This window comes from Protopterus annectens, chromosome 17.part0, assembly GCF_019279795.1.
Source record: "Protopterus annectens isolate FY-2018-M chromosome 17.part0, PAN1.0, whole genome shotgun sequence".
Classification (NCBI taxonomy): domain Eukaryota; kingdom Metazoa; phylum Chordata; order Ceratodontiformes; family Protopteridae; genus Protopterus; species Protopterus annectens.
The window spans coordinates 334,167,783-334,239,871 of record NC_056751.1 but is presented as its reverse complement, the minus strand read 5'-3'; positions in this window follow the sequence as shown (position 1 = coordinate 334,239,871).

Here is a 72,089-nt window from a genome sequence, read left to right as displayed (position 1 = left end):
TTTGTTTTTTTGCTAGATTTTCCATGATTTGTCTGTGCATTTCATGAGATCCTTAGTAAATCTTGTTAGTCAATTGGCATGGTTGGTCTTAAGTCTCTTTTGTCTAAGGGGAGCAAGATTATTTAGTATGCTGAGGAAGTTTGAGTTAAAGAACTCAACTGCCTCATCAAGGTGAAGTGATTTTACTGCATCCCAGTTGATACTTAGCAACCTCTGGTTAAAACTAGATGGACAGAACAGTGATTCATCTCTGGTAACCCTGTACTGATGTTTATTATGTGTTGTGGTACATTCACATTGTATAAAGCCCGGTAAGTGGTCACTTATACTATTGGAGAGTGTACCAGTGGATGTGGTCTTATTTGGGTTGGACACTAAAATCCAGTTTAGGACTGAGCCATTAGTATTCATTTTATTAGGCCTGGTTATGGTGTTAACTAGATTGGTGAACTTATATAGATTGATATTGCAGTTTGAGTGCTGTGGGGATATGTCTAGCCAGTTGATATTTACATCTCCCAGTATGATAGTCTCATTTTTTATGTTAGTAGATGCCCAGGCAAGGATTTCCTCAAGAATTGAGCTGTTATTGCCTGGGATAATGTAAATGACTATCACACAGACGTTTTTGCAATTATTCATTTTAAGGAAAGAAACTAGAAGTTCGGCTTTGGAGAACTGTGGGATGGGTTTTGTATATGGGAGAACAGGGAAGGACATAGAGTGTATGAGAGACATGACTCCACCTTTTTTGGAGTCTGTTGGCCTTAAGACAGGCAAAATCTGGGGGAATGAATTCTGTGTCCTTAATAAAGGGTTTTAGCCATGTTTTAGTTGCAGCAATAATATTGGGTTTGTTGTGGGTTATCCATGCATGGAAGTCAGATATTTTATTTATGATGTTTGTAGGTTAATTATATATATTTATGGGAGTTGGGGGGATTGCAGATGAAAGGAGATGGGACCTGGGTTGGGATGTATGTCCCCGCATAGCAATAGGTTTTTTACAGGATATGGGAGAGTAATTCATTCTAGTTTCCATTTTACTTTGGATAATTTAGAGTGAAAATATTATTGTTGTGGTGATGGTGAGGGAGGATTTTTACTCTGGTACATAATAATATGCCTGTGTTGCAAAGGCTGGCTGAAATTTGTGAGAAGGAAGTGGTGTGTTCAGACTATATGGGGAGAGAGGATAATGGGCAGTGGGAGGAAGAGGTAGAAGTATAATGTAGACAGGTTAGATGTAGTAGAATATTGAAATAGAGTGATAAGGTAAGTAGAGCAGTGATACTAGAGATGAACATTGTAGTATGGGATGTGGGTGACTAAAGGAGTGAGAATTAGTGTGCAATAGTGAGATGTGGTGGTGGAGAAGAGGTTGTACTGATGGAGTAATGGTGAGGTGAGTTAAGATGTTGGGTATGTGTGGGTTTGGTTGGAGGTGTGGCTAATAGTGTAATGTGAGAGGGAGTGAAGAGGTGTGACTAGTGGTGTAATGAGAGAGGAATTGGAGGGGATAATTCGGTGGTGGGGTAGAGGGGCAGATTTAGAGTAAGTATAAATGTAATTGATGTGGAGGTGGGTGGGATTGGAGGTAGGGAAGGTGAGAGGAGTGAGCCCAAGTACAGCGAGGGTGAATGGAGTGAGTTGAAACCAACTGTGGAGTTGCTATCTGGAAAGAAAGCTATCAGTAAGGTAGGAAATCTGAAGAGCAAGCAGATGGTCTAAGTATTTAAAGATGGCACAGCAGCTCAGGGGAGGAATAAGTAAACTCTCAAGAGGAAGAGGAAGGGAATAGACAGGACTGACAGGGCTGGGAAGCTTACAATAACATTATATTAGAAGACCAAGAGGATGTGGGGCTATGAGCCAGGGGCTTGGAGAAAGCTGTGAGAAAACAGGTTTGACAGGACTAGGAAACTTACAACAGAAAATTATGTTAGGAGAACAAGAAAAGGGGGAGCTGTGAACCAGGACTTGGAGAAAGCTATGAGAAGAGAAAAACAATCAACCAGCTAGCCCAGGTCAGTACCTAAATGTGTCTGTTTACATAAGTATGTGAACTCAAAAGCAGATTTATAGAGCTCAGGGAAGTAGAATATAAAATAAATGCAAAGCTTTGTGAAACTGTATATATTTGTGGCAATAAACAGGAGAATAAAATATAGGAATATAAAATAAATGTGATATATAAGATAAATAAAGTATAAGAATATAAAATAAATGCAAAGCTTTGGAAAATGTATATATTTATTGCAATAAATGGGAGGTAAAAGGGGGGGTCCTGTAGTGTGCACAGCAGAAGAATCAGTAGGAGTTTATCAGAGAGAAGATTATAATAGACCTACACTGCTCACAGTCTGTTGATAAAAGTAGGACTTGCAGTAGCTTTTACTTGTTTGTATGCGGATCTGCTCTCCGTGTTCTTGTATGCAGGCAGTTGCTTCAGTTTTTTTTGTTTTGTTTTGTTGGACCTTTGAATGTGTTTAAGGGATTGTATGGAGAGAGAGAGAGAGAGAGAGATGTTAATATGAAGCCAGAAAAGGGGGTAGGTGAAGTAAAAAAGTGGGAATAAGAAACAGACGAGCAAATACCACAATTTAAGTAGTTTAACTAAGCAATACTTAATCAAATAAATTAGTTAAGGAACAAGCAGTGATAATTAACAAGAAAGTCACCCTGTTCAGTAATATGAAATTCAGTCTATTGCCACCTTAATTTCACAGAATGCAGAGTAATTCATTGCAAGTAAACGTTTCCAGCTATTTGTTGCTACTCAGTATGCCGACAGAACTGATTAACATGGTAGCAGGACAAGAAAATTACAGTAAAAATCACTTATTTTTAACACAATACAGTAACAGAATAGGCACTCAAAATAAGATAAGTAGTAAAATCTAACTAACACAGGTTGAAACAGCACAGGGGCCGAACACCCATGAGAGCACTCAATACCAATTTAAGTGCAGTCACAGGAATGTGTTCTAGTATGCTTTTTAACAAAATCAGATTAAGTCAAGCTGAAACAGTACATTTCCATACTGTAAACAGTAAAATGCAGCAAGTTTATGACTGCATAATTTTCTTATTCTGTTGTCTTTATTATACAGTCATACATCTTACCTAGCAGGTGGCCTCAATGTTTTATTGACATCTTTTTAGCTGATAAAACTTTATGCTTTCCTTCTTTCTCCTATCTGTTTTACTATATGGTTGAAAAATATTCTGCTAATTATATTCAGCCTGCCTGTTTTCATTAATTTGTTACTAGTATATGCTAGTGCCTTGCTTATACTGATGGAGAGTGAAGATGTGATAAAGGAAAAACATGCAGTGGCTGAAGAAGAAATGGAAAGTGGGGTACATCAGGAGACTATGGCCTGACCTGAATATACTGATGATGAAGAGAAGGTGTTATTACTACTCAGTAATAAGAACATTGATAAAATCTTGGAAGGCGTTTTGATTACCTTTGAGACATTTATCAGAGTTACTGTTTGGGTATGCCAAAATAGTGTAGACTTGTGAAGTTGCAGAAATTGATTTTCTTTTTGACAATTATAATGCCATGTTGCCAGTAAAGTAAAATAGATCATGTTATACATTGAGCAACTGCTATATATTAATCAGCAGTGGGTAAGTTTAAAATATACGGCATGGAGGAAGAATGTAAGGTTAAATGACTTACAAGAGGAGAATCAAAGGGCAGATTATTTAGGACTTAGTTAAATACGCAGGTTGCATTATGGACAGGGTTTTCTAAGAAGTCACTGGTAATTGAAAAAGCACATTCATTGCTCTTGGCATTGGTTGATTGAAATTATTGTGAATCCTGAAATATTATTGTATAATTTTTGACATAGTGTGAGAAGGAACAAGTTTTGTAGTAACTGCAGCAGCAAGAAAAGATGTGTTTGGTAGAATGTTACCACTACTAAAAGGTTATGTTTTCTCTGAATGCAAAAGAGTGTGCAGTTTACAGAACAACTGATGAGCATAAGATATTTTTTCAGTATTGTGGTGAGCACTATACTACTGTGCTTTGAAATTAGAGATCAGAGTATGGCAGGTAAACTCTCATTTCAAGTAGGTATCTGGTTCAGTATTCCTATTTATTATTATATTCCACCAAATCTGGAAGTTGGGGTTCACAAACTTGAGTGTAAGCCCTCAAGCATCAAACTAGCAATTATCACAATATGGTCAATTTAAAGTTTTGGCAAGTTGATGCAACCTGGACTTATCAAAGGTGGTTCACAAGGACATCAAGTAATAAATGTGAGCTGGAGTAAATGACAGAACTAGAGAATTACATCAGTAATTAGGTAGACTGGTAGAATGACTCAAGGTAGTATGGACAGCATCAGTAGACAGACAGGGAAGCAGCCAGGCCTAGCCATGACAGGATTACAGAATTAGAACATGGCCATTAAGGACACAAACACTGTGAAACTCAATAGCCTAGGTTGCTAAAGAAAGAATGACCAAATAGCAGTATAGTCAGTACTAGACAGTGGGCAAGACATGGAAAAAAGCCTTCAAAGTGATCAGCAAGGAGTGGGAAAAAAACATGTTGTCGCACATGTAAGAATTGCTTTTTGAAGAAATTGGAAGAGGCAGTAGTGAGCAAGGTCAGAATGGTAGCTAAAAGAATTCACAACAATGAAATAGCTTTGTTGGAATTGTTGTCAGTGCTCTCACCCCTCCTAACCTCCTCCCATCTAACCCCACTTCTCTCTATCTTTCTCTCCCAAAATTCTACCTAACACCAGCTATACTTTGTCCTCCTTCATTCTCTCTCCTACAGTTGCTTACTTACTAACACTTGCCATGCTTCCTTCCTTCCTCATCTCACTCTTTCTACTACTTGCTCCCTTTTTACCTTACATAATATCATAAAATTCAAAATGTTTAAATTAATCCTTAAGTTATGCAATCTTATGCTTTAACTTCTGTCAATTTTGCTTTTGTAGTATTTTATATTAACCCTGTTTTAATTTTCTGTTGTGATTATATGCATGCACATGGAGCTTTTCTCCCGGGCCTCCATTGAAAAAGGGCTCATTCTCAGCCCAATGGACTTTCCCAGTTAAACTGCAAATAAATTAATAAATATAAATGTACCAAGAATACAAGCAGTATGGAATATAACATGTAGTTGAAACACAGGACAGAGGAAAAAGTACCTAGGTCTGATAAAGTGTTGATTGAGTAAGAACTAGGTTTGAGCTCTATATTACAGAACAACTGCAACTCAAGACAGAAAGAAAAGCAGTCATGAAAGAGATAATAGAAAAATTAATCTGAGCAAGTATGCCATTAAGTGAAGGAGGAGTGCAGAGGTACATAGGTAGTCAGACACAAAAAGATGTCACATTTAGAGAGAAGCACTGAATCAAGCAAAATGACTCATGATGGATTCTCAAAAAGTTGAAGGAGTGTTTTCTGATCCTTTCACAACAAGTCATTGTCCATGTGGAAGTACTTCAGGATTAGAGAAAGCAATGGTGACTCTGCTGCTAACAAGATAGGCAGGGAGCAGTAAATAATTCAGAGAACAAACAAGAAATAAGCCTGACTTCTGTTGCCTGAACATCTGTTGGGAAAAAATTGTATGTGGAATACTGGCTGCTATTTCTGGAAGATAGTCACCTCCAGGGTGGCAGCCAAAATGTAGTCATGGTCAGAAGCAACCATCAGTCCTACATTTTCCAATTTTATGACTGATTCTGGCCATGACAGTGCTGGTGAATTTGGTCTATGTGGTCTTCAGCAAAGTAAACCTGACCAATATAGCTGCAGAAGGTGGAAGAGTGAGGTTGAAGATATGGGACTGGAATGAGGCTCAGCTGAAGAGTGGGACATGTCTAGTGGTACACCCATAAGGGGGTGTTCTGAGCCTTTTAATCTTCATTCTGTTTGTAATATATCTAAGAAGATATGTCTATCTTTAGATGAAACAAAAGTAGATGCTGCAGTGCATAATGAGGGTTGAACCCTAAGATGGACTTAGAAAGGATGGCCAAGTGGGCAAAGAGGAGGCTGTCTAGGTTCAGTGTAATTAAAATAAAATTTCTAATATTAACATGGGTGCAAAGCACTAGTTAGAAGTAGATCAGAAGGCATGAAGAGCAGGTAAAAGACCAAGGAACTATATATATATATATATATATATATATATATATATATATGTGTGTGTGTGTGTGTGTGTGTGTGTGTGTGTGTGTATGTGTGTGCGTATGTCAACAAGTCAAGAAACAACCTCAGCAAGGACAAAAATAAAAACAAAGAAATAAACAAAAAACATCATTTTTGCAGGAGGCAAGCCCCACTGCACCCTATAAACCATGCTAATCATACACACACACACACACACACACACACACACACATATGTATATACACACATATATATATATATACCAACTACGAGATCACATAAACACAGGTTAAGGGCATATTCCCCAAACCTGGGAATTGTTTGATCTGTATATATGTGTATATATGTATATACTAAATATATATATATGTACATATATATATATATATATATATATATATATATATATATATATATATATATATATATATATATATATTTATATAGATATGAATAGATATAGATATATACATATATATATATATATATATATATATATATATATATATATATATATATACACACACACACACATATATAAAACAAAGTAGTAAAACCACCACAACTATAAACATAAACAAAATACTTTAATAAAATAATATAACGTGGATACAAGACAAGCACTTTTGGGTAAAACCCTTCTTCAAGGGTTCACTCGCATATTAGCAAGTTGCTATGTTATGATTTCATGTACATCTTTTAGTCCAACCAATAATGTTTTAGGGAATTATATGATTCATTTACAAATTCCATGTGATTGGTGGAAAGATGGCTTTTAAGAAATTATGGAATGTTAAAGTTTTTAGACTTGAAGAAGGGTTTTACCTGAAAACACTCTTCTTGTATAAACGTTATATTATCTTATTAAAATATTTTGTTTATGTTTATTGCTGTGGTGGTTTGGTACTTCATTTTTGTGTTTTTTTATACAAGTTCTAGTACCTACCTTTAGTGGCTATGTCTGTATTAGATTAGCGAAAGCTTAAACAAGTGAACGCTGATTGATCAACCTTATTTTAGCGAATGTTCAAAATATCAAAGCAATAGAAACCCAAATTTTTTCCTAGGAAAAGAATTCAGTTATCCGTTTCTGTTACTTCTGTATTTTCAGTGCTGTGGTGGAAAGTTATGGGTCGGATTCAGGTAAGTGTGCGATTGTGTGGATGTGAGTGTTAGGGTGGGTTAGGTGAATTAGGGTTAGGGCTTGGGTTAGGTATGTGTGCGATTGTGTGGACATCAGGGTTAGCGCGGGTTTAGGTGAGTTAGGGCTAGGGAGCGAGTGAAGTGAGTGTGCGATAGTGACAGACCTTAGGGTTAGGGTTTGGGTTAAGGTAAGTGGATAGTTAGTGGTGTGTGCATAGTTTAGTGTAGGGTTAGGTGTCAGATTTTAGGTGTATCTGTGTGGATTTCTGTTTGTTTGGTGTGCTTGTGTTGTGTGTATGTGTTTTGGATCAGCGATTTTTTTTTCCCTAGGAAAAAAATCGCTGACCTGACAGTTCGAGATTGTAAGCTTTCGCTTACATAAGGTCGATCAATCAGTGTTCGCTTTTTTAAGCATTCACTGATCTAATATAGACCCTAGTGGCTGGGATCTTCATTTATTATTTTTTGTCTGGGGTCGAACACTGATCTAAGTGGACTTTTTTCAGACTCGCCCTCATCCCTGAAGAGTACAGATATCAGACAAAGAATATACCAGCACAAATTGTGTTAAAGCACAGTAGTTAAACAGACCACTGGATTTTACATTTATGTGATAAATTCCAAAAGTAAGGAAGTAAAGTTATAACTTTACAAGGCCTTGTTGAGACCATAACTCAACTACTGAGTGGAGTTTTGGAGGCTATATGAAAGAGATGATGGTAGGCCACTGGAGAGAGTCTCTATAAAAGCCACTTGAATTGTGAGAGTTACAAAACACAGAAGTTATAAACCCAAACTGAAATAACTAGAACTCCTTACTGTAGAAGCCAAAAGAGGTGGAAGACAGCATGATATGGGATCACAATATAGCACTGGCATGATGTAAAATCATTACCCTGAGCAGCACGGGTATAAGGAAAGGGAGAAGCCAAAGACAACTGAAGGAAATGATGAATTAATGGAATGACTATCTCACTGGGTGGTGGGCTAAACCACCAATGCATTCGAAAGTGTACAGAATGAACTAACCCCCCACCTAAACACGCTGTTCAACCTCAGCCTCTACACAGGCTATGTGCCCATAGAATGGTGCACAGCAACTGTTATTCCTCTCCACAAAGGAGGGGCCACAACTGACCCTGGTAACTATCGCTCCATAAGCCTGACTGGCCCGGCCTGCAAGGCTATGGAGTGCATCATCATGGAACTCATTAACAAAGACATTGGGAACCTCTAAACACTTGACCCGACCCAGTTTGGCTTTGTTAAGGGCAGATCATGCCTACTAAACCTGGTTGACTTCTTCAAGACAGTCACCAAGGCCATAGACAAGGGAAAGGTTGTTTACACAGCCTACCTTGACCTCGCCAAGGCTTTCGACACCATTCCCCATTCAGGTATTACAGAAAAACTCACCAGCCTGAACATAAACCCCTACATCATGAGATGGGTTGCCAACTGTCTTACAGACAGAACTTACATGGCAAGAATAGCGGGCTCCTGGACCGACTCTAAACCATTCACAAGTGGTGTCCCACAAGGCTCGGTCCTGGGACCTCTACTGTTTGGCATATACTTCTCAGAAGTACAGGCAAACACAGAGGGCTATGGCTAACCAAGTTCGCTGATGACTGAAAACTGGGAGCCATAATTGACTCTCTGGCTGACACGGACATCCTCCAAAAGGGCCTTACTGAGATGGACACCTGGTGTCATGGCCTCAAGCTAAATTCCAAAAAATGTATAGTCATCCCGTTTGGGAAAAACAAAACACCCACGAATTACCACATAATTGGCAGCCCCCTTAATGCAGAAGAGGTAATAAGAGATCTGGGGACCCAGGTAGATAGTAATCTCTCCTTTGACAATCATATTGCCAAAGTAGTTAGAAAATCCTTCTATGTGGCCCATCTAATTACTAAAGGGTTCGCATCTAGAAATAAAGAGGTTATAGTGCCCCTCTACTTGTCACTCATTAGACCCATCATAGAGTACAATGCCCCATTTGGGATGTACCTCACAAGAAACTTCCAACAGCTGGAAAGACCACAAAAATACCTCACCAAGAGGCTTACTGGCCTCAAACATATGTCCTATGCAGATCGACTGAAAAAACTCTGGCTGTACTCATTGGCATATCGCTTACTCAGAGATGATCTCTGCCTGACTTACAAAGCCATGTCCAACTCAGAATCGATGGACATGCTCCACCTAAAGAAATCCAAGTCACTGCGAGCCATGTGCTCTAGTGAGCTAAACCTCGCCACAACAATAAATAGAACATGCTGGAGGGATAGATTCCTGTCACAGAGACTCCCCATGCTTTGGAACAAAATTCCAAATTAAATCAGGCAGAGCCCCTCACTAACACTCTTCAAGAGAAACCTTGATGAGTGGATGGATAACAGAAAATACACCCCTCAGATCACTTCATTGGCTCTGCTTGACAGAGGATCAGTTAATTAATCAATGGGGCGGCAAAAGCCAACACACTCTGGATAGGCTTATAAATGCCCTCGGGCAGATAGCCTAGTACCTACCTATTCACCTATGAACCTAAGTGCATGGGAAAGATGGAAATGGGTAAAAAAAAAAGAATGATGAATGAATAAAAATGGCTGAGCTAGACTGGCAAATATATATTCTACTGACTCAAAAAACTGAAGGAAGGAGATGTGGAGTCTGGGGAAGTTCATTTTCTAAAGTGTACTGTATATATGCAGATAATGAGGAAATTGTGTTCCACTGACTGCAGACTTTTAAGTTATTGATAAAATAACTTCACATCATCATTGTTAATCATATAAATGATAGTATGTTGTACTGATTTTATTATTTATGTTGTTTGCAGAAATAAAATTGTCATAACTAATATTTTGAATTCTCAGTATTGATCAGAGTTATTCAGCAAATACAGGTCAGTGATAACTAACAGCAACATAAAAAGAACCAGTGGTACCCCACTGTCTGCTCATAATATTAAAGAGAATTTTATAGTCCCATGAATTATTAAACCTGACCTGGACTCTTTAGAGACAAATGTCTTGCCTACCAAGACAAGGCCTCAAATGCATATGGTGAAGTACTCAAACCATCTGGCCGAACTGTGGAACCAGATGCATCTGTCCTCAGACAACCCCAAACTCAAAATAGTTTCATTTCCTTAACTCTAAAGTCTGCCCTTGCTCTTCCTGTTCTGGAGTTTCTCCTATCATCAGTAACTCTGTAAGTTTGTTCTTTTCATAACTGTTGACATGAGCCCTCAGCCTCTTTTTGCCTAAAACATTGAACATTCAGATTATTAAATATGTTTTTGAAGCTTTTGTCTCCAGGCCTCTATTGAAAAGGGGTCTTGCATGACCCAGTTGGACCTTCCTGGTATAAAATATGAATGAATGTCTGAATGAATGAATGAATGAATGTGAATAAATAAATCAGTAAATAAGTTTGACACACTTTCCTCAATGTGCCCTTGCAGTACGATCATGGCAAAAACATGTCTTTGCTGAGTTGTCTCTCAGATGGTATAATTTTATACAGATTCATGAATAATTAATTTTAAAGGCTGATTTTAGTGCAGATTTGTCTCAGCTTTGGATTCTTTATCGCTGAGTGCTGAATAACACATGGCTTAAACAACTCCTCTCTTCAATGAATATGTGGCCTCGATTAGAAAGAAAGTTAACATCTCTGGTTTGGTGCTGTGGATATTATAGAAACCATTTAATTGTTCCTAATAATGGGGGATAGACAGATTCAGTCTACTTCATTGCACTGATAAACAACTGATTTCAAAAAGCTCACCTCACACAAAGAAGTCAATATACAAATAACGTAAGGGATTATTGTGGAAATAGCAACTTCATTGACACTTAGATAAGAAAAATAATGGACATATTTGATATATAAAACATGACTTTAGCAATATAGAATTGTCCTTAAATTAAATGATATTATATTTGTATTGCTCCTTTAGTTATCGTGCTTTTTGGTAGGTTTTATCAAATAGAAATTTGGCAGTTTTTGCCTTAAGTATGAGATACTAACCGATATAGTTCATTATTTCTGTTTTAAAATTGTTAACAGAACTCTATGCATTGCTAAATTTCATCTTTTCTGACCATGTACTTTCTGCTTACATATTATTCCCTGGTACACCTGCTTTGTGCTTGAAAGAATCTGTCTTTCTGCCTTTTCAATGATACTTTTTCTAGGCTTACGTTGTAGCAAATCACTGTATTTTGCTACCAATATCACTTTTGCTTAAAACCAATATGCTTTGCTAAGCACTTTGGGCCAGATTTATTAACAGATACACTAAGTGCTGCTGTCATGTTGGAGGCAGAGTGCACACAAGATAGCGTGTTATTTGGTATTCATTAAACAGCTCTACACATTGTGTAGAACCTTAAAATAAAGAGAAATGGCAGAATGTACTAATGAAAGCATAGACCCAAATTACATGCTAATGAGCCAATCCAACATGGTAGAGATATTCAGGAAGTTATAAAGCAATTGTGTGCACTCACTGCTAACTTTTGTCCTGAATTCCTAAACCCTTTGGAATTCAGGGCAAAATTCCAAAACTCTTTGGAATACAGGCACAATTATACTTAGAAAAAAAAAATTAGGGGTTGCTGCTGCTGTTATGTTGTATGTGCAACATGCTTTAAATCAAGCTGCTGCTCCTGCTGCTGCCAGACCTTGTTGCAAGAAGAAGAATGGTGTTTAGACTCCGTTTGACTTGTTATGGACTGCATGACACAGAAATTGCCGAGTGATACAGGGTGGACAGGGAAACACTAAAGGAACTATACAAGCTCTGCTGCCCCCATCTCAGGCCCTAGGGAAATCAAGGACAACCCACCCTTATGGAAACAAAGGTATGTGTTGTATTATGTATACTTGCTACTGGTATTTTTCAGAGACCCACAGGGGATATATTAGGGGTGTCACAGGCATCTGCATCTAGAATATTACATCAGTTTTTAACTGCAATGCAACAACACACAAAGGATCACATCTGTTTCCCACTCACTCCAGAGGAGAAAGCAAGAAACATGCAGGAATTTTATGCAATAGCACACTTCCCCAAAATGTTGATGGCCATATATTGCACACACATAGAAATAACGTTCCAACCAAGTAGACAGGGAGATACATCAACAGAAAAGGATACCACTCTATAAAATATTGGGTTGTCTGTAATGCCCAAAGGATAATCTACACTGTCTGTGCAGGTAGCCCAGGCAGTTTTCATGACTCACACATATTTTATTTATTTTACATTTGTTGACCGGACTAGTCTATCTGGATATATGTCCATTTTCAGTAGAGGCCCGGGGAGAAAAGCTCCAATGAGTATTACATGGTTTCAGAAGGTGTTACAAAAGAAGTAATAACAAGTATAAAACTAACAGTAAACAACTAGTAAATGAATTTTTTTTTTTAATCAGGAGATTGCATATTACAATCTGAGAACCAAAAAATACATAAACTACAACCTATGTAAGGTGCTTCACAAAGAACATTACAATACAAAAAATTAATACATACATTTTATAAGAGGAATGCTGAAGTGTAATGAGAGGTAAAGAAAAGCTGAAAGGAGTGTAGAGAGAAAAAAAAATAGGGAAGAAGGAAAGTAAAGAAAAAAGGAGAACAGAGTAAGTCTCGTTATGTTTCCAACAGAGTTTGAGAATAGGCAGTCACCTGTAGAGTTATTAGGACATAAACTTTTTAAAGAAGTACTGTGTAGATGGGTCTAAAAAGTGGGGGAGAGTTCTGGGATCAGATATCTGAGGGTTGATTATAGCATATTTTCCACCAAAGTTGGAGAACAGGCAGTGTGTGTTGAGATATAGGGTGTAGTAGGGAAAAAAAGGCAGAAGACAAGAAAAGAAATAGTATTAGTCTGGTTTACTACAGGGGCATAGCCATTTTGTATTGAGATGCAGTTTTAGATTCCTTTTGAAAAGTGGGAGAGAAGTCAGAGATGAGATATCTGAGGGTAATTTATTCCATATTTTTCCAACAGAGTTTGAGAACAGGCAGTCACCTGCAGAGTTTTTAGATATAGTGGTTTTGATTAATAGTTTGCTTGAAGAGCGTAGCTGTTTCTGATTATAGTAAGGTGTGATGTGGCAAGAGAGTATTGGAGTTTTGGAGGGTTGGTGCAGGGTTTTGTGGGCTATTATGAGTTGTTGAAGTTTGAGCTGATTAGGAAGTTCTAATCAGCTTAGTTGTTTTAGGTTCAGGCAGTGATGTGTTCTAAAAGGGGCTCCTGTAACAAATATAGCAATATTATTGTAAGATATTACTAGCTTGTTGAGGTTTTTCTTTGATAGATTGGTGTATATAGGGGAAGCATAGAGTAAAGTAGAGATAAGGTGAGTTCTGGCTAACATAGTTCTTGCAAGTGGAGTAAGAAAGGGTTTGATTCTGTAGAGGGTTCCTATTTTTTTGTTCACTGATTTTATAGTAGTGTTGATATGATTGTCAAAGTTTAGATTGTTGTCTATTGTTATTCCTAGTAATTTTGTGGTAGCATCAGGAGAAATTATAGTACTGTTATTGGATGTGATAGTGAAGTGTAAGGGGATGTGCCTTTGGGTAGGTGTGAAGAGAAGCAGTTTAGTTTTCTTGTGGTTAAGTAGTAGGCAGCGATGTGAGAACCATTGTTCTACAGTGTTAAAGGCTTTTTGGGTAAGAGACTGGAGTTCTGTTTGAGAGGTAGATGAACAGATAATGGTAGAATCATCTGCATATTGAATACAGATAGTATTTGGGATAGCTAATTGCAGGTCGTTGATAAAGATGGACAAAAGAAGTGGGCCTAAGATGGAGCCTTGTGGCACCCCAAGAGAGATGGGAAGATGATCAGATAGTGAATTTTTCCAAAGTACTGCCTGCTGTCGGTTTTCAAGGTAAGATTTAAACCAAGTTATGGCAAGAGTATCAAGTGAAAGAGAAGTCAGTATGTGCAGAAGTAGTTGGTGGTTCACCATGTCAAAGGCTTTAGATAAGTCGATGAAGAGTGCAGATGAAAGACTATTTTCGTTGGAATTAAAGTTGATGGAGTTTGTAAATGAGAGCAGTGCGGTGGTGGTACTGTGGGAAGGTCTAAAACCATGCTGACAATTGGCTAGTAGGTTGTTTTGTAGAAGGTGGTTTAGCATTTGTTTATGGATACATTTTTCCAAAATTTTAGCAATGGGGGATAATAGTGCTATAGGACGATAGTTAGAGAAGTCCCTAGAGTTTCCCCCTTTGTGTAGTGGGATGATGTGAGATATCTTCCAGATTGAAGGGATAGCATAGCCATATAGCACATGAGCTGTACAAAAGCTTTGGTAGGGGGTTGATTTTCGACAAAGGCATCTAGTGGGGGATGCAGGTTATGCACTGGATCCCTGGCTCATGACACGCATGAGGAACCACAAAACCCCATTGAACAAGGATACATCAAGGCCTATGCTCAGATTAGGAAATATCATTGAACATGAGTTTGGAGTGCTCAAATCAAAGTACCCTGTGGTATAAGCCAGACCTCTAACCAAATACTCACAATCTGTGCCATGTTACATAATATAATTTTCAGGAAATGGCTTCAGCAAGGACAGCAAAGGGTAGGACCACAGTTTCAAGAACCACAGATAGGACCAACAGCAACAGCAGTAACAGCAGCAGCAGCAAATACAGATGTGGAGTCTGAGGGAGAATCACCAGTTGCAGATGGTGCTGACAGATGGTGCATGCACAGTATGCCTTGTTTCTGGTTAAGATGCAAAGGATGGCATACACACTCACTACCAAAGTCAAAGCCTAAGATCTCATGCACATACAAATATGAAAACAGTTGCCTTTCAAACTCCAAAACCTTTACTTACCCACTTACTTATTTACTTACCATGTTCTGATTAGACAGGAACAACTCCCAAGGGCACAATTTGTATCTGGAGTAATGCCAAAGTAAGTATGGGACCTGTAAGGAAAAAAAAAAACATTTTATATAACTGACTACTCTCATGTGGAAATATGTATATGGTCCTAGGTAGAGCATTTGTCTGAGATGTACACTTATGTCAGTAATAGCTTATATGACTGATATTTGCACTATATAGCCATGTATTCTGCCCAACACTGTGCATCAAGCATTTCATTTAACCACTGTCTATAAACCATGAAATATATCAATTATAACATAATTTGCACAAGAATAGCAAGAAGCAAGACTGGAATACCTACTGCTTCAGCTGCATTACTTACAATACTTACTGAAGTGCATTTAGGTTAAACAGTTATATCAACAATTATTCATGAATAGGAACAAGAAGTTAAATCCTGTTCTTCTGCAATACATATTGATAAATGCAAGTTTGTGGATAGCAGTAGCTATCCATTGTGTGCATCAGACATATATGCAACCCTAAGTCACAAAGATGTGCAAAGAGCAGGGTACAATCATCATAATTTGCACAGGGTGGTTTTTGGGGGGAGAGCAGTAAGGAATGGCTGACACTAGAGAAGTGAGTGGGTGTGAGTAAGAAACACATGTAGTTATTAAAGTATACAGTGGTCAAGGCCAGTAGCATGAGAGGTATAACACTCAACAGTACTGCTTACATAGCCTGGTATGGGCAAGTTTCTTTTCAATATCTCTGTTTCTCTACATGAACACAATTAATCTCTGTGCTTGCACTATGTCTTTGCATATAAGACAGGTGTGAGCCATGCAAAGTGCAGTAGTCAGTTCAGTGTTGTCACCTCTGACCACAAGAACTACCTCTTCTAGGAGAAGAACTGCTATTTCCATGGCCCTGGCTAGAAGTCGTGGTGCAACCTGAACATGAGTGACGTCTGCTGGACAAGCTGTCATTGCAACTCTGGCCAGGACTATGACCTCATGGTCTACCATGTCTCTGTGTGGATACCACAATCACTGTTGGAACAGTGGAAGTAGTGCCAGTAAGGGAGCAGGATCTGGCATGAGCACATCAGCTAACACACCAGAAGATGTGACAGCTCTCTGGCCACATGGATACCCACCCTCCCTTAGCAGGCATTCCATCACAGACACTGTCCGATCCAATGTGTCATTCATCCTATCCAATGAGTCACCCACACAGTGCAGGAAGTCAAACACATCAGAATGTATGATGTTTAATACTTTCACTATCTCTTCTGAGGCCCTGGTGGAATGTATCTGTGCCACCATTACCACCCTATACATATGTCTGGTGTTACCTAATGACATACCAGCATCAAGAGGAGGGTGGACAGCAGGTATCCTCTGAACAACTCTACGAACCCTCTTGTGTAGTACCTCACCCTGAGAATGGTTATGGGGAGAATCAACCAACTTTGTCACTGGAGTACCCATACTACCCGGATCAACTGTGTCACCTACAACCTATCCTGTATCAGAGGGCACCTTAGCATGGGTATACATAGGCATACTGACTGCATCTGAAATATGGGCAGGTGATGTGGGAGCCACAACTTCAGTGTCAGACTGACCTGTACCTTATACTGTGCCTTTTCATGTCCATCATCATCATCATCATCATCATCATCATCATCATCATCAGAGTCTACCAATACTCTCACATCAGGTAGTAGGAGTTCAACATTGCCACTTTCAGGATCACCTATGATAACAAGGAATAAACACAACAAAGGGAGAAATAGGGAATGAACATAATCAAAACTTTGCTATAGGAAAAGTATCTTCAACTATAATAGTTGCAAAGCCATCCAAATATTAGTCTCATTTAGGACTAAATCTACCATATTCATACTAATAATAAAAAGGTGTACTTTCCATGTGCAGGTGGTCTTGCAGACCGCAATCCAGATGTACGTATACATAAGGAAGAGAGAGGAAAGAAAGCTAATAAATACCACAGTGAAAATTAAACAAGAAACAGAGAGCAATCTCTTTCACATGTAAAAGTTAACCTTTATAATGCAGACAAATAACTGATATGCATGAGCTATGCAAACAGTAAATTATAAAAAATATGCAGACAGATAAACCAATGGCTGTACCTGGCATTGCAATCCATTCTTAATGCTAACCTAAAATATTCTGTAAAAAACTAGGAACATACCTTGCCAGCAAAGCAGTTTAGAACAGTGGACAAATCTTCCTGAAGTATTCAGCAGTATCAAACTCTCTAGATCCCTGCAGTCTCCTCATTATGACACAATTTATTTAGATATACAATTACCCTTTTATAGTACAAATTCAGTTAATTTCTCCAAGTCTTTTGGATTTCTAATTCCATGACAGGAATGGACCCCATTCCTAAGTCAAAGTACGATTAAAGTTCATGAAATTAGTATTGTTTCACTCTTTGATGTTAGCCAAAAGTGCTCTTCGCAGCACCCACAATGTGCTGAGTAATGACTCCTTCTCCCATTCGTATGATGTTGCATGAATTGGTAACATATCTAAATACGACTGTAAATTCTTTTTTATAAGACCAGTTACTCCTACTACTATTGGAACTGTCTGGGTATCTTTCTTCCACATGGCTCTCATTTCTGCCTGCAGATCGAGGTATTTTATGACTTTTCTGTACGCAAGACACTGTAATCACTAGGTGTGGTGATTTCAATGATCAATGCTACTTTTCTAGCATCTATCTTTTGGACTGTTGGTATTGGGTGATCCCATGTGATGTAAACTTGATCATTTCCGATGATTCTCTGTGGCTCATGTTTCAAGTGCTTTTCAGCCATTTCGATACCATAATGTTTGCACAATCTCCAGTGTAACAATCTCGCCACATTATTATGCCTTTCATAATACACTCCCTCTGCCATAAGAGAGTCGCAACCAGCAATAAGGTGTGTGACTGTTTCCAATTTGGTTCCGCAAAACCTACATATATCTGTTTCTCCCACATGTTCAATAGACTTAGTAAACCAATGTGTATGTAACCCACTGTCTTTGGCTGCCAATATTAACCTTTCATTTCTTGATGTAAATTCACCTCTCCTTAACCATTTCTGCATTCATTTTTGATCAACATGAGGCTCTTCCAGAAGTTTTCTATTCTTGCAACTATATTTATGTTTTTTTCCACATTTCTTACCTTCTCATCTGATCCTTCACCTTATATTCTTTCTTTTTTAGCACATTCAGTTGCTGCCTGATTTTTATCCACTTCTGGTTTGATTTCCATTGCTGCTTGACGTCAATATGCTTCTGCTAAATTAAGCAGAGATGTCTTAGATTTATTCTCCTCATGTTTCAAAACCTTCACTACATTTGGATCTTGTGTGGTCAATAGATATGTGTGGAGTCCCACGATTGCAGATCTATACATGTAATCAATTTCAAGGAGGCCCAACCCTCCTTCAGAATGAGGAATATATAATCTTGGTATACCTCTGAGTTATGTGAGTATGCAAATATGGTGTTAAATCATTAGCATTCCTAAATGCCACAATCTGCACTAAGTGCAGAGGAGGTAAACATAGTGTAAGGAGCTATATGATTGCATGCACATGCCCTAGCACTGCAAGGACAAGGCATACACTGCAAACAACTGAAAAATAAGTATGTGTAAAGCCTGGATTGTACTTTGTTAACTGTATTTACTTGAATTGCTGCTTCATTTTTGCTGATTGTGTCTCAATTTTTTATTAACTTTGAAATTCTCTACTAATGTCTTACATAGCATAGGCTAGATTCAAACTTGCTGAATCTAGACTGCTTGGTATCACTATGCTCTAAACCAGCCATCTGAGATTAAGAGGGCCTTACTGCACCCTTGTGGCAGAAGTGTATAGCTCAGGATCCATCTGAGTTGGAGATAGCTGGAGAAAGCTCAAAATGGGTCTTTCCCATTGGTGGTTTGTTTTAAAACTGTTGAATATCACTTGTATTAAATCCTCACATTTGCACATAGCTGTACATCACATAACAGTGGTTAGCTCTGTTATGTATTGATGCAAACTCGTGGAAACTTAAATTTTCCTTAGATGTCTCTCAGTAGAACCCTCTGCAGCAAGCACGGATCCTGGTTCCACAACAAAATCGGCCAATAGTACAAGTAGAAGTGCGTAAAATTGTTTAATTTAAGTGTACAATAAATAAAATCTACTTTTCGTCAAGAATAATCTCCCAACTTTCTCAGAAAAACATGGGCATTATTACATCGCGTATCTTATATAGTTAATTAACCAAGAACATGATGCATAGCTTAATTAGTCCGTAGGCTTTAAAGTAATAAAGACATAAACCCTGGACAATAAACATAAAAAATAAAAATTGGAAATAAAAAATAAAAAATAAAAATAAACAAATAAATCCTAGCTTCATAGTTAAACTATGATTAAGATATTTTGATACTTTAAAAGATTTTTAAAAAACTGTTCTTAACACATTTCTAAATACTAATGAACCATAAACTGACAGTGTATATAGTCTTTCTAGCAACTTACCGACGATTGTTTCGTATATACTATAAGAATTTATATGAAATATGTAAAACACATATATAAAAAATAAATATAAATATATAATTATATGTATCCACACATGTATCCAAGAGTACACTTTACAATAATAAAAATAATAATAATAATAATAAAAATACAAATGAATATGGTAACTTAAACAAGTATCACACTAATAAACTATTTTAGCAATCATTAAAAATATAACTATATAAATATATTTAATTATTTCATTATATATTGGACCCATATCAAGTCGCTGTTCAAATAATAAATATTACAAAGGATAAACACTACAAAGGAAAAATTGTGTAGCAAGCAATTGTTAAATGAAAATATAAATATAAACTCCACTTAATAATGTCACAACTAATGTTAACATACTCTAGTACACTTTGAAGTAGTGCCAATAGGTTGTTCACTAATATACAAACGCTTATTGACACTCCTTTTCTTATCTATTTAAATTTTTCAATCTAAGAATACACATAATCGAACACATCTCTTCATCCTAAACCGCCAACAGAATAAGCCCATCTGTTATTCTTACATCATAAACTGATCTAACTTACCCACTCTCCAACAGTACTATGATATAAACCTGCCATTATGGATGGGCACTTTCCACCCATTTCTTCAGCCACCCTGATTGACTTGGGCATCCTGAGATAATGTAGTAATTATCTCATGTATATTGGCAACCACTTAGTCCTTAAACAAACACATACTGTGCATTTGAGATGTAATTACATTATCAATATAAAAACAATCCTCTCACATAAGAAGAAAATAAGACATCAGACAGGTTGTCAGCTCACTCACTTCACTTCTCACACAGGTTCAGGACACAACACATAAACCCACATACACAGAGGAACTAACTAGATGCCTACAAAAAGGTCAGAGAACTCCAAAGTACAAATTATCTGCATACACCTAAACATGTATAGAAACCACTGCACATAACACACATGTCAGTGTCTCACCAAATAAGCCCCTAAGGCAAAACACATTAAAACTTAATGTCTTGGTCATAGGAGACTCCATAGTGAGACACATAGATGTCTGCCTCACCAAGCTAGACAAATAGAAAGTCACGGTCAGCTGCCTATCAGGTACCAGGATCTGTCAGATCACTCATGCACTCAGGTCACTCAACAAGTACCGTATGACTCTGTCATAGTTCATGTTGTGGTGAATGACTTGAGACATACCTCCCTGGACTATATGAAGAGAGACATGACTGAACTCTCAGATTACATGTCCCAGGCTGTATGACCCTAGCCCTAAGCAACATTCTTCCTTCACCCAGGATGATGCCACAGTATAAACAAAAAAAGATTGACATAGCTTCATTCAAGGGGGGTCTATTATTTGTCAGCCTGGGAAGACTTGGTTGACAGCCATGCTGCTGTACCAGAGATGATCTGCACCTGTCTCCCCTAGGCTTTTAGATACTGGTTTGTCACCCCCTATAGTGCCTTTTTTAGGCAATATCAAAATGACAACATTTCTGACATAGCAAAATCCACTCAAGACAAATTCAAGGTTCTGCTGCTTAATACTAGGAGTCTAAACTTAAATTGCACTTGCAGAAGCACTCCTCACCTTGGAAGATGCTGATGTCTGTGCACTCATTGAAACATGGTTCAAGGCTGCAGAGAGCATCCCAGCTATGCAACGTTACAGTGCCTTCCATATGTTCAGACCACAAAATGAGCATGAAAGAACCAAAGGTGGAGGTGTAGCCATCTTTATTAAAGCCAAGTACACCTCCAGATTTATCAACCAGTATGACTGTCTTAAACTACTCCATTCCCAATTAACTATAAGTAAAACACCCTACCACATCATTGCTAGCCATAAGTCCCCCTCCATGAACCATGGCTTCATTAAGGGTAGATCATGCTTAGTGAACCTGGCAGATTTCTTCAAGAAAGTCACCAAAGCCTTGGATGAAGGTAAGACAGTGCATACTGCCTATCTGGACCTAGCCAAAGCCTTTGACAAAATCCCCCACTCAGGTATCATTGAAAAACTCCTCCAGCTAGGTGTTATCCCTTACATCACTAGACGGGTAACCGATTGGCTCACCAACAGTTAGCGCATACTGTCAAAGCTGGTGACTCCACCTCTACCAGTAGACCTGTCACTAGTGGTGTACTGCAAGGATCTGTAATGGGCACTTTACTATTTGGAATCTATTTCTTGGCAGTCCAGGCTAAAGTAGATGTCCTTTGCCTTACTAACTCTGCTGATGATTGTAAACTTGGTGCAATGACTGAGTCCTACAATGATGTTAAGATACTACAGGCGGAGCTAACATAAACAAATGACTGGTGCCAAAGTCATGGTTTAAAACTAAAAGCAAAAAAGTGCAGTATTATCCCATTTGGCAAAGCGGAATTCCCCACTAATTACAATATTGATATCACACCACTAAGTTCAAACTGAGTAGTGTGAGATCTCAGAACACAGGTTGACAGCAGACTGAACTTTGGACACTAAATTTCCATGGTGGTAAGGAAAGCTTTCTACATTGTGAATCTCATAAGTAAAGGCAAACACATACTGTGCGATCATCCAGGTCTAAGGATGTTATAACTCCACTTTACTCAGCCCTAATCAGATAATTAATAGAGTACAATGCTCCCTTCTGCATGTATTAATCCGGACACCTGCAGCAACTGGAGAGATGATAGAGGTTTCTTACTAAGAAGATACTGGCCTCCAAACTATGATATATGTGCTTAGACTGAAAGCCCTGTCATTGCACTCTGTATCATACAGACTAATGAGAGGCCACTTGTGCATGGCCTGCAGGGCAGTTTCTGACCCCGACCTGATGGAAATGCAGCACATCTGCAAATCAAATGGTACTATAGTCACTCGCTCTTGGGATCTCAACCTTGCAATTGACATTAACAGAACATGCTAGACAGACATGTATGTCTCCCATATGTCTCCCAGAGATTGCCACTCCTCTGGAGTAAACTTCCAATTCATGTGAAGCAGAGCTCCTCCATGGCCCTATTCAAGTGCAACCTGGACAAATGGTCGGTGACCGCAGATTCACCCTGGGGTGTGGCACCCCTGTCCCTCATGGACAGGGGTAGTTGGTTCTGATCTGTAAAGCACATCCATCTAACCAAGGACAATTGGGGCAACCCAAGATTAACATGGTTAGGCTTATAAAGGCTCTAGGGCCTCTAGCATAGTAACCTCCTATGTATGTATGCACCTATGAACCTACTGAGAAGTGTTATCTGTCTGCTAATGGCTTGTAGGTATCAATGCTTAGTCTGACTGCAGGAACAATCAGTGTTTCACAGTGTCCCCTCTTTGATATACACTTACTGAGGGTGTGTCATTGAGAAGAGACTTGGCATAAAGTCTAAAAGTACACTGAATGAGTCAGGAGAGTAAGATTCCTAACATTCAAATGCAGGTTTTTATGGCAACAGTTATTGCCTCTTAGTAAGAAATGCTGTGTAAATTCAAGACAGTACATTACTCATTGACAAAGATACCATATGCAACAACAATGAGATAGCATTGCTCGTAAGAAAGCATATATAAGGGAATAAGGCACCCTAAATAAAGAAAGGAATACAACTGCAACATTTGCACTCTTTGTTTAATATTGTGTGAGTATATGAGTATACTGTTTCCATATCCCACTCATCCAGACACATACTGGCAAATGAAAAAGGACAATTTTCAGAACTTATTTCTGTTGCACTTTCAATGTGACTTGATACAAACTGACATTTTCAGTACATCTAAACAGTCATTCTTCTTTCTAATATATATCTGTGTGTGTGGCAAATATAAGAAATAATGTGATTTGATTGTTCTTAATGCCATGGTTTGATTCAAAATCAGACAGGTTACTGTTGCAAGGTAATATTGAGAAAGCATCAACAATCTACATTAAAGTGCTTGTTTCAAAATTTGTCATTTTTTCCCTTTATCCTTTGCATGCCATTTGGCATTGTGCTCCATCGACTGGCAGTTACAATGAATGGCAGTTTACTTTGTAAGGTAAAAACTGATAAATTTTATTTGTGATGCTATCAGTAGCATCATTAAGATTGACAGTGGTTTGTTTTCCTCAGCATTTTGGACAGCACTGAGTGAAAAAAAATTCAAGCTGTAACATACCTATTTCTGTGGCTTAAGATGTAAATGAAGTGAGATTAAAGAAACAGTACAAATGATGCAGGGTTCAAGACCTGTTTACAGATCTTTTTTTTTTCTGAGGGAGGTCATAATAAGCATTGACAATCATTTTGGTGTATGAATGTGCTGAGGTGGAAACTTCAGTAATGTCAGTACTGAGTAAAAATCACAGAGAGATACATCATTGGAAATGATGTCATTATAAATTGCATGTGCTGTATGAACAATGATAGTATTTCTGCTGTTCCCTGTCCCCTTTGCCATTACCATGGCATTACTTTAAAGCCCCGATATTGTTAGACATAAATGATAGTAGTGATGTGGCAAAAAGATATGAGAAGCTTGATGGTGTCAGTGTAATGTAATTGTAGCTCTGTCTCATTGCTAGATAAACATTTTGATTCATTTCATGTTCCTTTAAATTGTTATCCAAGACAATTTTTGAAATTTTTTTTTATTATCATTTTCCTTTGTGTTTGTGTGTCACTTAGCAGCATGTAATCAAGTTTCATGGCTTAAGGAAAAATTTTGAAAACATTTAATTTGGCTTGCCATCAGTAGCACAAATAAGCTTGACATCTGTGAGTGACCATAAGTACCCTGGATAGTAATGACTGTGGAGAAAGCACCTGACAGATGTCCAATTGTTTGGCTTAAGATGGAAACATGAGAAATAAGACAGATGATGCAGGGTTTGAATATTGTTTACTGATCATAGTTCAATAGGTGCATAGGTAAGTACTAGGCTAGTTGCCCTTGGGACCATTTAGGTCTATTCATTTTCCCTTTTTGTGCTCAAAATAACCCATATTTGGTATAGACTGACCTTACCCATCACACAGTCAATAATTATGCATTACTTCTAATGCAAATAACTGGGATCATACCATAGATAATTGGAGATGACCCATACATTGGATAATACATTTAGGAGCTGTCTTTCTCCACTAGTAGTACAAGGAGCAGTCATGGGGCAAATCTGTTCCACATCCATAGATTTGAGTTGCACTTGAAGATGCACAGGGATAAACTTTGCTTTATATTGATGGGGAGTTTGTTCCACAGCAATGGCATTCTCTGCAAGCTAATTGTCCCTGTAAACCATTTTGTTGATGCTGCAGAAGAGATTTAGACCCCTAGACCAAGTATTTCTGATGCCATTTGACTTGCTGATGTGCAGTAAATCTATCAGTAAAGAGTCAGAGGATTCCTTATATGCCAGACATAGGTGACTTCTTAGTAGTCTGTAGGATACCTAGTATAGACATAGTTTATTCCATGTAGGACATATTGCTTAGGCCTTGTGCCCTTGAATTCCTTTTTTTATTTTTAATTTGCTATCTGCATTTGTGAGCTGCTCGACAAGGCACAAGCAGAGTTCACTACCAAAGGAAAAAGTGAAAAATTTAATTTAGATTGCATCAGTGTTGCAAATGAGCCTGGTGTCATTGTGCAGCTGTCAACACACCAAATAGTAACGACTGCATAAAATACTACTGTTATCTACCTGTGCCTGTGGCACATGCTGTGCATACACTGATTTTGGAGAAACACAAATTTGTTGTGGATTTCAAATCATTAGTAAGGGTAGTTTTGGTAATGGTGTCAGCTGTAAGGATAGACACACACTTTAGAAGTTGACTTACACACTCTATGTGTGTGTGCACATATGTGATAAATGCTGAAAATGGCACTTATAGCTCTTGTGACTTGCTGTTACCAGTGTATTGTATTAGTAAAACCACCTATACTTCTTGTTAATGACAACATTTGTGATGCATGATGTCAAAAATGTGTTTTAAAGTCTGAAAACATTTATTTTAGAAAAGGATGAATATTGCTATTAGGTGAACAAGTTAGGAGGTGTAACACATTCAGTGAAGTTGCAAGACAGTGATGAAAGTAGCATTCATATTTATTGTTTACTTTTATTACAATTTCATATCATTTGGTACTTTGTTGACTTTTGCATGCTACTGAGCAGCACACAAGTAAATTTCACCGCCTAATGAAAAATGTAAAAAAATGTAACTTGGCCTGCCTTCTGTAGTAGTGCAAACACATTTGGCAGCAATGTGCAGACATCAGCAGTCTGGATAGTACTTAGTGGATACATTTCACAACTTAGATACCTGTCTTTGTTATGTAAGGTATAAGTGAAGTGACTTCAAAGAAATAAGGCAGATGCTGCAGGGTTCAAATATATTTTATCATTAATTTTACATAAGGGGCTATGAATGCATATTTATTCACATTATTATTACTGTGCTGTATAAAACTAAACTATTCTCAGTATTGATAACAACATGTAAGCTGTCTCTCCACTTTCACATTATTTGTAATTAAGTACAAGTCTGATAATATGTTCTACAAAGTACATTTCTGATGTTGCAAGGAGATGTCAGAAGGATGAATGTGTCACTTTCATAGCTTCATACGTGTGTCCTAGGCTAATGGCCCTGGAGCCTTTACAAGCCTAGCTCATAGGATTACCATCATGCCACCTGACCTTAGTTCCTAGTGCCTCTGCTAAGTAGAGCCACTGGAGTGATCCCCTGGGTGAAATTTCTATTTCCCATCCACTCATCAAGATTGGGCAAATATACTTAAGAGGGAAGAACTTTTGACCTATAAACAATGGGAGTATCAAAGTTTGACACCCATTAGACTAGTGACAACATGTGAGGAATTCTGGTTTATTAATTAACAGTGTACAGAGACACTGGAATATTCTACAGTGCGATCACAACCTAACATTCTACCAGACAGATGCCAGTTTTCATTTCATAAAGGGAGAAATCTTGCTTCCCATTTGAATCATTACAAACATTCACATTTCAGGACACCATCACATGAGGTTCAAACTACATTATCGGGCGAGGTGCTTACAGGATGCTTCCCATGTGAACACTGCACTGACTGCAATAAGGTTTTTAAATCCAAACAATTCACAAGTAAGAACTGTGGTATAGTTTATGACATTATTTTTTTTGCCAATTACAGTAGTGAATAGCGGATATGTCTAGCAACATGCAGCTGTGGCTCTTTTTATATAGGGCAAACCTTACAACCACTAAGACTGAGAATTTCTGAGCATACCAGTGATATGAAGAACAAGAAACTAAGTAGTGCTTTATATAAACATTGTCTAAAACATTCACCTGCCAAGTTTAGTTTCATGGTAATAAATATCATGAAAGGGAATAAATCCAACAAAACGGGTTGGCATTCTATTCTTGACACCAAAGAGAAAAAATGGATTTGTTAAACTGGGTGGTTTATTTCCACCTGGATTAAATGAACAATTTTAGGTCAACCAATTATAAGCTGATTCTAATTAAGTGCATGTATAAAGGACAATTTAAAATTAATTTTACTTTACACTGAGGAAGGCTGTTGTGTGTACCAGCCGAAACCAGTCTGTTTGTTTTGTTTATGCACTGCATTAACTAAATACATTTGTTTTTTTCAGCCTTACAGTTTGCTGGCTTTCATTTTTTGTTTTTGGATTCTATATTTTTCAAGCTGTGCAATTATCTTTCGTGCAGGGGGAACTTTTTTGATGCTTCACGTATTTTTCATTCCCTGCTGGAGGTCTGTGAGACTGGTGTAAGCTGCATGTCTCTATTTGCAGCTCACACAAAAGGATTATGCTTTGGTTGATTTGGGTTTTGGATTTTATTTCCTGAAACTTGGGATTTATATATGTTCTTCCACTGGTTTCCAGCAGTTAAGGTCGTTCATTTGGTCCAGCAGTATCGTTTTCATATACCAAATTTGTTTGCAAGGTAACAGAGAAACATAAGCAACGCGTTTACGGGGTTTCATGTTCGCCATCCTTTACTCAAGCCTCAACTTTAATGGACTTTCCTGGAAATGGGTAACTAAACCTTAATAGCCTCTTGTAGCCATTTGGCTAGATTTGTTTCTTCAAACTGTGTATATTGCTTTAAGGGGCACCATTTTCAGCTTAGTAGGCATCTCTACATCTGGCTTTTCTGTTTTCTGATGCCGTTTTTGTGTCGTTTTACTGGAAGTTTTGGTTTGGGGACAGAACTAATGAGTATGGTCCATGCTAGTTCAGTTTATGGATTATTTTTTCACCTTGATCATATTTACAGCATAAACTAAAGTTTGACTAACTCTTGACTTTATGGGTGCCATTTTTTCATTGCGACCATCGGTTTTTGATAAACAGAGCTAGTTCAAGGCAACAAGGTCTTCTTTTTGCATTTAACAGGTCAAATTAACAAGAGTTTATTTATAATTTTCCATTTTGAACATTAGGAGAATTTGAACTTTGTACTTTCAACAGAATTCCTATTTTAATTTGTCAGGGACATTTGTGTTTAGAGACAGTTTGGGACTTGTATTTCGAGCAAAAGTTTGTTTCACCTTTTGGACATTACAACATTCAAACATAGTTGTTCAGATCTTATATTGCATTTTTCGAGGGGTCTCAATACTGTCTCTGTTCAGAATATTTATGTTGTTATTAAGGGATTGTGTAATGATATACATTTTTCATAAAGTTGACTGTATTTCTTATGTGCAGCTATAGTTTCATGACAAATTGGTCAAGTATTATGTGTTTGATTTGTGTCAGCTGTAACAATAATCTGCCTACAGTTTTTGAGTACATAATTAGTTTATTTAACTATTACTTAAACAAAAACATACTGCATTCAATTGTATAATTTCAACAACAAATAGTATTATTCAGGGTGAGATATATATCTGAAAACCACACGAACGATAAATCCAATGAATTAACAAATCTGCTGGTGAGGATAGGAAAACGGACAACCCAATCTGTACTTTAAACATTTTCGTTCAATGTAATATCACTGAACTTCATCAGAAACACACCCAAATCACTTCACACAGTTTAAATACTTTTACAAAATGAATCACATGTACTAGTTAACCAGTAAGACAATATATCCAAATTCATCTCATGAATAATTTAAAAAAATCATATGTTTGTGTACTATATACAAATATGTCTCTCTATTTCTCTCCATATATAAATTTTAACTAAAATGAATTTGGTAAAAGTAAATACAAAAACAAATACAAGCACATATATATGTATGGGTATTAAATATACAATATATAAATAGAACTAATGAAAATAATAATAAATAAATATTGTATAATACAAATTAAAACCTTTGTAATTGTAAAAAACATTTAATGTTGATCATGTCGTTCAAACCTGGAAGCTGGTCAGCATTTAACGTGATCTGCCAAATTGCTTCTCTACACTCCAAAAAGGTTTTAAAATCACCACTAAATAAAGAGTTGTTAACTTTTTCCAGTACAGAAAAAGTGAACTTTTTAAATAGAGAACAATGCAAAGAATGCTTGTCTAAAGCATTTGAAATATCTTTTTTCTTTATAGGCAAATTGTGTTCATAAATACGTTTATTGAAAGCATGTATAGTCTTGCCAATGTAAAAATGTTCACATGAAACGCACTGTGCTAAATGCACTATATTAGTGGTTTTGCAAGTGTAGTGTCCCTTCACTGTGATAATCCTATTGTCATGCTTCAAATTAATGCTAGAAGTTCCACTAATAAATCTACACTGTTTGCAAGATGAACAAGGAAAGGTTCCAAAAACTAAGTCACAAGTGGGCTTTGAATCTCTTATACCCCTCTCTAGAATCATCTTGATATTACTTACTTTTTTGTAACTAAAAGTAGGACGGTTCCCTATAATCTTAGCTAACTCAGAATTACCCAACACAACTTTCCAATTGTTGAGAATGATGTCTTTAATAACTGTCATCTCATTAGTGATGGGTAACGCAAAAGACAGATTGTATTTGTCAACAGTATTGGTACTGCATTCTATAGTGTTTGCGTTAGTGACATCTAAAATTGTCAAAATTGGACTGGCTAAATTCTGTCTCAAATTGAAAACTTCACCTATGATTTTGTTCAACCAGCTCGCCGTGTATCCCCTATCAAGGAAAAATGTTTTAACTTAGTGCTCTCCTCAAAAAAGGTGTCATCTCCACTAGTTAAATGGCTTAGCCGTATGAACTGACCTTTTACTACACCACGTTTCATGTGTAAAGGGTGTAGACTGTCAAAATGTAAATATTGGTTTACAAAAGTAGATTTCCTGTAAATACTACTTTGAAAATTAGAGTCACTGTAGTTGATGGTTAAATGCAAATCCAAAAAATCTATGCTGCTACCAAAATTACCTAATGTGAATTTTAGAAAAGTGGTAGTGCAATTTAAGTCTTGAAAGAAGGTTGAAAAAGAACTGATGTCAACTCTCCACAAAAAAATCAATGTACCGTCTGTAAAAGATAATGTTGTTAGCCATTGGATGTGTAATCAAAAACCTGTTCTCCCAAGTTGTCATAACAAGATTAGCAAACTAGGTGCTACACGTGCACCCATGGCCACCCCTGATGTTTGTTGAAACAATTCTCTTTCATATTTAAAAAAATTGTTATCTAACACCAACTCCATCAAAGTGCAACATGTGTAGACCAAAGTGTTGTTAAAATTGGCTTGCTTGCTCAGATGTTCTCTCATGTACTCAATACCCAACTTCTGGTCTATGCTGATGTACAGAGACTACATCCAATGAAGCAAAATGAACATTGTTGTCATTTACATGTACGTCTTTAAGAAGCTCTAAAAGGTGCCAAGAGTCATGGAGATAAAATCTAGATTTTTGCACAACTGGATTTAATAGATCATCTAACCAGACAGAAATTGTTTCTGTTTTCGAAAAACCAGCTGAAACAATCGGTCTAAAAGGAAGATGATCACCCAGTTTATGCACTTTGGGAATTCCAAACAAAGTGGCAATCTTGGGGTATTCAGTGTGCAAAAAAGTATAAACTGAATAATAAAAACAACCTTCACTGAATAAGTCAAAAAGACAAGCATCTAATCTGGAAAAACTCTTAAGGACAAAATCAGTGTTAACTCTTTTGTAACAAGACTCATCAGCTAATAGTGTCTGAATAGCTGTAATGTAATCAACAGAATTCATAACAACAATGGTTCCACCTTTATCCGCCTTCATAATGCGCCAATTTTTATTGTTGGCCATGGATTGGAGAGCATTAGCTTCTCCCATAGTAAGGTTGGACCATTAATGTGATTCACTGTTGATCTTCCTAAAGTCCTGTTCACACAGCTTACCAAAAACAGACAAAGTGGGATTCAATAAAGGGTTATATGTACTTTTCTTTCTAATATTTTGTTGTAATGTATCAGAAACCTTGACACCATCAAAAATGTATTTCAAATTTAACTTCCTACAATACAACTTAAAATCTACTATTAATTTTGATAGATGTACTGTATTATAAGGAATAAATGAAAACCCTTTCTTAAGAAACAAAATCATATCTTGAGATAAAGCAGTATCAGTTAAGTTCAAAATGTTAATAGAAAATTCTACTATTTCTTCCTTCCTTTGTTCTTGCCCTTGTTTGAACTTTGTTGGACCACTTGAGAGTCTTTTTGTTCACAGAGCTGTCCATCAAAAAAGGGCCCATTGTGTTGGAATCCACTGTTGCCAAAACTGGGGAAACTGTGTTGGACAAAACCTGTATTGTTGATGTTATTAAAATTTTGTCTGGTTTGTCCTTGGCTGATACCATTGTTGTTAGTCACACCACAGTTACCACCTGTGCTGTTGGCATCATTTGTCTGTTGAGTTTGATTTGGAATATTCATGTCCTGTCGATAATTCTGATGGACAGATTTTTACCAAATATGCTTTTTGCGTAGCGTAAGCTGCAATGTCTCTTCGAAGTTTACCCTGTTTCCTAGTTACAACCAACGCCCTGTGTCTGTTGACCTTAGCTTCAATGCCTAAATATAAGGAAGTGAAGGCACTGAAAGCATCAGAAGACCTAATATTAGTGTCTAAAGTTTCCACTTGTTTTCTAAGGGTAACCATTTCAGTTGTATAATGGTCTACTAGCATCTGCATGAAACGTAGACCCGTATTGTTGAATAAATCACCTAGTTTAACATATAAATCGTCACCTTGTGAAACACAATTGGGAAACGTGGACAACCTTAAACCAAGTGGAAGATGTTTCAACCTAATGTTCTCTTGTAAATAGAAAACTTCCAACTAAAGCGACACCACATTTAAACTCATTTTTTCAAGTATAAAAATGTCTTGCTCACACTTCTCGTGAATATCAGTGCTGAAAGAATCAGCTGAATTATTCACTTGTCCATGCTGAATTTGGTTATCGCCAGTGTAAAAAGGATTGTTATTGTCTTCAGATAAAAATGTGTTTAGAGTACCACAAGTGCAAGGTGAAGAATTATCATCCTTTGAAGTGCCTTGACTGCTGACCAAATTAACATGAGATGCCATCTCTTCTTGTCGAACGGCAATCTGACTCATTGCTTTGTTACCGTTCCCTGAAACGTCATCACATGTGCTTCCTGTTTGGGCAATTAAAGTGCTCTTGTTCCCAAATTGAGTGGCGAAGGCTTCACGAATAGCCCCAACAATCACTCCGGACATCTGTTCACTAAAGTTGATGCCCAATTTGGGAACCGAATGGGTGCTGAGATTGAGCAAGGTGTCCTGTGTATCTTCCCCCAACATCACCAAACAGGAACACAGCAAAATAGTTGAAAACCACATGAACGATAAATCCAACAAAGTAACAAATCTGCTGGTGAGGAAAGGAAAACGGACAACCCAATCTATACTTTAAACATTTTCAATCAATTTAATATCACTGAACTTCATCAGAAACACACCCAAATCACTTCACACAGTTTAAATACTTTTACAAAATGAATCACATGTACTAATTAACCAATAAGACAATATATCCACATTCATCTCATGAATAATGTAAAAAAAATCATATGTCTGTGTACTATATACAAATATATCTCTCTATTTCTCTCCATATATAAATTTTAACTAAAATGAATTTGGTAAAAGTAAATACAAAAACAAATACAAGCACATATAACATGGTGTAGTAAAAGGTCAGTTCATATGGCTAAGCCGTTTAACTAGTGGAGATGACACCTTTTTTGAGGAGAGCACTAAGTTAAAACATTTTTCCTTGATAGGGGATACACGGCGAGCTGGTTGAACAAAATCATAGGTGAAGTTTTCAACTTGAGACAGAATTTAGCCAGTCCAATTTTGACAATTTTAGATGTCACTAACGCAAACACTATAGAATGCAGTACCAATACTGTTGACAAATGCAATCTGTCTTTGTGTTATCCATCACTAATGAGATGACAGTTATTAAAGACATCATTCTCAACAATTGGAAAGTTGTGTAGGGTAATTCTGAGTTAGCTAAGATTATAGGGAACCGTCCTACTTTTAGTTACAAAAAAGTAAGTAATATCAAGATGATTCTAGAGAGGGGTATAAGAGATTCAGAGCCCACTTGTGACTTAGTTTTTGGAACCTTTCCTTGTTCATCTTGCAAACAGTGTAGATTTATTAGTGGAACTTCTAGCATTAATTTGAAGCATGACAATAGGATTATCACAGTGAAGGGACACTACACTTGCAAAACCACTAATATAGTGTATTTAGCACAGTGCGTTTCATGTGAACATTTTTACATTGGCAAGACTATACGTGCTTTCAATAAACGTATTTATGAACACAATTTGGCTATAAAGAAAAAAGATATTTCAAATGCTTTAGCCAAGCATTCTTTGCATTGTCCTCTGTTTAAAAAGTTCACTTTTTCTGTACTGGAAAAAGTTAACAACTCTTTATTTAGTGGTGATTTTAAAACCTTTTTGGAGTGTAGACAAGCAATTTGGCAGATCACGTTAAATGCTGACCAGCTTCCGGGTTTGAACGACATGATCAACATTAAATGTTTTTTACAATTACAAAGGTTTGAATTTGTAATATATAATATTTATTTATTATTTTTTTCATTATTTCTATTTATATATTGTATATTTAATACACATACATATATATGTGCTTGCATTTGTTTTTGTATTTACTTTTACCAAATTCATTTTAGTTAAAATTTATATATGGAGAGAAATAGAGAGACATATTTGTATATAGTACACACACATATGATTTTTTTACATTATTCATGAGATGAATTTGGATATATTGTCTTATTGGTTAATTAGTACATGTGATTCATTCTGTAAAAGTATTTAAACTGTGTGATGTGATTTGGGTGTGTTTCTGATGAAGTTCAATGATATTAAATTGAACGAAAACGTTTAAAGTACAGATTGGGTGGTCCGTTTTCCTTTCCTCACTTGCCTTGGCAGTTTGTACTTGTGTTTCTTATATATATATATATATATATATATATATATATATATATATATATATATATATATATATATATATATATCTACCTGACGATTTTGTCTTTACAAACATATGTTTGGGCAATTAGGTGAGCATAAGGAAAATTGCATTTGCATTACAAGTTGCAGTCAAGATAGGATTAAACAGTATATGATATTGTTGCAGATTTTAGTAGATAATTGTAACTATATTTCTACCTAGTCCCTTGCTAGATCAACTGATATATCTAGTATTTGGGGGAAGGCATTTACCCAATGTGGTGCAGCTAGTCATATGAATATATGAACAAATGTTAACAGACCAATAGGCTAAACCAGCTACTGTTACCTACCATTGTTGATAATAGACATTACTTAACATACCCCAAAGATACAGTTTTTTGTTGGGTGACTCCCATATTTTTCATGCTTATCCTTTAATCTACAATTTACAATGGATCCCAGGTATCTTAGACCAAGTGAATTTTGAACCGGTTGGGGGGTGCCTTGTTCCACACTTCCATCCGGGGCTCTCAACTGACAAATTATTTACCTTATGTCATTTATGATTGGAGTATGGACCTGATGGTGATATGTTGCTCTTGAAATATAGGGTTGATAAGTATTGAAACCAACAACCTATTATTTTACTGACTAGGACTTGGTTATGTGAATGTGAGTCTGCTCACAAATGGACATAGCACTGTCCTGAAGAAAGTTAGTAATATAACCAAGATTGAACGGTTCTATCACAGCAGTGACAGGTGCTATTATTGCTCATTCTATGTGTTATGTAAAAAATGTTAAACACAAATTGGACTAACATATGTGGCTTAGCATTGCTATTATATCTAGCAAGGGCTAATATTGCCATCAAATCATTTCTTGACAATTTATCAAGTGGATTAATAATAAGCTTCCAAGGAACAAGTAACTAGTATTTATAGGTTTGCTGGTCTATCTATATTAATACCTTGTGATCATAAATATATACACATTTTTTTTTTACAAGTACAATATAGCACCATTATGGAATTAACAAAATTGATATCTGATTTGTCAGCTGATGGGGAGGATGATTTTGGATAAGTTGTAAGTGCATTGGATTTAGATTAGGAGCACGTGATTAAGGGCTCGGATTCAGCTAAAAGATGCATTTACAAAGGATGTCAGAATCTCATTTCTCACAGCATTTTAATTGGGAATGTAAAACAAAATACAAATGAGAATAATAAACATGTTTATTGCAAACAATTTATCAGTAATGTTTGCATAACTAAATTTTTCTGCTTAGCATTCATCATTAATGCTTCATTCATATATAACCTCAAGATAAAGGGGTGGATTCACGAAGGCTTACACGGAGTTTAAGAGTAGTGTAAGCCTCCGTGTAAGCCTCCCGATCCAGGAACAGCCCAAACCTCCGTGTAAGAGACAGCTAAAACGTCTCTTACACGGACTGGGCGTGGAAATGCTCAATACCTCATTTGCAGCTCAAATATATGCAAATGAGGTATTTGAGCGATCCAGGAAGCCCAAACCAGTCCGTGTAACGGACGTTTTAGCTGCAGAAATGTACTCAGCTGACAACTGAGTACATTTCTGCAAAATTGACAACGGAGCTATGTCAGCTCCAAATAAAGGGTGCATATGTGTCATCTAGCATGCCAATGGCCAAATATGTGGCCATTGGCATTAAAAAAGTGATGCAAAATGATTTAAAAAAACTTTTTTTTTTTCGGGGGATTTTGATGTTTAACTGCAGCACACACCCGCGCAAACGGGGTGCACTGCTCAAAAGTAAAAACCAAAGCTTATAAGCTCACAATTGTGGGTTTTATGTATTACATGGAATGACAATGCAGGGACTAGCAGACCAAAAACAATATGGCCACCGTGTAGTGGTTGCCAAGGGGGGGAAGCTCAGTGTAAGAGATGTAACTAAACATTACTAGGCAATCCTATGTAAATGAGGGTTACAATACTGAATCACACTGCCACATAGGTAATGAGCACTTTCCGAGTAGTGTAAGAGTTACAGAAGGGGGAGGAATAGAGTAAGAGGTAGGTGACATCACAGGGGAATGATAGAAATAAATGTATCACATTGGAGGGCAGTGTAACGTGACAGATGACAGACAGACATCAGGGAGAGAGGTGTGTCCCAACAGAACACTAGGAAAGTCAAGAAATAGAGGGTGCACACTATCCCTACAGTCAAACTTTCTTAATATACGTGCATGCGCGCGCGTGTAAGGCAGGTTCAACATGTGGGAGCGTGTTGCAAACCGTTTACAACGGTTTGCGCAGGCGTGCACGTGTGTAAGGCAATGTGTGCATGTTTTACCATGAATCAGCCAAGTTCAAACCATGTAAGGATGTGTGCGAGCGTTTAAGTCACTGTGAGCGTGCTTATGCTGGTGTGCACATTGCTCCCCCTGAGGAAACAGAGAGGAAAAAGGAAAGAACCAGATTACAAGGAAGCTGCCAGAGGATACTGCTGGAGTTAATTGGTGATAACAGTTAGAAGCATGTAATTACACAGGCAGACTAGAAGCCCAACCCAGCACTTAAAACACTGCAAACAGCAGTGCAGGGTGTTTCTCTCAAGAGATACTGCATGAAAGGAGTAAGCTATCAGAATTGAAAACTGAAAAAGCTGAACTCAGAGCAGAAATGCTAGGGGCTGCCATAGCTGTTATAATCAGGCATAGGCGAATTGCTGAGGGTGGCGACAATGCAGATGCTGACAGACAACCCAGAGTGAGGAGAAGGAGAAGAGTATACAGGCCCAGGGTCACCTACCATGGGTTACATGAGCTGGAGATAGTAGAGCGCTACAGAGTGGACAGAGACCTTCTGCAGCAAATTGTTGAGCTGTGCAGGCCACGTCTCACACACAGAACCAACAGAGGGGAACCCATCCCAGTGGAAACCAAGGTATGTGTTGGCCTAAGAATACTAGCAACAGTTACCTTCCAGAGACCAACTGGTGATATGATGGGGATATCACAGGCATCAGCCTCCAGGGTACTGCACCAGTTCCTGGATGCCATGTCAGCACATGTCGGTGATCATGTATATTTCCCCAATGCCCGTGAGGTATTGGCCAGCAATATGCGTCTCTTCCAGCAAATAGCGGGATACTCTAAGGTACTGGGTGCAATAGACTGCACGCACATACGCATCAAAGCACCAGCCGGTAAGTGGGGTAGAGCCTATATTAACCGCAAGGGATTCCCCTCCATCAACTGCCAGGTCATGTGTGATGCCCAGGGCATAATAATGAATGTGTGTGCTGGCTGCCCTGGGACCTACCACGATTCCCACATCTGGCATCTGACGCAGCTGTACCAATCATTTGCCAGTGGGGACTTCCCACACGGACACCTAGTGGGGGATGCAGGTTATGCACTTGAGCCGTGGCTGATGACACCCATCAGAAATGCACACACACCTGAACAGGAACACCATAATGAGGCACGCGCACAAACACTTAATGTCATAGAGCTTGTGTTTGGGCTGCTCAAGTCACGGTTCCGGTGTCTGGACACATCTGGTGGAGCCTTGCAGTACACACCAACTACATGTACCCAAATGATCATGATATGTGCTATGCTACATAATATGATCCTGCGGAAACAGCTGCAGCAGGACCAGCATAGGGCTGGGCCAAACATACCCCCACCATTGCCAAGGCCACCACAGGCAGAGGGTGACTCGGAGGAGGAACAACCTGACCTTGCCCCAGTAGGCAGAAGGAGGCGTGCCCAGTATGCCCTGGCCTTGGCAAAGAGGCAACGCATAGCACATACACTGGCTCAGTAGGAACACTGGGACTGATACCCCCTCCGACTCACTCATATAGTAACAGGAACGCCTAACATGACACAACCTGCTTCCAAACATGTACAGGGAGTGTAGTATGTGCATCCGACAGAGGCAGCCCTGCAGCACCACCTGAGGCATGAATGCCATGTGTTAAGTAAGGTAACACCATGTACAATATGCACACCTGAAGACCCTGACTAACATCCACCCTCACCAATCATGAACCACAAAAACACAAACCCACCTTCATAGGTACCACAAGGGATAGGAACCTAGATGTAATGCTACCCAATGCCAGAAGTATAAACAGCAAGATGCGTGCAGTGTAAATGCACACAGTATAGAGAATGTAGATATCAGTGCTGTAATAGAAAACTAGGTCAAAGTCCACATCAGCACCCTAACACTACCAGGTCACACCTCATACAGTGATGTACAGCTGCAAAACATGGAACAAGCTACAAAACGAGGGTGACTAGCAATAAATGTCATGGATAACCACACCCCCATGTTGGTACCACAACAAGAAGCAGCATGGATTAGCCATGGTCAAATACCAATGGCTAAAACTGCCTACTACTATATAGCTTGCTGCAGACCACTGTCCTAATAGCAGGAAATGCACCACGCCTATGTTGGAATACATGAAGATATCAAGCCCCCCAAACCATATTATATTGCTTGACTGAAAATACCTACACAGACACCATAGTTTCATAGTTTCATAGTTTACTACTAGGCTATCTGCCCTAGTGCATTTATAAGCCTAGCCATAGTGATGTGGCTATTGCCACCCCTTATAGTGGTAATAAGTGTACAGAATAGATTCCGAATATTGTGCCTCTGACTTAGTAGTGACACATTATGACCCCCTTACTTAATCAAATAACTTGACTGTGCCTCTGTCTAGTAGTGACACAGGGAGGACCCCTGGGGTAAACCTACGATCTCACATCCACTTGTCCAGATTTCTCTTGAAGAGAGTCAGTGAGGGACTCTGTCTAACATGAACTGGGATTCTGTGCTAGAGTGTGAGAAGCCTCTGAGTTATTACTCTGTCCCTCCAGCATGTCCTATACATGTATGTGCTGAGGTTCAAATCTTTAGCTCTCATGGTTCTGGTGGATTTGGATTGCTTGCAGTGGAGCATGTCCACCAAATCCTGATTGGACATGGTCTTGTATGTCAGGCATAGGTCACCTGTAAGTAGGCGGTATGCTACTGAATAAAGCTGGATTTTCTTTAGTCTGGAAGCATATGACATGTGTTGTAGACCCTTGATCCTCTTGGTAAGGTACTTTTGGGGTCTCTCCAGCTGTTGCAAGTGCTGGGTGAGGTACATACCAAATGGGGCTTTGTATTCAATCATGGGCCTGATAAGGGAGAAGTATAGGGGTACAATGACCTCCTTTGATCTGGATGGAAAACCCTTCATGATAAGGTGGGCAAGATAGAAAGTCTTTCTAACCACTTTGGAAACATGGGTGTCAAACGAGAGGTCACTATCTACATGGGTCCCCAGGTGTCTGATTTGTTTTCTGTGCTCAGTGGGTTGCTGTCTATGTGTTAATTTGTGGGTACTTTGTTCCTCCCAAAGGGGATGGCTACACATCAGTTGCATTCAGTTTCAGGCCATGATTCCGGCACCAGCTATCTGTTTTTGTGAGGGCATTCTGTAGGATGTGTGTGCCGGCTGATGTATTCACTATGGTGCCTAGGTTGCAGTCATCTGCAAACTTTGTCAGCCACAACCCTCCTATGTTTGCTTTCACATTTGAAAAGTAAATGCCAAATAAGAGGGGTCCCAGGACAGATCCTTTTGGGACACCACTTGTGACTGGCTTTGAATCTGACAAGGCACCTGCAATGTCGACTTTATGGGTTCTGTTTCTTAGCCATTTTGCAACCTATCCTGTGACATACGGTTTTATATTTCAGCTGTTGAGCTTGTCTATGATGCCTGAGTGGGGTATTGTGTCAAAGGCCTTAGCCAAGTGCAGGTAGGCTGTGTGGACCGCTTAGCCCTCATCAATGTCCCTACTGACAGTTTCAAAATAGTCAACTAGGTGCAAAAGGCAGGATCTGCCCTGTACAAAGATGAAGTGGGTGGGATCAAGGGTCTGTAGGTCACCAATGTCTCTGTTTAAGAGCTCCATAATGACTCTTTCCATAATGACTCTTTCCATAGCTTTGCAGACAAGGCTGGTTAAGCTTGTGTGGTGGTAGTTCCCAGGGTCTGTGGAGGCATCTCCTTTGTGGAGTGGGACCACTGTTGCTGTACGCCAGTGTTCAGGTACATATCCTGTAGCAAGGCTAAGGTTAAATAGCATTTGTATATACGGGTTTAGCTCCTTCTGGAGTTCACGTAGCACGCAACTGGGGATACCATCAGGTCCCATTGATGCTGTGTTTTTGTCTTTGCTGAGTGCGGCTCTCACATGGACATCTGAGATGACAGTGAGGTTACATTCAGCTGTGATAACTATCTTCTTTTGGGGTGAGGGAGGGGAAAATTGCACTGAACCTGTCTGCCAGAATGTTGCCAATATCTGTCAGGTCACTGAAATTTATGTTGTTGTGTACCAACTCTGAGCATATCTGAGGGTTCCCACCCAGGTTTCTGACATAACTGAAGAAGGCATTGTGGTTATTTTTATTGTCTTTGGTGATTTTTGTCTCAAAGTTGACCTTGGATGTCTTTATGAGAGAATGTAGCTTTTTACTAGTGCTGCTCACAGCTGCCTTCCCTTTAGGAGATTTAGCTCTGTCTTGCATTAGTATCCTTCATTTGTAATACAGTTTGTTTATGGCTGGGGTCCACCAGACAGGCCACTTTCCCTTGGTTGAGAGGGTCTTGGTTTTATTTGTGATTGCATGGTCCATGCTTTCTTGGAGATGTCCGTAGAAAGCGTCTGTGAAGGAGTCACCATTGTGTGTTGTGGTTTCCACTGGCCCAGTGGGCTTAAAGGATACCATCTCAGTCTGAAAAAGTGTGAAGTCAGCTTTTGAGACGTTTGTCACTATACTCTTTGTATGATACTAGCACCGACACATTTGTAGACAATTTCCCAGAATCCATCAAACAAAATGGACATGAAAAATGTAACACTTCCACAAGAGGGGTAAGCATACTGGATGTGATAATCAGAAATATGTGTACTGGATGTCAAGATGAGAAATGTATCCCTCACTGGTAAGACCAGATCATAGAGTAATCACACTGTAGTTACACATCCCGACCCCAGTCCCTGGCCAGAATACCACAGTGAAACACATGTATAAAGCATAGCTTGCACCCCTACAAACCAATGTGGAATCCATGAAAGGCCCTGTGCAAGTCCAGAATATGGGACACACTGCAGAACATGTTATACAGGCATACCATGAACACAGCCAAGAGTGCTTGGAGTCTGCAATCACAAATAACAACAAGACACAATGCCATACACCCAGGCATCTGGCATGCTGGACTCCAGCAATTACTAAACCATTGAAGAGAATGAGGAAGCTACCACATGATAGATCAAACATAAAAAGTGAAGTAATCAGTGATCACTAGTATGGCAATAAAATGTGTCCACACATACAATCCACTAAGGCCAGGCAAAACAAGTAGAATCTGTGAATCCAGAGGCAATGTGACACCTGTCCCAAGTACACACACAACAACAACTCACCCCAATAAATACAAATATATGTGATAGACGCAACCAGGTAGCCAAACCGAAGCCTGAGCACCCCAAATCAGTACTGTCAAAACTAGTCAGGAGGACAAGGTAACCACATACACCACAAACCCAGTCCCACATAGACCTACAACGACTGTAAACCAAACACATAAACACAAAAACATTCCCAGAGGCCCTAATTACAAACACACAACACCAACACAAGCCTCCAAAGCAGACACCCAATAAAACAACCTCCAGACATAGCACATGTAACACATAGTACACAAAGCTGGTGTGCCAAACAGTCACAGGACAGAAGGAGAAACAACATGCCTGATACAGTTGTAATAGGTGACTCCATAGTGAGACATGCTGCTGTTCCAGGGATGGCTTGCACCTGTTACCCATGGGCATCTGGATATTGCCTAAGGCTTTTGCAACCTACAGAGATCCTTTTGTAGGCAAGGCCGTAAAGACTAACCCACCACCATAGAAAACAAAACTGGAAAGAAATAGAAGGGTAATGCTGATCAATGCCAGACGTGTAAACCTCAATATGCATACTCCTGAGGCCCTCCCCAGTATGGAGAACATCGATGTCTGTCCAGTGATAGAAACCTGCCTCAAGCCTCGTGACAGCACACCAGCACTACCAGGTAATACCACATATCATGTGTTATGGCCACAAAACCTGGAACAAAACATAAAAGGAGGGTGAGTATCCATATTCAGCACAGACACCTATATGTCCAGTTAACTGACAATGCTTACGTCATTGCAGTCCACCCATGTGCAACTAACCATAGGCAAGACTGCTGTACAGTCTGTAGCATGCTACAGACCACACTCTCACACACAGGAACCCCACCCCGCTGACCTGAAGACAGTGGACAGTATGAATGTACCACCAAATACAAAACAAGGTACACACAAATTACCACATAGGTGGTAAACCATTATGTATGGAAGGAGTAATCAGGGACCTAGTGACACAAGTGGACAGTAACCTGTTATGTGACAGTCACATTGCCAATTTGGCTAGGAAGACTGTCTATATTGGACACTGTATCATGAAAGGATTCACATCTACGTCAACAAAGGTCATTGTGCCCCTATACTGTTCCCTTATCAGACCCATAATGTAGTACAATGCCTCATTTGGGATGTGCATTACCCGGCACCTGCAACAGTTAGAAAGACCTCAAAGGTACCTCACCAAGAGTTAGAAAGGGTCTCAAATATATGTCATATGCTGCCTGGCTGTAGACACCACAGCTGAATGCAGTCACATACTGCCTACACAGAGGCATTGTATGTCTGTTGTACAAGTCCATGTCCAACACAGAAGTAATGGACATGCTCCACCCCAGAAAACTCAAAGCTATCAGAGCTGTGTGAGTCAGAGATGTCAACCTCAACACATAATCAAATAGGATGTGCTGGAGGGACAGATACCTAACCCTGAGGCTCTCCACACCCTGGAACAGAATACCACTACATGTTAGGCAGAGCCCCTCACTGACACTCTTCAACAGGACATTGGCAAAATGGATGGATGATTGTAGATGTACACTGGGGGTCTTTACTGTGTCATGTCCAGACAGAGGCACAGCTAAGTAAATCATAAATGGCCATAATATTCACATAGCAAGGGGTGGCAAAAGCCACACACACTGTGGCTAGGCTTACAAATGCCCTAGGGTGGATAGCCTAGTATGAACCTATGAACCTATTATGATGCAAATTGTACAGGACACTAAGGATAACCCCAAGGCTGCTGCAACTGATGGTAGGAAGCGTGTTGTGAATTCCCAGATATGCTCTGGATCATACAAATATTACAAACAACATACCAAACACACACACACGTATTGGCAACATACATCCTGACAGGTGCAGTGCAACCCCCCCCCCCCCATAATGCAAAATATCTTTCCCAGCAGACTGCTGCCTCCCTGACATTATGTCAGCCTTACCACAGGATATGTACCCAAAGAGCAGTGTACAACAACAGTGGTCGTTCTCAAGAAAGGTGTCGTCTGAATGGATACTAAAAACAACCACCACAGAATCCTGAGAAGCTTGGTCTGCACAGCTATGGAAAGGATCAGCATGTACCGCAGACATAAAGATATTGGGGATCTATTGACACCTGACCCTACCCAGTGTGGGTTTATTAAGTGCAGACCCTGCCCCTAAACATGTGTGACTCAGTTGAAACAGTAATTGAGGTCACTGATGAGGGCAATGTGGTCCACATAGCGCAGCTGGACCTTGCAAAGCCTTCCATACAATACCCTATGTGTTCAATATAGATATGCTCACCAGCTTATATATATACCCCTATGTCACTAGAGGGGTTGCAAACCAGACCAACGACAGAACTGACATGGTCAGACATGCTGCAGCCATGTCAGACTACAAACCACATATAACAGGTATCCCACAAAGCTTGGTCCTGGGACCTTCCCCGTCTGGTATATATGCCCCATAGGTACAGGCCAACATGTAAGAACTGTGCCTGAACATGTTTGCAGAGGACTACAAACTGCCCAACATATCTGACACTCCAGCTGACACAAGCATCCCACAAAAGGGCCACATAGAAACAGACAACTGGTGCCATAGCCATGTCAGCAAGTTAAATGGAGAAAACTGTATAGTCAACCTCTGTGGATATACAGTAAATGACCACCAATTACCACATAGGTGTTAACCCATTACATACTTAACATGTAATGACAGACCTGGGTACACAAGGTGATAGATATCCTGCATTGGACAAACATGTGGCTGTAGTGTTAACAGAAACAATCCATATACCAACCTAATCATGAAGGTTATGACATCTAGATAAAGGGAGGTCATTGTGGTTCTGCAGTTATCCTTCATCAGCGTTACAATTGACTACAACAGCCCCTGTGGGGTGTACCTCAGCAGACACCTCCATCAACTGTAAAGTCCACAACAGTACCTCACCAGGAGTATCACAGAGCTTGAACAGATGTAATGTGTTGCCTGATTAAACAAGAGTGCAACTCCACACACTGCCATGCTGGCCACCCAGACGCAAGCTGTGCCTGATGTAGAAAGCCATGTCCAAGCTGGAATCAAGGAACATGCTGCACCTTGTACAATCTGAATGGCAGTGAGCTATGCACATGAGGGACCTGAACTCCAGCACTGACATACATAGGACAAGCTGTACTGCATTATCCATAACACAGAAGCCACCCCCACGCATGAGTAAACTACCAGTACAGGTTATCCATAGAGTCACTCGTTGATTCTCCTCAACAGGAATCTTAATGAGTTGATGGGAGATGGTAGGTCTACCCTGGGTATCACTGTTATGTCACGGGTAGACAGAGGCACAGTATACTAAACATGACATATGTCATGGCAAACTACACTTACAATGTGTTGAAGGACAAACACACTCTCTGACTAGCATTAGAAATGGCCTAGGGCACATTGGTAGTGTTTGCCAATGTACACCTATGTTGTGGAATACACTACTGATGTTGGACGAGGCTGTTGTAAGTAGTTAATATCTGAACATAATGCAACATGGTCAGATGTGCACAACTGGACCCTAACCAGGCTGTTGTGCTCACTATGGAAATGTAAAGCAGTGATAGGACTAAAGCCCAGGATACTGTCCACCACAGTGAAAGTACTGAACCACTACACTATACAGTACTACCGTGTTAGGTCAGTATGAACGGATGTTGACAATTGTATGCAAAGTATCCCATGCAAACCCTGCAGGCACAGTATAATCCCTGTTGTGTTCACACAAAAGCATTTGTACAGTAACTACACAACATGACACAGAACACACAACCATAAACAGGAGATATTTGTTGAAGTTCACACTCATCCACAAATGTGATGGGCTGCAGAGTTCAACATATGGAAAGCTCACACTGGGCATGCTCACACACTTTGATAAATGAGACATCTTTTACACAACATGCCATGGGAAGGCTGAACTGGGCATGCTGACACACTTAGTCCAAATATCAGTTTAGCATTTTGCCACATATATCTGGTATATGTACGTGTTATTCCAGTAACCAACAACATTATAGCAATCTGAACAGTGCTCACACTTAAATGACTACAGAGACATACATGATATAGTGGATTTCCCCCATATGCAAACATCTTCCACAGATACACAAGTTGTTCATACAAACAGGAAATGTTATGGCAATAAAGACCTGCAAACACTGCTATCAGCACCAAATAATGTGCATCTGACAGTTAAACATATGGGTGTAGAGGCCAACACTAGGCTGTTTGCCCTAGGGAATGACAGCTTATCCAGAGTGTGTGTGTGTGGGTGATTGTGGTTGGTCTGTGTGCAAGTCTGTGTGAGGGAAATGTTCCTTTTAGCAACTGGGAAAACACACCACAGGATGCTCATTCCCCTTTCTAAACACTGATGATGTGAGCACCCTATAAGTATATCAGGAGAAAGGAAATCTTCCAGTCATCCGAATAGTGCGCTCTGCTAATGCATCCGTCTCTAGTGTCATAACATAATTAGGTAGGGGTTTGAAACCAGCAAGTGTGTGTGAAGGGGGGTTAGTGTGTGTGTGTGTATGAAAGGAACATCCCTTTTGGCAACTGTGAAAACACACCACAGGATGCCCATTCCCCTTTCTAAACACTGATGATGTCAGCACCCTATAAGTATATCAGGAGAAAGAAAATTTTCCAGTAATCTGAATAGCGTGCTCCACTAATGCGTCCATCTCTAGTGTCTTAACATAATTAGGTAGGAGTTTGAATCTAGCAAGTGTGTGTGAAGGGTGGTTAGTGTGTATGAAAGGAACATCCCTTTTGGCAACTGTGAAAACACACCACAGGATGCCCATTCCCCTTTCTAAACACTGATGATGTCAGCACCCTATAAGTATATCAGGAGAAAATAAATCTCCCAATAATGCGAATAGCGTGCTCTGCTAATGCGTTCGTCTCTAGTGTCATAACATAGTTAGGTAGCAGTTTGAATCCAGCAAGTGTGTATGAAAGGAACATCCCTTTTGGCAACTGTGAAAACACACCACAGGATACCCATTCCCCTTTCTAAACACTGATGATGTCAGCACCCTATAAGTATATCAGGAGAAAAGAAATCTCCCAGTAATGCAAATAGCGTGCTCTGCTAATGTATCCGTCTCTAGTGTCATAACATAGTTAGGTAGGGGTTTGAATCCAGCAAGTGTGTGTGAAGGGGGGGTTAATGTGTTTGTATGAAAGGAGCATCCCTTTTGGCAACTGGGAAAACACACTACAGGATGCACATACCCCTTTCTAAACAATAGCACAATTATATATGGCTTTTGATTCCAGACATGTCACGTGTGTTTTGCTCACACAGAATGCCCATGTGTGCGGTTTGTTTCTCACAATAATGCATGACATCGATTAAACCAGTTATGGCAATGCACACATGATGTATGTGTGTGCCAAATACACAGATGTACCTGTGACCTTCAATAGTTACCATGTGTGATGCCTGCCACATGTGAATACATGGTATTTGCACTGGGTAACATTATGACTGTGGTCTTCTGTGCAGGTGCTGCATGTGGGATGTGTATATACAGTGTGAGATGTAGATGCTATCAACCTAGTAGTGAGGGATACACACCTGGTCTGGGGCATATAGTCTACATGTTGTTGATGAACAGGTGCTGCATGTTTTCACCTGTTGTGGGAGTGGTAAGAAGTTGTTCCATAGCAATGCAGTGACTGCATGCTAAGAACCTTTCAGCTAGGGTGTTGTAGCTACAGTAATTCATTAGCATTCAGTAATATGTCAGCATTCCTGGTGAGGTTATGATGCCAACCAAGGTCAGGGTTCTACCAGCCTGTGCCACTTGCTCAATGAGCCCTTCCATGTTCCCTATCATGTATTCCAGTGAGGGACATCACACGTCAGCTGTAGTGGCATGGACAATGACTGAGTCATATGTGTCCATGCATCTGACTGACCTGTATGCTTGTGTTATGTGGTGGACCATAGTGCCCCATGAGCATATCACTGTGACCTTCACCTTGTCCAGCCTGGTGAGCATGACCTCACTGTACCGGACAATAAAAGTACCTAAGACAACTGCAGCAGGACTGTTGTATAGCTGTACAGATTGTGCTTGTTTGGCACACAGGATTTGTGTGCTATGTGTTATGCGTGCTGTGTTCAGGCCTAACGTATGCCTGTGTGCCAGCTGCAGAGATGTCTGCCACTCAGGCAGGATGCCATTCTTAGGCTCCACGAATGGCCCGGTGTGTTCCCGTGCTTGTATTGCTGTCAGTGTAGGTCTACATCAGACTGGTATTGCAGTCACTGTAGTATTTCATGCCACCTGACAGGTTATGCCAGTACTGGGTTCAGAGTGCTTAGTCCACAGTTTGGCTATGTGTTTCCATCTCATACATGTGTTGTACATCCATGGGTAGGGGATAGGGTTGACTGTGTACATGTGGCAGCTGTGACATTACTACATGACTCACATATTCCACAACTATACCATAGAGGTGACTGACAACTGACCTTTGCACATGCTACCATAGTATTGAGATTGCATTGGTGATTAACAGCACATAGGGCCAATGGTGAACAAGATACATAGGTTCATAGGTTCATACTAGGCTATCTGCCCTAGGGCATTTATAAACCTAGACAGAATGTGTGTGGCTTTCACCATGCATTGTAAATCTATCTTGCTATGCCCTTTTCCAAGGTTAGTATACTGTGCCTCTGTCTAACAGTGACACATAAGTGATACCCAGGGTAAACCTACAATGTCCCATCCAGTCATTAATATTCCTCTTGAAGACAGTCACTGAGTGACTCTGCCTAACCTGTATTGGGATACTATTCCAGAGTGAAGGGAGCCTCTGAGTTATGAATGTGTCCCTCCAGCATGTCCTATGTATATCACTCCTGAGGTTCAAGTCTTTCCAGCGTGTAGCTTGATGGGATTTGGATATTCTGAGGTGCAGCATGACCATTAAGTCAGGGTTTGACATGGCTTTATATGTCAGGCACAGATTGCCTATGAAGAGGCAGTATGCCACTGAGTAGAGCTGCTGTTTCTTTAACCAGTCAGTATGTGGCATATGTTTGAGCCCTTTGATCCTCTTGTTGAGGTACTTTTGTGGTCTTTCCAGTTACTGCAGGTGTCTGGTAAGGTGCATGCCGACAGGGGCATTGTAGTCAATCATGGGCATGATGAGGGATGAGTAAAGAGGCACAATGTTCCCCCCTGATCTACATGTTAATCCCTCCATGATGAGGTGGCCTATATAAAATGTTTTTCTAAACACTTTGGCCATGTGGTTGTCAAATGAGAGAATGGTATCAACTTGTGTGCCCCAAGGTCCATAATTCCTTCTTCTGTACTTAATGGATTAACACATATGTGGTACTTTGTGGTCACTTTGTTTTTGCTAAAGGGGATGACTATACACTTTTTGGCATTCAGCTTGAGGCCATGGCTGTGGCACAAGTCGTCTGTTTCTTAGAGGCCCTTTTGGAGGATGCATGTGTTGGCTGGAGAGTTGATTATGGCATCCAGTTTGCAGTCATCTGCGACTTGCTCAGCCACAGTCCTTCCATGTTGGCCTGTACCTCTGATAAATATATACTGAACAAGACAGATCCCAGGGCTGAGCCTTGTGGGACACCACTTGTAACTGCTTTTGAGGCTGACATGGCTCCAGCAATTCTAACCATCTGTGTTCTGCCCTTGAGCCACTGTGCAATATATGTAGTGACATAGGGGTTAATATGTACACTGGTGAGCTTCCCTAGAATGCACAAGTGGGGTATTGTATGAAAGGCTTATGCTAGGTCCAGGTAGGCTGTGTAGACCACCTTCCCCTTGACAGTGGCCTTGGTGACTGTTTCAAAGAAATCAAACAGGTTTGAGAGGCAGGATCTGCCATTAACAAAGCCAAACTGTGTATGATGCAGTGTCTGTAGGTCCCCAATATCTATATTTATGAGGTTCATGATGATCCTTGCCATAGCTTTGCAGACCAAGCTATTCAGACTTATGGGGCGATAGTGTCCTGGATCCATTAAGGCACCACCTAAATGTAGAGGGACCACTGTTGCTGTACGCCACTCTTTGGCCACATATCGTGTAAGGCTGGGATTGAACAGTAGTGTTATGTCTGGGTGTAGCTCTTCTTGAGTTCATGTAGGACACAGCCTGGGACACTGTCTGGTCCCATTGATGCAGTGTTTATTGCTTTGGAGAGGGCAGCTCTTACCTGAGCATCTGAGATGTCAGGGGGGACAGCACTCTGCTGGGAGAAATATTTTCCCTTTGGTGTGGAGGGGAGAAGTTAGCAGTGAACCTGTCCACTAGGATGTTGGCAATGTCTGTGTGTTTGGTGTTTCTTTTGACATCTTGGACTACCTCTGAGCATATCTGGGAATTACCACCCAGGTTCCTAACATAACTAAAGAAAGCCTTGTGATTATCCTCAGTGTCTTGTGGGATCTTCTCTCAAAGATGGCCTTAGACAATCTTATGAGTGCCTGTAGTTTTCTTCTAATACTCATCACTGATGCCTTCACATTTTGGGAGTTTGTTGTATCATTTAGTAGCTTCATCCTTCTATTGTATAGTTTGTTTATGGCTGGTGTCCACCACACAGGACATCTGCCTTTGGAGGATTGGGTCTTGCTTTTATTTGGGATTGCATGATCCATGCATTCCTGAAGGTGTCCATAGAATGCCTTTATACAGGTATCTGCAGTCTGGTCCATATTTTCAACAGGCCTGGGGGCTTTGAAGGTTTCCACATCATTTATGAGGAGTGTGAAGATGCTTTACATGAGTTATTAACTGTATTCTTCTGTGCAGGGGGGTGGCCTTGGGATGTGAATATCCAGTGAGATTAGTTTATGGTCTGATCTTACCAGTGAGGGATACACTTCTGGTCTGGAGCATAGAGTCCCCATGTTGGTGATGATCAGGTTCAGTATGTTTTCCCCTCTTGTGTGAGTGGTAACAAGTTGTTCCATAGCATTTTGGTATATAAATTCCAGTAATCTTTGGGCTAGGGTGTTGGAGCTACAGTCATGCTCCCAGTCTATGTTTGGGTAGTTTAACTCACCCAATATAATGGTGTATGGACAGACCTACATATTTCCAACTGTTTTCAGGAATGCCAAGTGTGGTTCTTGTGTTTGTGAGGGTGGTCTGTAGCAGGCTATAACCTGGAAGGCAGTTTTACCCTTTGTTACTTGCATATGGATAGTCTCTGATGTTTGGTGCTTTGCCACCAACCTGGAGGTGTGGTTATCTTGGATGAATATCAATACACCCCCTCCTTTTGTGGTTTTCTGCAAGTTTTGGGCCTGAAAAGCATGGTATGAGGTATAACTTGGTAGTGCTGGGGTGCTGTTGGTAGCCCTGAATCCGGTATCTGTTACTGCACAGATAGCGATGTTCTCCATGCTGAGGAATGTTTCGAGTGTGTGCATCATCAGGTTTAGAGTCCTGCAGTGGCATATATGACTGCTCACGTGGACAGATGCCAGGTAAGTCATATGCAAAGTGTCACAGGCAACGTACATGTGCACAGGAGAAACAGTGACATTCTGTCAAGTGAGACATGAACATACATATAGTAAGCTATGCAGATGTCACTAGGAGTCCACAGAAGCTGTGTAACTCTGCATGGCAGGTCAGATCAGTATTCCAGGGTAACTGCAAGGAAATATGCATGCAAACATAGCTACTGTAAGCTGGGCTGCATGTAGTCCATTGTACAACAAACAAGCTGTACCACTTTCAGTAGGTAACACTGCAAATGCTCACCAGCTGACATATGAATACCTATGTCAACAAAGGTGATACTTACCAGACCACGGACAGAAATGACATGGCCAGACACGCTGCATCCCACATGAACACATATCTCAAGCAACACAGACCTCACAAAGTCAGTGTTCTTAACAGGCACAGCCCATAAGGCCAAACACAATGTGTGACACACCTATAATAGGTGATGCCATAGTCAGACACACTAACATCCCGCTCTCCAGACTGAGCAAGGTGAGGGTCACATTTAGCTACCTGTCGGGTGATAGAATGTGCCACATAACACAAGCACTCAGGTCACTCCACAGCAAGTACAAGTATGAGGCAGTCATTGTCCATGCTGGTGTGAACAACCTGAGACGTACCTCCCTGGACCACATGGAAAGAGACACAGAGGAGCTCTTACATCACCTTCTCAAACTCAGGAATCCCACACAGCCTGCATGACGACACAGGAGAGTATAGATTTCTCTGCAAACACCATCATACTGGGTGACTTCAACTACCCAAACACAGACTGTGAACATTACTCAAGCCACAATACCCAAGCTCTAGGGTTCCCATAGTTCAGAAACTCTTTAGCTATGGAACAAGTAGTCAACATTCCCACAAGAGTGGAAAATATACTAGACCTGATCATCACAAACATGAGTACAAAATGCTCACCACTTGAAGTATATCCCTCATTGTTGCAATCGAACCATATACTAATCACACTGGAGTACTGGATCCCCCACATATGCAAACCTCAAACACATCTATGTGTGTGTGGGAAATGCCCCTATTAGCAACTGTGACAGTACACCACAGGATGCAGATTCCCCTTTTGAAACACTGATGATGTCAGCACTCTATAACTATATTACCTGAATTAAAGCTCCCCAGTAATTTGTATAGTGTGCTCTGCTAATGCGTCTGTCTCTAGTGTTATAACATAGTTAGGTAGGGGTTTGAATCCTGCAAAGGGAATGTATGTCAGTTAGTGTGAGTGGGATTTGCATGTGTGCATAATGCTGTGAGGGAAAAGTGCCTTTTGCCAACTGGGAGAACACACTACAGGGTGCACATCCTTCTTCCTAAACACAGATGATGTCAGCACCCTCTAAGTACAGCATTAGAAAGGGTTTCGCCCACTAGTGCAAATAGCACACTCTGCTAATGTGTCTGTCTCTAGTGTCATAACACAGTTCGGTAGGGGTTTGAATCTTGCAAATGGAAAGTGTGGGGTTAGTGTGTGTGTATGCACAATGCTGGGGGTGGGATGGGGCTACGCATTGCAGGGTGCACATTTCCCTTAACAAACAGTGATGTTGACAGCACCCTATACAAACAACATGACAACTGCCAGTACTCAGTATAGTGCTACATGCTACTATAACACGCACGTGTACCAAAACATAACTAGATAGTGTTTTGAAACCTGAATGTGGCAAGTGTGCGGATGTGGGATGTTTCTGTGTGTGCATTTCCATATGGAAAACATGTTGGATGTGGCAATCAGGGAACCACAGTACCTGATGCACATTACACTTTAAACTAATGAGGTTGCCTGCACCCTGTGAGTACAGGTAGAGAGGAGGAAATTGGTAGTAATCCAAATAGTGCACTTTTCAAATGTGTACCTGTCATGTGTCGACAGCTACTCATGTAGGGTAATAAATAATGGAAATGGCAGGTGAGCGTGTGCATGTGTGGGGGTAGCAGGGTGTGGGTAAATGCATGTGTGACAGAACAGATGCATATAGCTGAATCCACAATACAGCACATGATGCACATTCCCATAGTCAATGGTAGCATGTGATGGTGTGCAGCTGGTACACTTTGGTAAGTAGTATGGGTGCAGATAACAATTCAGGACATTCATACAGTTACTGCAGCAAGAATGCTGGGATATACACACAATCATAGTGGAACAGTGAACAGTTACCAACATGTTACTACTTATACACATCTATGTAGTCACCCTGTGCATCAGCAACGTGTTTACCTTTTCCTGCACTGATGTTGTAGTATGCAGGAGGTGGCACAGTGTCATCATATGCACAGGGTGTGGGTTAGGCATACCCAAGCCAGCCACTGGTACCACCAATTGACATGTGTGTGTATGTGTGTTTGTGAGGGCAGCAGTAAGGGTGGACCAGTGTTGGTGCAGTGTGTGTGTGTATGTGTTTGCCCTAGGTGTTAAATTTCTGCATGTGTGTAAGCACGCACACAGTCCCACATAATGGCTGCCATGTACAGGGTTTTGTGGACAGCCACAGACTGCACCTGTCAGGTCATCCAGATCAGTGTCTGTGGGCACGGACACGGTACCTGTGCCTGGCAGGGGTGCTATGGACCGTATCCGGTACTAACCCAGACTGGGTACTGTCATCGGAAGTGGGTGTGTGTTGACTGGACACAGTTCCCTGTTGGGACAGTCCAGAGCCACGTGCACGTGGTCTCCTGGGGCATCCTGATGACAGCACTAACCCAGCATTGCTGGGGCTGCTGCTGGCACTTGAGGTGCGTGAGTGGGCCTGTTGTCGTCGTCGGCGACTGCCAGCTGGTGCTGTTGCCGGCATACGGCCACGTCGACGCTGCAAACGCACACCATCGCCCTGGCCCATGAACATCTGGTTGTGGAGCAGCTGTTGTATGTCCCCACAACGTCTGTCAATGACATCTGTGAAATTATGAATAGCATTCGCAATGTCACGCATGCCATCTGTCATGGCTGTGCAACATGCTGTCAGCTCCCTAAGACCCTGTCTGGTGTACCTTTCCATATGCACCTGTGCCTGCATAACAGTCCGAAACATAGTGGAGGTTGACATACCTCCTTGGGCACGTCGGCCAGAGGCAGTACGGCCACGGATGCCCCCACGAGAACCTATGGGCGACTGTCTGCATAACCAGACACCTACAGCAACTGGAAAAGCCCCAACAGTACCTCATCAAGAGGATCAAAGGGCTCAAACAGATGTCATATGCTGCCCGGTTAAAGAAAATCCAGCTGGACTCAGTGGCATACTGCCTGTTCAGAGGCAATCTGTGTCTGACGTATACAGCCGTGTCCAACCCAGAAGTAATGGACATGCTGCACCTCAGGAAATCAAAATCCCATACGGCCACACGCTCAAGAGACCTGACCCTTAGCACTGAAATAAATAGGACATGCTGGAGGGACAGATTCATAACCCAGAGGCTCCCTTCACTCTGTAATGAACTCACAGTACAGGTTAGGCAGAGTCCCTCATTGACTCTCTTCCATTGGAATCTGGATGAGTGGATGGGAGATCATAGTTGTACCCCGGGTATCACTTCTATGTCACTGTTAGACAGAGGCACAGTATACTAACCTCGGAAAAGGGCATAGCAAAATAAATTTTAATTGGGTGGCAAAAGACAAACACATTCTGGCTAGGCTTATCAATGCCCTAGGGCAAATAGCCTAGTATGAACCTATGAACCTATGTGTACTGCTATACTACTTCTGGCATATGTTGCATGTGTGTGTGTTGTGGGGAATGCGCAGGTAATGGCCAGATATTTCTGCATAGGCAACACTTCTGAAACACTCTGGGTGTTCATCCCAACATACTGTATGTGTGTTGCCATCCAACACTGTGATGTGGACACACATTACTCAGCCTGGATATACATATCCCAACATCACCACAAGCACAGTACACTACCTTGCTATGTATGTATGTAATTACACAGTTATTCACTAGTTAGGACTGTGATGCTATTCATGCAGCCCACTGGGCCAGTGGAAGCCACAACACACACTGCTGGCCCCTTTGCAAAAGCTTACCACAGACATCCCACATAGTGCATGTAATGTGCACACACATATCTAACCCAGACCGTATGCACACCACTTATTTATCCTGTCCAGTGGACTACAGATACAGGCACATTGTATAACAATAGCAGGAGGCTACTGCAGCACAGAGCAGATTCACATGAAGGCAAGGCATCTGTGGTCAGCAGTGGTAAGATGCTTCACATTCACCAGATGCACAGATATTGGCAACATTGTTGCAGACAGTTTAGGCGCAGGTATCCCCCCCCATTCTCCTACACAAGTGGAATTAGTTATCACAGATGAATGTAACCTCCCTATCATCTCACATGTCCAGGTGAGGGCCACCCTCAACATTGCAGAACACACAGCATCACTGTTACAAAATGGTATCCCTGGATGTGTGATACGTTCACCCCTAGAGGACATAGAACCACATTACAGACTGATATTAAACCCTGGCCATACTACAGGATATGTACCTGATCAGTGCCATACATACACAGTGGTCCCACACCAATGAGGAGGAACCTCTACTGACCCTGGGAACTACTGCATCATATGCATAACTGGCCTTGTGTTCTAAGCTATGGAAGTTTTAAGTATGGAAGACATGTACAGCAATATTACATATGTATATATATCTGGACTATGTACACACAACCTATCTCATGGACATAGCTATAGATAGCGAACTATGATACATTTGGAGGTTTCACAGTAAACACAGTATTAACCTGCTACTTTGCATTACCTGTGTTTGTGTCAGCTGTTGCTGTGTCACTGGTGCTAATTGCTGTTTGCTGCTGCTGCTGGTTTTGTTGCTGTGATGATGCAGTTTTTTTTCTTTATCACTGCCTTTATTGCTTTATTTCTTTCTTTTTCTCTCTCTCTCTCTCTCTTTCTCTGTCAGTTTGGTGCAATGAATGTATTGCATGTGTGGAGTGTTAGTACTGGATGCTTTTGTAGGTATCTGCATAGGTCCATGTGATGGCCTCTGCACCAATTGTAAGGCAGCATTTGCTAATTGCATGCAACCAGTTGTGTACTGATTGCATGTCTCACTGTGATTTCAGGACAGTGCTATAAAAGGGTATGTGAGATAGGCGTTGCCCTTTCAGATTGTAAGGGCGTGGACCATGCTGGTATGCTGTCGACAGTGTTCTGTGAGTGTGAAGGTTAGTAAGTCTCTCATGATTCATGCTGTGTTGTAAATTCAGGTTGCTGCATTTCTCTCACCTGTTTCCTGTAGTAAGTGTGTATGCATACTGACACCTACAACTATATTTCCATATGTATTAATATATATATATATATATATATATATATATATATATATATATATATAGATGTGTGTACATATACATACTTTCATATATGTACATTAGCTTACATTATTAAGTACAAGATAACAATTAGCAGGGCTGTTTCTGTTAACACTAAACTAGTATGGGAATCCAGTAATTAGGACAGTAAAAGTCTACCTGACATGCTTTGGGTAGTACACATAGGTTCATAGGTTCATAGGTTCATAGGTTTATACTAGGCTATCTGCCCTAAGGCATTTATAAGCCTAGCCCAAATTATTGTGGCTTACGCCAACCTTATATGAAAAAAATACTGTGCCCATTAGTTTGTTGTGCCTCTGTCCAGCAGTGACCCAGAGATGATTCCCGGGGTAAACCTACGATCTCCCATCCACAGGTCTAGATTTCTCTTGAACAGAGTCAGCGAGGTGCTCTGCCTCACATGGACCGGGATTTTATTCCACAGCATAGGGAGTCTCTGAGTGATAAATCTATCCCTCCAGCACGTCCTATTTATATCCGTGCTAAGGTTTAAGTCGCTTGCTCTAGTGGTTTTGGTGGATTTGGATTTTTGAGGTGGAGCATGTCCATTAATTCGGGTTGGACATGGCCTTGTATGTCAGGCACATGTCACCTCTGAGCAGACGGTATGCGACTGAATAGAGCTGGAGTTTCTTCAATCTGGCAGCATATGACAGATTTTGGAGTCCTTTATCCTTTTGGTGAGGAACTTTGGGGTCTCCAATTGCTGCAGATGTCGGGTGAGATACATCCCGAATGGGGCATTGTACTCGATCATTGGTCTGATAAGTGAAGAGTACAGGGGAACAATGACCTCACTAGATCTGGATGTGAATCCTTCATGATCAGGTGGGCAATGTAGAAGGTCTTTCTAACCACTTTAGCAATGTGAGTGTCAAAAGAAAGGCCACTGTCAACCTGGGTCCCCAGGTCCCTGATAACCTCTTCTGTGCTTAGTGGATTGCCACCTATATGGTAGCTTGGGGTTACCTTGTTTTTCCAAGGGTATGACTATACATTTTTGGCGTTTAACTTCAGGCCATGGCTCTGGCACCAGCTATCTGTTTCCGTGAGTCCCTTCTGAAGGATATCAGTGTCCGATGCACTTTCCACTATGGCCCAGTTTGCAGTCATCTGCAAACTTTGTCAGCAAAGTCCTCCCATGTTGGCCTGTACTTCTGAGAAGTAGATGCCAAACAATAGGGGCCAAGGACCGAGCCCTGTGGGACACCACTTGTGACCGGCTTGGAGTCTGACACAGCGCCAGCAACTCTAACCCTGTGGGTTCTGTCCTTAAGCCAGTTTGCAACCCATCTTGTGACATATGGGTTTACATTTAAGCTGGTAGTTTTTCTACAATACCCGAGTGGGGTATTGTGTGAAAGCCTTTGCAAGGTCAAGGTAGGCTGTATGGACTGCCTTTCCTCATCAATGGCCTTGGTGACTATTTCAAGAAGTCGACCAAGTTCAAAAGGCATGATCTTCCCTTGACAAAGCCAAACTGGGTCGGGTCCTATGTCTGCAAGTCCCCTATATCTTTGTTTATGAGCTCCATTATGATCCTCTCCATAGCTTTGCAGACTAGACTTGTTAAGCTTATGGGGTGGTAATTACCAGGGTCCGTAGAGGCGCCACCTTTGTGGAGTGGGACCACAGTTGCCGTACGCCACTCCTTGGGCACGTATCCTGTGGTAAGGCTGAGATTAAACAGCTGCCTTATGTGCGGGTTTAATTCCTCATTTAGCTCGTGTAGCACACAGCCGGGACACCATCCGGTCCCATTGATGCTGTGTTTTTAGCTTTAGAGAGCAGCTTTCACCTGCGCATTTGAGATGTCCGGGAGGCTACACTCGGCTGGGATAGTTATCTCTCCTTTAGGGGAGAGGGGTGAAGTTTGCACTGAACCTGTCTGCCAGTATGTTGGCAATGTCTGTGGGTTCAGTGATTTTTGTATCATTTTGGACTAATTCTGAGCATATCTGTGAGTTTCCACCCAGGTTCCTAACATAGCTGAAAAAGGCCTTATGATTGTCCTTTGAATCCATGGCAATTTTTCTCTCAAAATTGGCCTTAGTTGATTTTATGAGTGCTCGTAATTTTTTACTAATAATGATCAGGGGTGACTTCCCTTTTATGGATTTTGTTCTATCATGTAATAGCTTTCTCCTCTTATTGTAAAGTTTGTTAATGGCTGGGGCCTTTATCTTCATTCCTACTATTACATGTTCTACTTATTTTAGCACTATATTCCTGTATGAGAGTCATGGCTTAGTGGTAGGTCATACAGACTAGTGTTACAATGGTCTTGTGGTAGGGCCTAATAGTATGCTTTTATTTTGCTTTCAAATTGAGTACAGGGCCTGTCAATCAAAGTGCTGAAGGCACCTTTAAGCAGTTAAAAGGGTTAGTAAGTCTCACAGGAGTCAGGCTGTGTTGCAGATTCTCGTTGCTGCATTTATCTTCACTGTTTCCTGTAGTGAGTGTGTATGAATACTGACACCTACCACTATCTTTCATATGTATTAATATATATATATATATATATATATATATATATATATATATATATATATATATATGTATGTGTACATATACATACTTTCATATATGTACATTACCTTACATTATTATGTACAAGCTAACAATTAGCAGGGCTGTTTCTGTTAACACTAAACTAGTATGGGAATCCAGTAGTTCGGGCATTAAAAATCTACCTGACATGCTTTGGGTAGTACACATCCTATATTGCCTTTATATTGATTCCTACTATTACATGTTATATTTATTTTAGTACTATGTTCTTGTATGAGAGTCATGGCTTAGTGGTAGGTCATGCAGACTAGTGTTACCAAGGTCCTGGATTTGAGACTGACAGTGGGAATTTATTTTTCTTTCGAAATGAGTACAGGACCTGTCAATCAAAAGTGCCAAAGGCACTTTTAAGCACTTAAAACCAGGTCTGTGCTCGTTTGCACGGAGCTCACGCATGCGCACTGGCGTTTAGCTCCGCTCACACAAGCGCACACCCGCGCTATTTTCTTTGAAAGAAAAGAAAAAGGGGTGACAGGAAAGTGGTGAAAAAGGGGTCACAAAGAGGGTAAGACAGTAGGGAAACAAGCTTGGGATTTGCAGGAAGGATGTAGGTGAGGCCCATAGCTGCCCATGTCTTTCTCAGCAACAGCTTTGCATTTGTATGTAATTTGGTGTGACATTTGAAACCTTCCACCCCTGAGAGAGGTGTCAGGACAACATTAATACCTGTTGTACAGCCAATTGTAATTAACAGTTTCAATGTCCAGCGGACATGTGTGCAACATGGACAGCTATGTATGGGGCGTAATTTTTTTGTGGGTACAGAGTGCCTTTTTTTTTTTTTAATCATGTGAGAGTGGTATGTCAGGTGAAGGTAGTCAGTATAGCTGGGGAGGTAGGTTGGGTAGGTTAACAGACAAGACAGACAAGATGCATACAGGGGCGGTGTATGACACATGTGGGGGGGTTACACAATTGACGGGGACAGAGGTTGGGATATCCAGGGCACATGAGCCCACAGATGGCAACAGTGGAACTGATATCCCCACCCATAGGCAGTTGCCACTGTTCCTTCACAGCCCAGGACGGGGCTGTGCTGGGGGCTGTGCAGGCGGGACAACGGGCATGCCCGTAAGCTGTGCCACCCGGGCCTCAAGCTGGCGTAGGGGCCCAAGAACAGAGTCTTGAATCTCCCTTCGCACCACAGACCGGACACCTTGGAGGGTGAGTGGACGGTCTCCTCTGGCCACGCTTGCAGAGGGGGGACAGGCCCCATCCCCTGCAGTGCTTCCACCCGAAGGTGGCACAGGGCCACCGGAGGAGGGTCCAGCCTGGGCAGTAGTGCCAGGTGCAATCGCCAGATGAGGTGGGAGAGGTGGGTCCGCTGGGACCCGCCTTCCCAAGCATTCTAGGTTTGTGAGTATGTTATGTTAGTTTGGGTTAGTAGCATATTATTCCATTCAAATTAGTTGTAACAGCATGCATTGGTATTCCCATTAAACAAACACCCAGATATTAACACCATTGAACAACAGGCATATCAATATCACATGCATTATTTGAACAGAAATACACAATCAAACAACATGCAGGGTTGATTAATGGCAACAGGCCATCAGGTTTGCAGGTATGAGCAGGGCACATGCAACAACGGACATGCATATATTTTTGAAACGACAGGACAAATGTCCATGGTTAATGAAATGTTCACATACCAATATTTAGTGAGTTTTTTAATTTGCAATTATAGGGTGGGGTGGAGAAAGAAAATGATGACACATTCATAAATTATACATTAATATATATTTGTAATAGAAACACAATTAACTTGTGGGTGATAGTTTCCAAATGATTTTTAAATGACTGTCATGCTAGACCTGTTACAGATACATCACTATCCTAGTTATTTTGAATTTGATCAGATACATCATCCTGCTACACTTTGATGACAGGGCAGGGGACAACTATGGATGTTTAGTATGTCAGACAATCATTCATTCTATCTGAAAATTGTTGACTGTCATCACCATATACAGATTTTGGCTTAAACATTCAAGATTCAGACACACTGAAATCAGTTTGGGATGTTAATTTTTAATTCCCACATGCATTTAGTTCTGTAGAACCACACTGAGGCTTATATATTCAGGAGTTATTACTACTTTATTTATTGATACATGACCCTTTCTGTCACTCTCACACATCCTGCTATTTCACAGTTCAGGTTGGTACTTCTGGGCTTTGTTCACATATTAGACCTGTGGTGATTCAAACACTTTCCAGCAGCCTCACTTCTGTCATAATTCAGCATTTCAACAGGGGATATATCTCACATGTGATTAACTCAGCTTCTGAAGCTGTACTCTTGAGACTACTGCAGGTTATACTACATTTAATTAATGGTGGGACATCTGTATTACAGAACTATTTATTTCTATCAATTATATTTCCAGTTTCACTTGCATACTGATGAACTTGTTGCAGCCATACCTGCAGACTTTCACTTGTTGCTTGCACATTCTATTACTTTTAATCAATACACTGCAGTGTTCTGCTACGTGCTACACTATAATATTTATTTACAAGTACTAGGTGGGGTTACTAACCTGCATGGTGGTGCAGCCGCACCAGCCTGCGGTCATGTGCCCTGCAATTCGCAGAGCGGACACCTGCAGCTGTAATACAAAATAAGTAATATTGGAATACACATCTCCATGGTATCAGCTAGTTGAATTCCTTACATACATAAGTAAAATGTAACTTACTCAGTAGTGTTTTGTTGGGCATATCCCGGGCCTCCTGGATTCATTGGGTCAACTGGTCTTCTTTATGTCGCGTCAGGTCCGCATGGTGGTGACGGACCTGTTCAACAGTACGTGGAATCCCAGTAGCACTAGTGAGATCATGAGCCAACTGGTCCCATGCCTCCGCCCTGTATGCTCCCCATGAGACCTGGCCCTGCATGAGTTGGGCCTCATGATGGTGAACTAGGAGCCAGACCATGTATCTGGACTCCTCAACGCCCCACCGCTGTGCTCAAAAGCAACGTCCCTCCCCTACTCCACTCATTCTGCCTGCATTTCTATTCTACAATCGTTTATGTTGTGTATTCCCGCCTATGGGGCTTATATATGCCGATTTTCCCACACATTTCTATGATTGGCCATTTTGGAATTGTATCTACTTCACAGACACTGCTTTATCATGCTCCATTTTGGATTACATCCTATATATATGCTATTTCTGCATTTCTAAGTACTACTGTCATGGCTTAGTGGTTTAGTACCTTGATTCTAGTGCATAGTATCCTGCGTTCGAATCTGACCACTGATTTTTAATTTTTATGACTGTCTAGAAATGAGTACAGGACCTGTCAATCAAACATGCCAAAGGCACTTTTAAGCACTTAAAACCAGGTCTGCGCTCGTTTGTGCGGAGCTAACGCATGCGCACCGGCGGTTAGCTTGTGGGCGTGGCGCGCACCTCCGCGCAAACGGTGTGCACTGGGTTAAACCTTAATTGGCTAGTAACACACATGTTAAGCTAAGCACAGCTAGTTGCACACAGTTTGAGCCTGTTAAACCAGTGCTTAGCTACGGGCAAGCAATTTGCAGCCTTTGAAACACTACTCAGCTATGGGCACTCTGTCTCACAGCAGCTTAGCTATCAGTACATTTCTAAATATTTTTATTATTGTATTACTTGAAAATATATGCTCCTTTACAAAAGGAAATACTTTTACATTTGTACAATACTGTCAGGGGCCTTTTTAGTGCTTATTTACAAAAAAAAAAAAAAAGGTTGTTGTGTGGGCTCGAACCTTGCCTGCCTGCTCTTAAGCCGACAACTCTACTGCTATGCTATTACTTCTTGGCTTACTTTGCATATTTAGTTCTTATATCCTTTTCCCCACTGATTGCTAACTGTAGTTGCGCTAGTAGCACACCCGCGCACACGAGCGCACGCAGTAGCAAACATTTACGGGGTTTTAAAAAAAATAAAACAGTTTTCATTTTCATTTTATAACATCTGTTCACTTTTTACATTGCTGGTCTGTGGGGACATGTATTGTGTAGTGTGTTTATTCACATTTCCATGGCCTCTCGCGTGGCTGTTTACTTTCTGCCATTCTAGACTTCCGGGGGCGTGTCTGCTTGCAGGGCTTAGCCTGCGGACATGCCCCCTACTGTCTTACACGGACCGTGTAAGAGTTACAGTGTGATTCAGCATGCCTCATGCACCTCATGCATATGCATGACATGCTGACATCACACCGTTTAACTGCAGCCTCCGTGTAAGAGTTATAACTCTTACACGGAGGCTTCCTGAATTTGGCCCAAAGTGTATACAATTTTTAAACATGACAATAAGGATATTTAATTTAAAATGCATTTGAATATGTATGATGGACACAATAGTTTTGTTACAGTCATCATGACTTTTTACTTATCCTAAGTATGCGTTTAGGATAGTATGTCTTATGAAGTATGTATATAATATACTCCCAACTTGTACTACTCAGGGCATGGAACTCCATCCATCTGAAATATATTTACAAACAGAAATACTGTCTTTTAAATAGGAATGCATTCCCACTACTACTTAAAATATCACAAATGCAGGCCTCTCTGAAATATATCTCCATTTATTTTAAAATTACTATAACTCTAATTACTGTACTTAAAAGGGAGTTCTCCTGTAGCAATAAGAATTAATAAGCTAAGTTTCAGTTTTTGCAGTCTTTATCCTATGGGTTCAATTTCCAGGTTGCAAAACATAATTTTAACAGTGTGCAACTTTCAAAATCCTATGGTACTTTTCCGTTAACGGGGCAGCGGTCATTGCCAAACATAAATGTTGCCATGAAATGTACACACAGAAGGAACGTAAATGTTGTCCTGATGACATGTTCACATTTTTGACACAGGTTCCTATCTTTTCAAAAAGGAGTGTGTCCCCATTTTCACTGCACTTTCTCACCACGTGTCCCTAATTTTCAAAGGCCTTGGCCCCCATTTGCATTAACAGCAAAGTACCAAAGGTTTTCAGCCCAAAATCAAGTGAAGCATAAATGTTTATCTGTGTGAGATTTTTCAGTGGTGTTCCTATACATAAAACACCTATATGACTAACTTAATTAAGTAAACCTGAAAATTGTTTTCAGGGGATAGTGCAGTAGCATGAGGGCGGATCCTTTACATCTGATTTTAATTTTATATGAATGAAATATATAAACAGCCATATACATAATTGAGTGTGTAAAGATAAAAATTAAACCATTACAAATTGTACAGCAACATGTTTGAAAAGGAATTGAGATCCCTAAAACACCTCCAGTTAGTTGACTGTAGTAAGTGTCTGTTAAGGTGGGACTTTTTTTTTTCCCAGCATTTGTAATGCTAACAAAGTGCTCCCTGGCAAACAGTTGAGCTTGCATTCATTCCACTAACAGAGAAGAACTGAAGGCTTCATGTTCAGTTTTCTAAGGAACTCTGCAAAAAGACAGAGAAATAAACAAAAACAGTAAGACATGCAGAAAGAAGTTTTGCATTTCTTTTAATGTTCAGCCATTTCTCGGCAAGTGTTGCATCCATTTATGAGTTTCATTGGTTCTTTCTGTTAGCAGAACATGGTTAGAGAAGAAAGGCAAAAGAAAAACCCCACAGCAGGACTGTGAAATAAGGATTACTGACATGGCAGATAATGAATAGCTGTCCGACAAGGAAGACAACATTAAGACCAGCCCCCAAAAAGCTGTTTCCCCATTAACAGAAAAGTACCAATCCTATTTATCCATCCAAACACCAAGGATTACAAGCCAAGCCATTAAGCATTTCATTGTCAAACACTGCAACATGTGTCAACAGGTCCAAGATCACACATGGCAAATCTCACTGCCATGTTTCACACCATTACTGCTATTTAATGTAAGTACTGCCAATGTGTCTGCCAATAAGTCTATATACTTGCAATTGCGCAAATGCAGTTGGCAAGGCTACGTGTCCTTGTACACAACCTGTTACACACAGGATCTGAATTAGGTGCTAATTCACTCATAGGCAGTTAGCTTGACTTCTGCAGATATGGTTGGCAACAGAGATAATGGTGCTAACTTTACAGCTAAAAAGCAGGCTGTTCAGGAGTCCATGATATTTGTGGTACTCTTCATGAAGTGCTACAGCAATAGACTGCTGGAGGGGGATTATAGCAGTTCTCAGAATGAGGCTGAGACTCAGAATAGCTTGGTCAAGGCTGTGTCCAGTGAAACTGGCATTCCATGTGCTGAGGAACAATGTCGTCACCACTATAGTGACTGGAAAAAGTGCAAGCAGGACCTCCTAAGTTGATAGAAGGATGAATTTAAGACTGCATTCACCCCCTCATTTGTGTAAGTATACTGACCCATCAACAGTCAATAAAATAGCATGCATTAGACAGCCAAGAGAATTATTCATTATGCTTTAATGTGTTCTTTGACTTTTCACTACTGTATGCCTGCAGAAGAAAATAGCAGCAAACCATGAGATGCACTAGTAGAGACTAACTCACTTCAGAGTGGCACATTGTAGGTATGCTTCAGGTCCAAATGCAAGCCAGATAATAATTTTCAGTCCCTCACCCCTAACACCTTGAGCAGAAATATCTCAACCTTGATATCAAGCATACATGCCTTATTCAATAGCTCTTCCTGTTTGCTTTAGTCAATGAGAAAGCCAGCTAAAATGCATGTGGGGTTCAGTACCTAGAAGCAGCAATTAGGTTTTATTAGAAAATACTGTTTATAAAATATTAACAGACTGTCAGAAACAATTCAGTTATGCTGAGTGCAATTATTACATCTACTTCTTCTTGTTTCGGCTGCTCCCAATAGGGGTCACCATAGCGGAACATTGGTCTGTAGAAAGAGTGGCAGTAGAGTTTTACTATGTTGAGCTGCCAGCCCAGTGCCCAACCTTCCTGAGAAGGCACGCACATGCACACACTCACACATAGGGCCAATTTGGAGTGCCCATTCCACTTGCACCATGTCTTTGAATATCCTATACAACATAGGGAATTAAGGCTTCTATTTTTATATATTAGCAGTGAGATTTATTTATTTTTTTATACATTAATACTTCCCCATCATATCTGGATGTGGCAAAGGTGTACAATAGTTAAATATCATATATATTTATGTACTGAAAAAAATACTTAAAAAATAAAATAATGTGACATACCATGGATCTAATACTCTCTATTTTTTGTCTCCCCTACACTATCTATCTCCTTTTAAAAATCGTTTCTTAAAATTCTGCTGTGTGCCTACCTTGCTGCTGAAAAGAAAATGACCAACAGCACAGAGATGTAGAGTGACCACTGTAACTTGGCCAGCCTTACCTCCATAGGTGGCAGCACAAACACCCAGCACTTCAGATGCACAGCTTCTCATCATTGCCTCCCTAACTCTGCCATACCTGCTTCTCCTGCATCAGATAGCTCTTCCCCACCTGTGGGTGTAGTGGTACCCTCCGGGAGCAGTACAAATAGAGGTGGCAATTTTGTCATCTGGCAGGAGCTGACAGAGCTGCTGGATGATGTAATGGAGAGGGGCCTCAGATCATGAATTGGTAGGGCTGAACAGGTCCTGTGTCAAATTGCTATACTGATTTCACATCCTATTGTGACTCAGGCAACTGACACATGAGACAATGATGACAGTTCTGAATGTGAGAACTAGATTCTCATTGTTATCAAGATGTATGTGAGTGCACCTCTGATGTCACCTTCCTATTCCCAGTCGTGGTGTCCCCAACCTTTTGTCTGCATCACCATCCCTGTCTGTCTTGTATGTCTACACCTGCTATTAAACCTACCCTACCAATCTGACCCAAACATTCCTAAGCCCCTTCCACAACATTCCTCTCTCGTTAGAAAAATTCAGAAAATGGGTACCTGTCACACAAAAAAAGTATGCTCCATACATAGCTCTCCACCTCACCTATATGTCTTCTTGAAACATTTCATTTGATCCAATTGGCTATACAACATTATTCTGTTGTTTTTAGTCATCCCTGGTGTGCTGACTGTCCAAAGTCATGAAATTCATTGTGTAGTTCTATGTTGATGTTCTGAAGAAGTGGAACGCTATGATGCAACCACCCTCCTGTAGATTCCTGTATTCTTTCTCCATGTCCTACCCTCTGATTGCCCTATTTGCACCATTGTTCTATTAACCCCCTTTTCACATGTTTAATCTGGTCAAAAAATAGAATCACATATAACACACATGGGCAAAAAAATGGCCCAAGGAAAAGCCTTCACTTTTTGTCCTCAGCATTTGCCACTAAGTAGTGGTGAATGCTATTGAACTTCCTATGGAAAAAGCTAAAAATTTAAACTTTCTGCATCAATAGTTTGGTTACTTTCATGCAACATGCTTAAATCTGATGGACTACAGGAATACAGAGTAAAGGCAGTATGTCAAATCTATAGACAGATTTTTGTCTGATTTCAGTGGTTCTCATCTAGGCATTATTTGTTACTGACTGGTTTCAGTACATTATTTTATGTGAAGCTGATGTCTACATATTGTTATGAGCCATTTTCCTACTATTGTCATAAGCTATTTTGTCTCTGACTGCCTCTCACCCATCTATGCATATTCTCCCTTCTGTGTCATTAGTCCTCCCCCTCTGCATTTGCTCAATGTCTGGCACCAAGAACCAACTGCAACTCAGGCTAAATGGAAGTGCACAGCTTATTGCAAACTCTTGTGAGTTTTTCTTTTTTTTTGCCTCCAGCCACATTACTCTGGTGCCCTTCATGCTTCTGTGAATAGCTATGTATAGTCAGGTTAATCTACTAGTCAACAAACTGAGGAGTTGAATGTACAGTTTGCAGTTGTCAAGGGGTTAATGAAGAGTAACACATATATTCTGATATTCTACAATCTGCTGTCACATGGACAATCTGTGAAGCATGACGTCCTACATGATGTGTTTAGATAATACTCAGGTCTGCATGTTTTTCATGAAATGCTCTCATGGTTCAAATTCTGAAGTATGTAAAACAGGTTTTGAATGGTTAGTATGAGTCCTGTGGGAATAAGTGCTGGCCGCACCCTTCCTGAACAAATCATTATCCTACTGTTATATTAATGTGCTGCTCCCTATTGTGAAGCCTGTTTGCACTGATCTTGTCTGAATAATTTTGGTGATAACGTAAAGAGTAACAAATCACAAATATGTGCAGAAATGAAACATGGAGTAATGTGTTATTATGTCTGTATTGTGTATACCTGCCACTAACTGTCCACTTCTTCCTACCACTTTTGTGTCATTCAGCAAATCTGTTTGATTCCAAAATGTTTCTATAAGTCATGTTTCCAAAGGCAATAAAATGTATTGCCCCTCATGTGTTTCATAACACATCTGTAGCATTCATGTAAGGATTGGCTAAATACAACTGTTACGACAAATGAGTAAATCATGACACATAAAACATGACCATAACACATATCTGTTTTGTATTCCAGCAGATTCACATATGGTGTATGTGTATACTCATTACTGGCCTGAAGGTCAACAGAGCTCCATAAATAACTGCTAATTCCCATTCATAGATCAATAGTTCAGGATGTCATTATACGTGCAATAATACTTTGCCATCAGCAGTACAAGGGAGGTTACCAGCAATGCTGATTGCAGATAGTGCAAAAAAATTTTACAAGAAATAATTCTTTGTTCATGTTGCACAAAGTTTGTATGCTTGTATTGAATTTTGGCAACATGTTAAGAGAGACTGGATAAGCAATTCACAAAGAAACAATGGGAGGATGTATGTATGTTTCCCAAATATGCAATAAAATCTAGATGATATAGGATTTCTGTTTGGAAATATTTTATATAGATACTTTTATACACCAAGTACATTCCAAAGAATTTTTTTCCTCAGGTAGACAGCTAATGTTGGAGGTGTGATGGGGAAGAAAGAGGTACTTGGGACCATATTTTCTAGGAGTGCGATGGGTTGGTGGACTTTAAGGGTTTCTTGCATGGTGCACTGTCAGAGATGCTAGGTGGCTGGATTGCTATGATAAGGGAGATGATTTTTCTGAGCTATGATACAGAATCGGAATTTCTTGAACATAGTAAGGCCTTGCTGAGTATAATGATTGTGACTGCCAAAAAAACAATTACTAGAAAATGGAAATCAAAATCTAAACCAACTATACTAGAAGTAGTGAATATTGTAACAGAGATAAAACAACTGGAAATGGGATCTTTAGAAAGGGTAGGACAAATTACATAGAAAAAATGGGAATTGTTTAAACAATACATACAGGGGAGGAATGAAGTTTAAAAGAAGGCAGGACTTAAACGAGGTATGTAATGTCTGACTGAAAATGATTGGGTAGATTATAAGTAAATTATCATGTTTGCAACTGGGAGTGTGTCAGTATGGTTTGTGATGTAAAATGTTTGCAACTAGGATTGTGTTAGTGTGGTTCATTTTCATTTATATGAATGTATAATTTCTTATGTTATAAGTGATGGCTTAATAAAGATGTTTCTTGTATAAAAAAATGGACAGGAATTGAATAATTTATGTAATGTTGCTTAGGTTATATGATATATAGCAATATATGTGAAGTATAATGTTTGTTAATGTTAATTTAATACAATTTGATTACTTTTGTATAAATGTAAATTTGCCTGTCACAAGTGATGTCAATAAAGGTGTTAAAAAACAAGTTATCTTCATTTGAGAGTGATGAATAAACTGAACAAGCAAACCAACGAAAAACTGCTGAAAACAAAAAAAAACTCAAAGTGGAAAAATAGATATATACAGAGACCTGAAGAAGTTTGGCAATGTTTTAACAAAAGCGCTTATAATAACATTTTGATTTGAGAGTGATGTTGACTTGGTTAATTCAGTCTGTTAATGTTTGTCTGCATTCCAGTGGTTACACTTGCAACTGTGTTAACCTATTCAAACATAATCCATCCCTGTAAATCTGCAGAGCACTGCCTCATTTAGGAAGTCTCTGTTTGTCTTGTCAATGTACATTCTGCAAGTGTGAGACAATACAAGTGTGCAGCCATCCCAGAATGAAGTGGCAGGAATGCTTGATTCATAATCCATGGGTTTACAATTGTGAATGTCATGGGCATACCATACTGTGAAATAAATACATGTCCTTTCATAGTAATGCAATGTAAATGAAGGACAGTATATAACTCTAAGTAGAGAAGTATGTCATTATATGGAACAATCATAGGGCTGTTGTGCTGCCCTGTGCACACATATGCATTTGTCTCAAAACCTGTGATGCTCAGTATCATCTTTTCCAAACACTGAATTTTTGCTAATTACAGCTGTGATTTTTCAAATCATTAAATTCTGTTTTTTCCTGTAGCACTTGTGAATAATACTGTGCTTCCCAGATTGTCAAGCTAGATGGATAGGATGTTCAATTCTCAATGTGGAAAACTAGTCTGTGTGTGTGTGTGTGTGTGTGTGTGTGTGTGTGTGTGTGTGTGTGTGTGTGTGTGTGTGTGTGTGTGTGTGTGTGTGTGTCTGGGGGAGTATGATGCCAGGTAAGTAATGCTTTAATGTTAAAGGTGCTGTGTCCACTCCCCCTGAGAAGAATGCACTTAACTTTGCACACAGCACCATCTGCACTTTATCCCACTTTTAGCAGAAACATCTTCTCTGCAACACCATGAAGAAGTCATTCTGTTAAAAGTGCACTCTGTCCCCTTTAAAGTTAGACTTATTTTGTGGCACTTGCAAATAAAGCTGTGCTGTCTAAATTGTGTAACAAGATAGGTAAGAGATTTGATTCTCAATATGGGAAACTTGTGTGCATGTGTGTGTGTGTGATGAGAGGGTGTGTAGAGTCAGGTGTGCATGTCCTCAAAGACAGCTGTTTTCAATCAACGTCCACACCAAAGAAACACCTTAAAGTGCTAGATGACCCTGCCATCCTCTTATCCCACCTTTCACATCTTCTCTGCAACACACAGATGAGGCCATTTTTTTCTAAAGTGCACTGTATGGAAGTCAGGCTTCTCCTCTGGCTCTTGCTATTCCTATAGTGATCTTTAGAATGCATAACTATATAGGCAAATGGTTCAAATACAGCAGTGACTCATGTCTGTGTAGAGCTCATAATGCATTGGAATGCTTTCACTCTCACTTGCAATTTGAACATTCCTCTCAAGTGACATGTTTTGTCTAGAAGTGTCACATAACATGATGTGGTGATGTCATCTCCTCAAAGATGATGTGTTTCACTTGAATTCAGACTTCTGGTGTCCTGAATACGATTAATGCCATGACCATTATATTATGTAACTAGATAGCATGTTCAAATCTCACAGTGGTGAACTTGTCTTTGTGGGGCTATAGAGTGAGGTAGGTATAACTTTCACAATAGCTGAAATCAATGCAATTATATATGAGGGAATCTTTAGACAGGTAGATGAGTTCCCCATCCTTTTATCTCACGTTTCATTACATCTTGTCTGCAACATAAAAAGAGGTAATTCTTTCTAAAATGCATTCTCACTTTTAAATTCAGATTTCAGCTGTGGTGCATGCTGTTCTTGTACTGTTCTCTGTAGTATGTAATTAGATAAGTAGGATGCTTGAATACAGCAGTGATTACCTTCTAAGAGTGAGTGTATGACTGTAAATGGGTTCAAGATTGGTTTACACATATTTGTAGTGGCAATATTTACAACCTCAGATGGCTGTAAAAGTCATTTTTTCATGCACACATCACCTTACCAATACACTGCTAATGTCATGTTTTCTCAG